The sequence below is a fragment of the Callorhinus ursinus genome, unplaced genomic scaffold (assembly GCF_003265705.2).
Source record: "Callorhinus ursinus isolate GAN/ISIS: 27379988/994484 unplaced genomic scaffold, GSC_fseal_2.0 scaffold40, whole genome shotgun sequence".
Lineage (NCBI taxonomy): Eukaryota > Metazoa > Chordata > Mammalia > Carnivora > Otariidae > Callorhinus > Callorhinus ursinus.
Genome location: NW_027397102.1, coordinates 4760433 through 4832521, shown reverse-complemented (window position 1 = coordinate 4832521; position 72089 = coordinate 4760433).

Below are 72089 nucleotides of genomic sequence, written 5' to 3'. Positions count from 1 at the left end.
TGTGCCACTGGTGGGGCTTATGGTGAGATTGTGTCTCAGCTTCTCCTATTAGCTTTATTGTGAATTTTTTTTTCCTCATTTACCCAGTATGCAGGAGTTGCTCAGTTAGTACGGGCGTATTTTTCAGAGGAAATAATTCCATAAGTGGATGTAGATTTGACATGTCCATGGGAAGAGGTATGTTCAAGATCTTCTTATGTCACAACCTTGAACTGGAAACATGAAAAATATTTTAACAATAATAATTATAAACATAAATCGTGGATTATCATAGGGGGCTAAATAACCCCAAGAATTATCAGGGAGATATGCAGAGAAAAAGTAAAAGTGAAGTTAATTGTACACATGACACTAACATAACACTGTGTGTCAACTATACTTTAGTAAAAAGTATAATAAATAACAAATAAAATAATGATCTTATTTAACCTTGAGACTACTCAGTAGACAGTGTATCTTTTGTGTTATTGCTAAATAGGAAAATACAAGTTTGCATATGTTCCATGTATTTGCAGGTATCATTTATTATTTTTTCCTTTTTTTGAGGTATAATTAATATACAGTGTTATATTAGCTCAATACAATATACAGTGTACAATGTAATGATTCAGCAATTCTATAATTACTCAGTGCTCATCAAGGCAAGTGTACTCTTGATCTTTTTAAATTTATTTCACCCCTCCCCCCACCCACCTCCCTTCTGGTAACCACCAGTTTATTCTCTGTATTTGAGTCTATAAGTTTTTACAGATTTTGAATATTAACTCTTTATCAGATACATCATTTGCAAATACCTTCTACCATTTAGTAGGTTGCCTTTTGTTTTGTTGATGTTTTCCTTTAATGTGTGAAAGCTTTTTATTTTGGCAAAGTCCCAAAAGTTTAACTCTGCTTTTTTTCCCTTGCCAGAAGAGACATATCTAGAAAAAATGTTTCTATGGCTGATATCAAATAAATTACTACATATGTTTTCCTCTAGGATTTTAATGGTTTTGAGTCTCATATTTAGATCTTTAATCCATTTTGAGTTTATTTTTGTGTAGGTGTAAAAAAATGGACCAGCTTCATTGTTTTGCACTTGTTTGTCCAGTTTTCCCAGCACCATTTGTTGAAGATGCTGTATTTTCCCCATTGTACATTTTTGCTTCCTTTTGTCATAGATTAGTTAACCATATATGCATGGGTTTATTTCTGGGCTCTCTATTTTGTTCTATTGATCTATGTGTCTATTTTTGTGCCAGTACCATACTGTTTTGATTACTACAGTTTTGTAGTATATTTAGAAATCTGGGATTGTGATGTTTCCATCTTTTCTTCTTGCTTACGATTTCTTTGGCTATTCAGGGGCTTCTATGGCTCCATATAAATTTTAGGATTATTGGCTCTAGTTCTGTAAAAAATGTTCTTGGTGTTTTGATAAGGATTAGAATAAATCTGTAGATCATGTTGGGTAGTATGGACATTTTAACAGTATTGGTTCTTCCAATCCGTGAGCATGGACTATCTTTCCACGTGTTCATATTGTCTTCAAATTCTTTCATCAATGTTTTTTTAGTTTTTGGAATACAGGTCATTCACCTCATTGGTCAAGTTTATTCCTAGGTATGGGTTAAGTTTATTCTTAGGTTTATTCTTTTTGGTGCAATTATAAATGAGATTGTTTTCTTAATTTCTGCTACTTCATTATTCATTTATAGAAATGCAACAAATTGGTGTACACTAATTTTGTATCTTGTGACTTTATTGAATTCATTTATCAGTTCTAGAATTTTTTTGGTGGGATCCTTAGGGTTTTGTATATATAGTATCATGTCATCTGCACATCGTGACAGTTTTACTTCTTCCTTGCCAATTTGGATGCCTTTTTTTTTTTTCTTTTTCATATCTGAGTGCTATGGCTAGGACTTCCAGAGAGTACTATGTTGAATAAAACTGGTGAGAGTGGACCTCCTTGTCCTGTTTCTGATCTCAGGAGAAAAACTCTCAGTTTTTAACCATTCAGTATGATGCTTGCTGTGGGTTTTTCATATATGGCTTTTACTATGTTGAAATGTTTCCTTTTAATCTACTTTGTTAAGAGTTTTTACCATGAATAAATATTGTACTGTGTCAAATGCTTTTTCTGAGTCTGTTGAGATGATCATGTGGTTTTTATCTTTTCTCTTGTTAATGTGATGTATCACATTGATTGAGTTGAAAATATTGAACCACTCTTGCAATGCTGGAATAAATCCCACTTAGTTGGGGTGGATTATTTTTAAAATGTATTATTGGATTTGGTTTACTAATAGTTTGTTTATTTTTCACATTTACATTCATCAGAGATTTTGGCCTGTAGGTTTTTTTGTTTTTGTTTTGTATTGTCTTTATTCTGTGTTGGTATCAGTGTAATGCAAGCCTTGTGGAATGAATTTGGGAACTTTCCTTCCTCTTCTATTTTTTGAGGTAATTTGGAAGAATAGGTATTAAATCATCCACAAATGTTTGGTAGAATTTACCTGTGAAGCCATCTGGTCCTTTAGTTAGTAGTTTTTGATTACTGATTCAACGCCATTGCTAGTAACACAGTCTGTTCAAATTGTCTACTTCTTCCTGATTCAGTTTTGGACGGTTTTAAGTTTTTCTAGGAATGTGCCCATTTCTTCTACTTTGTCCAATTTGTTGGAATATAATGTTTCATCGTATTCTCTCATAATCCTTTGTATTTTAGGGTGTCAGTTGTTATTTCTCCCCTTTTAATTCTGCTTTTAATTATTTTAGTCCTCTCTCTCTCTTTTTCTTGATGAGTCTGGCTAAACATTTATCCATTTTCTTGATCTTTTCAGGGAACAATTTCTTGGTTACATTGATCTGTTCTGTGGGATTTTTTTAGTCTCTACTTCATTTATATCTGGTCTAATCCTTATTATTTCTTTTCTTTTACTGGCTTTGGGATTTGTTTTGTTCTTTTTTCTAGCTCCTTTAGGTGTAAAGTTAGATTGTTTATTTTGGAATTTTTCTAGTTTCTTGAGGTAAGTCTGTATTGCTATAATCTTCTGTTTCAGAACAGGTTTTGCTGTATCCCAAAGACTCTGGACCATAGCATTTTCATTTTCATGTGTCTCCATGCATTTTGGATTTTATCTTTGATTTCTTGGTTGACCCGTTCATTGTTTAATAATGTATTATTTAGCCTCCATGTATTTGTGTTCTTTCCAGATTTTTTTTCTGATTGATTTCTAGTTCATATCTTTGTGGTCAGAAAAGATGCACGACATGATTTCAAATTTTTTGAATTGATTGAGACTTATTTTGTGGCCTACCATGTGATCTGTTCTGGAGAATGTCCCATGTGCATTTGAAAGAAATGTGTATCCTGCTGTTTAGAGATAGAATGTTCTGAATATATATGTTAGGTCCATCTAGTTCAATGTGCCATTCAAATCTACTGTTTCCATATTGATTTCTATCTGGATGATATATCCATTGATATAAGTGAGTTGTTAAAATCTCCTACTATTATTGTATTACTGTTAATTTCTCCTTTTATATCTGTAAATATTTCTTTATGTATTTTGGTGCTTCCATGTTGGTTGCATCAATATTTACAAATGTCACATTCTCTTGTTAGATTGATCCCATTATCATTATGTAGTGTTTTATTTTCTGTCTCTTGTTAGAGTGTTTGTTGTTACCATCTATATGTTTCTAAGTACTATTATCACAGATATTTTTTTCCTCATTTTCATGGTGTGTGTTTTTACATACGTTCACTTTTAGTCTGTACATGTCTAGGTCAGAAGTGAGTCTCTTGAAGGTCTTACATAGATGTGTTTTCTTTTATATTCTTTCTTTTTTTCTTCCTTCCTTCCTTCCTTAATTACCAGGGTAGAATTTAGTGATTCATCAGTTGCATGTAACACCCAGTGCTCATTACATCAAATGTCCTTTTTAATGCCCATCACCCAATTGCCCCTTCCCACCATGCACCTTCCTTCCAGCAACTCTCAGTTTGTTTCCTAGAATTCAGTGTCTCTTATGGTTTGCCTCCCTCTCTGGGTTTATCTTATTTTATTTTTCCTTCCTTTCCCCTATGTTCATCAGTATTGTTTCTTAGATTCCACATATGAGTGAAATAATATGGTATTTGTCTTTCTCTGACTGACTTATTTCACTTAGCATAATACAATCTAGTTCTATCCACATCATTGCAAATGGCAAGGTTTCATTCTTTTTGGTCGCTGAGTAATATTCCATTGTGTGTGGTTTTGTGTGTGTGTGTGTGTGTGTGTGCATGTGTGCATACCTATCCATTCATCTGTCGATGGACATCTGGGTTCTTTCCATATTTTAGCTATTGTGGACATTGCTGCTATAAACTTTGGGGTGAATGTGCCCCTTTGAATCACTATGTTTGTATCCCTTGGATAAATACCTAGTAGTACAATTGCTGAGTCATAGGGTAGCCCTATTTTTAACTTTTTGAGGAACTTCCATACTATTTTCCAGAGTGGCTTCAGCAGTTTGCATTCCTACCAAGAGTGTAAGAGGGTCCACTTTCTCCGCATCCTTACCAACATCTGTTGTTTCCTGAGTTTTTAATTTTAACCATTCTGAATGGTGTGAGGTGTTATCTCATTGTGGTTTTGATTTGGATTTACCAGATACTGAGTGATGTTGAGTATTTTTTCATATGTCTATTGGCCATTTGTATGTCTTCTTTGGAGAAATGTCTTTTCATGTATTCTGCCCATTTCTTGACTGGAATTTTGCTTTTGGGGTATTGATTTTGATAAGTTCTTTATAGATTTTGGATACTAGCCCATTATCTGATAAGACATTTGCAAATATCTTCTCCCATTCCATAGGTTGCCTTTTAGTTTTGTTGACTGTTTCCTTTGCTGTGTAAAAGCTTTTTATTTTGTTGAAGTTCCAAGAGTTCATTTTTGCTTCTGTTTCTCTTGCTTTCACCAAGATACTAGTGAATAGGATCCAATGGTACATTAAAAGGATTATTCACCATGACCAAGTGGGATTCATTCCTGGGATGCAAGGGTGGTTCAACATCCACATATCAATCAAGTGATACACCACATTAATAACAGAAAGGACAAGAACCAAGAACATGATCTTCTCAATAGATGCAGAAAAAACATTTGACAAAATACATCATCCCTTCCTGATAAAAACTCTCTGCTGTGTAGGGATAGAGGGAACATAACTCAATATCATAAAACCCATGTATGAAAAACCCACAGCAAATATCATTTTCAATGGGGAAAAATGTGAGACCGGAATCCATCAGAATCCTAGAGAACACAGGCAGTAACCTCTTTGACCTTGGCCAGAGCAACTTCTTGCTAAATGGGTTTTCTTTTTATTTTTAAGCATCCCATTACCCAATGCCTTTTGACTGAAGCATTTAGTCCATTTACATTTAAAGTAATTATTAATACACCTGTACTCATTGCCATTGGTTAATTGTTTTATGGTTGTTTTCATAGTTCTATGTTCCTTTCTTCTCTTGTTGTCTTCCTTTGTGGTTTTTTGGCTTTCTTTAGTGTTACACTTGTATTCCTTTCTGTTTATTTTGCGTGTGTGTATATGTATTAAAAATTTTTGATTTGTGTTTACTGTTAGGTTCATATATTACTTATGTATAGCAGTCTATATTAAGTCGGTTGCTTAGCTTTGAACACATCCTAAAAGCAGTAAATTTTCACTCCTACTTACATGTTTTACATAAATGATGTCATATCTTACATTTATTTTGCATATCCTTTGACTAATTTTTGTAAATACAAATGATTTTACTACTTTTGTGATTTAACCTCTGTGGTGGCTTTAAAAATGATTAGTATACTACCTTGACTATATGTTTACTTTTACTTGTGAATTTTTTTTCCTTTCATTATTTTCTTATGTCCAGTTATGACCCTTTCTTTCCACTCAAAGAATTCCCTTCAACATTTCATGTAAGGCTGGTTTAGTGGTGATGAACTCCTTTAACTTTTGGTTTGACGGGAAACTCTCTTCTTCCATTCTTTTTTTTAAGATTTATTTATTTGTTTGAGGAGGGAAGGAGCTGAGATGGCAGCAGAGTAAGATCTTGTTTCATCTGCTCCCTTCAATTTAGCTAGATAACTATCAAATCATTCTGAATACCCATGAATTCAACCTGAGATGTAAGAAAAGAATATCTGGAACTCTACAAGTAGAAAAGCGACCTTTTTTTTTTAAATTTTATTTATTTATTTATTTGAGAGAGAATGAGAGAGAGAGAGCATGAGAGGGGGGAGGGTCAGAGGGAGAAGCAGATGTGGGACCCCGAGTCCCCGATGTGGGACTCGATCCCGGGACTCCAGGATCATGACCTGAGCCGAAGGCAGTCGCTTAACCAACTGAGCCACCCAGGCGCCCTCGAAAAGCGATCATTTTTTTTTCAAAGTAGGACTTGTGCAGAAGTGATTCTGAGGGGATATATTGGAAAATAAACAGTGGGGGGAGGGATTCTCAGTAAGTCAGCTACTGGAAAGTGATATGGCCATGAAGGGCAAAATTGGAAACCTTAGGAATTGGCTCCAGTGAGAGACATTCCTGCCTAAAAAGTGCTCAGATGGTGAAACAGGGCAGAATTCTAGGTGGAACAATGTGGTCTCAGGATCCCCAGAGTCACAGAAAGAACAGGGGCCCTGAGCCAGTAGGATTCCCAAGCATTGGATCAGAGAAACTGGTTATGTTCAACAAGCCTGAGAGGGGGTTCTCAGCTTGATTCACCATAAACCATGAGCTATAGCCCTATGGGGTGACAACTGTCTTTGTGGGGACCCTGCAAAGGACAGGAACATGGGAACCCTCCACCTTCCCCTGGGAGGTGCAGAGTGGGTGAGCACACAACCAGGGGGTAGCCTTCAGTGCCAGAGCCCTCCAAAAGACAGGAAATCTGTTGCGGTTAATGTAGAGCATGAAATCAGGCATAATACCTGCCTTGCTAAAATGTAACATGGAGGCCGCTGTGGGCGATGGAAGGTTTCAGAGAAGGGCGTGGGCCTTTGGAATGCTGGAGCCCGCGGGACCACTCTGCTATTGGAATGTCACAGGGAGTTACCTTCCCCAAAGCTCTCTTAGCCCAAACAGCCAACTGTAATCTAAGAGATGGTACGAATTTTCCCTTAGACTATGTTTAGCAGAACATGCAGATTAGCATATCTTATCTTACCTGTAAATCCTCTCAGTTTCAGTAAGACCCCTTGTCACACATCACATGTTTGAGAAACAGTGATAAGGATATCCTGAAGGACCAATAAAAGTGGGAGCAAAGAAGAGTGAAGGATCTTTGTCTCTGAGCGTTGACCAAACAAAATGAAAACACAACTGTTCAAAATCTTTGGGATGCAGAAAGGCAGTCCTAAGAGGAAAGTATATAGCAATACAAGCCTTTCTCAAGAAACAAGAAAGGTCTTAAATACACAACTTAAACCTACACCTAAAGGAGCTGGAGAAAGAACAGCAAATAAAGCCTAAAGCCAGCAGGAGAAGAGAAATAATAAAGATCAGAGCAGATATCAATGAAGTAGAAACCAGTAGAACAGTAGAACAGATCAATGAAACTAGGAGCTGGTTTTTTGAAAGAATTGACAAGATTGATAAACTCCTGGCCAGACTTACCAAAAGAAAAGAGAAAAGACCCAAATGAATAAAATCATGAATGAAAGAGGAAAGAACATGACCAACAAGAAGGAAATACAAAGAATTGTAAGACCATATTTATGAGCAATAATATGCCAACAAAATGGGCAATCTGGAAGAAATGGCTCCATTCTTGAAATTTACTAACTACCCAATCTGAAACAGGAAGAAATAGAAAATCTCAACAGACCCATAAACAGCAAGGACATTGAAGCAGTGATCAAAAACCTCCTAAAAAACAAGAGTCCAGGGCCAGATGGCTTCCCAGGGAAATTCTACCAAACATTTAAAGAAAAAATAATACCTGTTCTACTGAAGCTGTTTCAAAAAATAGAAATGGAAGGAAAACTTCCAAACTCATTCTATAAGGCCAGTATTACCTTGATCCCAAAACCAGATGGAGAAACCATCAAAAAGGAGAATAATAGACCAATATCCCTGATGCACATGGATATCAAAATGCTCACCAAGGTACTAGCCAATAGGATCCAACAGGATATTAAAAGGATTATTCAACATGACAAAGTTGGATTTATTCCAACATTTGCAAATTAAACAACATGATAGATCTCATTAATAAAAGAAAAGACAAGACCCATATGATCCTCTCAATCGATGCAGAGATAGCATTTGACAAAATACATCTTTTCCAGATCAGGGATGCCCACTCTCACCATTGTTGCTCAACATAGTACTAGAAGACCTAGCTTCAGCATTCACACAAGAAAAAAAATAGAAGGGATTCAAATTGGCAAAGAAGAAGTGAAACTCTCTCTCTTCACAGATGACATGATACTTTATGTGGAAAAACTCAAAAGACTCCCCCCCCCAAATTGCTAGAACTCATACAGCAATTCAGCAACATGGCAGGATATAAAATCCATGCAAAGAAATCGGTTACATTCCTATACACTAACAATGTGACTGAAGAAAGAGAAAATAAGGAATTGATCCCATTTACAATAGCAACAAAACCTATAAGGTACCTAGGAATAAACCTAAGCCAGGAGTAAAGGATCTGTACTCTAAAAACTATAGAAAACTTATGAAAGAAATTGAGGAAGACACAAAAAAATGGAAAACCATCCCATGTTCATGGATTGGAAGAATAAACACTTTGGAAATGTTTATGCTACCCAGAGCAATCTACACATTCAGTGCAATCGCTATCAAATTACAATCAACATTTTGAAAAGAGCTACAACAAATAATTTGAAAATTTTCTTGGAACCAGAAAAGACCCCTGGATACCCTGAGCAATGTTGAGAAAGATAACCAAAGCTGAGGGCATCACAATGCCAGACTTCAAGATATATTACAAAGCTGTAATCATCAAGACAGTAAGGTACTGGCACAAAAACAGACACATAGATCAATGGAACAGAAAAGAGAGCCTAAAAATGGGCCCTCAACTCTATGGTCAAGTAATCTTTGAGAAATCAGGAAAGAATATCTAATGGAAAAAAGACAGTCTCTTCAACAAATGGTCCTGGGAAAATTGGACAGCCACATACATAAGAATGTAACTAGATCACTTTCTTAAACCGTACACAAAAATAAACTCAAAATGGTTGAAAGACCTAAATGTGAGGCATGAATCCATCAAAATCCTAGAGGAGAACACAGGCAACAACCTCTTTGACCTCAGCTGCAGCAACTTCTTGATACACATGTCTCCAAAGACAAGGGAAACAAAAGCAAAAATGAACCGTTGGGACTTCATCAAGATAAAAAGCTTCTGCACGGCAAACAGTCAACCAAACTAAAAGGCGACCCACAGAATGGGAGAAGATATTTGCAAATGACATATCAGATAAAGGGCTGGTATCCAAAATCTACAAAGAACTTATCAAACTCAACACCCAGAAAACAAAGAATCCCGGCAAGAATTGGGCAGAACACATGAATACATATTTCTCCAAAGAAGACATCCAGATGGCCAACAGACACATGAAAAAGTGCTCCATATCACTCGGCATCAGGGATATACAAATCAAAACCACAATGAGCTACCACCTTACACCAGCCAGAATGGCTACAATTAACAAGACAGGAAACAACAAATGTTGGCATGGATGTGGAGAAAGGGGAACACTCTTACACTGTTGGAGGAAATGCAAGCTGAAAGAGCCAGTCTGGAAAAACAGTATGGAGGCTCCTCAAGAAGTTCAAAATAGAGCTACCCTCTGACCCAGCGATTGCACTACTGGGTATTTACCCCAAAGATACAAATGTAGTGATCCGAAGGGTCACCTGAACCCCAATGTTCATAGCAGCAATGTCCACAATCGCCAACGTGTGGAAGGAGCTGAGATGTATACATACATATATTATAATATACATATATAATGGATATATACGTAATAATACATATATAATATGTATACTACACAATAATACATATATAATGGAATATTACTCAACCATCAAAAAAGAATGACTCTTACCATTTACATTGGCGTGGTTGGAACTGGAGGTATTATGCTGAGCGAAATAAGTCAAACAGAGAGTGACAATTATCATCTGGTTTCACTCATATGTGGAATATAAGAAACAGTGCAGGGGATCATAGAGTAAGGGAGGGAAAACTGAAGGGGAAGTCATCAGAGAGAGAAAAACCATGAGAGACTCTTCACTGTAGGAAACAAACTAAGGGTTGCTGGAGGGGAGGTAGGTGGGGATATGGGGTAATTAGGTGATGGGCATTAAGGAAGGCACGTGATGTGATGAGCACTGGGTGTTATGCACAACTGATAAATTACTGAACACTACATCTGAAACTAATGATGTACTATAGGTTGGCTAATTGAATTTACATAATTTTTTTTAAAAAAGACATTTATTTATTTGAGAGAGAGAGAGAGAGAGAGAGAGAGAGAGAGGAGGAGGGGAGGGGAAGGGAGAGAGAGTAGACTCCCCGCTGAGGGCAGAGCCTGATGCAGGGCTCAATCTCACAACCCTGAGATCATGACCTGTACCAAAATCAAGAGTCAGATGCTTAAGTGACTGAGCTACCCAGGTGCCCTTCTTTTCTATTCTTAATAATGGTCTTGCTGGGCACAACATTCTTGGGGTTGCGGGTTATTTTTCTTTCCTTTCAGCACTTTGAGTTTATCATACTACTCTCTGCTCACCTGCAAAGTTTCTGCTGAAAAATCAGCTGATAGACTTATCGGGTTTCCCTTGTATGGAACGGCTTTCTTTTCTCTTGCTGATTTTAAAATTCTCTTTTTATCACTACTTTTTGCCATTTTAATTATTATACATCTTCGTGTGGACTTTCTTAGGTTAATCTTATTGGTGGCTCTCTTCGTGCCTCCTGGATCTGGACATACGTTTCCTTCCCATATTCGGGAAGTTTTCAGCCATTATTTCTTCAAATAAATTTTATGCCCCTTTCTCTCTCTCTTCTCTTTCTGGGATCCCAATATGCCAGTATTATTGTGCTCAATGGTCTCACTGAGTTCCCTTAACCCATTCTCATTTTTTAGTATTTAAAAATTTTTGTCATTATTATCGTTATCATTACAGTTCAGCTTGGGTGTTTTCTGTTACCTTGTCTTCCAGGTCACTGATCCATTCTTCTGCCTCCTATAAACTGCTATTGATTTCCCCTGCTGTTTGTTTGTTTGTTTGTTTGTTTTTGTTTGTTTCTGTTATTGAGTTCATCTCTGACTATAAAGTTCTATCACTTTGTGGAAGGTCTCATTGAGATTCTCCACTCTTTTCTCAAGTCCAGTGAGTATCTTTATGACCATTACTTTGAATTCTTTATCAGGCATATTGTTTCTTCCCATTTTACTTCTCTCTTTTGTTATGGTTTTGTCCTGTTCTTTCATTTGGGACATATTTCTCTGTCTCCTCATTTTCTCTAACTCTCTGTGATTGTTTCTATGTTTTAGGAAATCAGCTACCTCTTCTGATCTTGAAAGTAGTGGTTTTACGAAGTAGAGATCTTGTGGTGCTCTGTAGTGCAACGGCCCCTATTCACCAGAACCAGGTGCTTCAGGCGTGTCTTCTATGTGGGTTGTGTGCACCCTACTGTTGTAGCTGGGCTGTGTTTCAATTCATTCTAGCTGACTGCACTGGTCCACTTTCCCTGTGGTGGGTGCACCAGGCAGGGTTTTGTCCCTGTGTTGTAAAGAGGCCAGTCTGGGACCATCGTGGCCTTGTCTTTGTGCAGTGTCAGCAGTTAGACCAGATGCGTGCTCTCCGCCCATCTGCCAGGGCTGCAGTCTTGTTGGCCTGCAGTGTGCTCTCCCTGCCTTAGTCTCCTGAGAGAGAGACTTTTGTTGTTGGGTGGGGCTGGCAATCAGAACAGATGCCTGGCCCCAATCTGTCTGCTTGGGTTGTCTTATTACTGACTAGCAGGGAACTCTCTCTGTGCTGCTAGGTATAGGGTTCAACTGTTGGTGTGATGGACACATATAACTTTTTTTTTTTACTCAGTGTGTTTCAGCTTATTTTTCTTTTTACCTTCTCTAATAACCATACTCTTTCCTTCCTCAGGGAATTAGCCACCACTTTCTTCTAAATGAAATGTTCTCTTTTCATTTACTTCATGTATAGTACTCATTTTTCAGTCTTGGTTCAAATTTTACATTCTCGTTAAAATTTTGTTAATAGTCCAGGTTCTTTCCTCTTTATTTTTTTATAAAGATTTTTATTTATTTGACAGAGAGAGAGAGACAGCGAGGGAGGGAACACAAGCAGGGGGAGAGGGAGAGGAGAAGGAGGCCTCCCACTGAGCAGGCATCCTGATGCGGGGCTCAATCCCAGGACCCTGGGATCGTGACCTGAGCCGAAGGCGTACACTTAACGACTGGGCCACCCAGGAGCCCCTTCCTTCCTCTTTATAAACTCTCGTAAGCATTCTATATTTTTTTCTTTATAACAAAGTAGTGCAATTATTTGAAAAAAGGTTTTTTTTCTCTTCCAGTAGACACGATCTCAATAGAGTTGTTGTCACTGTTTGTCTTGGGCTTGGATGGCTATGTACTTCCCTCTAAGGACCACCTTTGCAGTATCCCATAGGTTCTGAGCCAGTGTGCTTTCATTTTCATTGGTTTGCATGGAACAAACTATCCTAAAATTTGTATGGAACCAGAAAAGACCCCACATTTTCCAGGGGAATGTTGAAAAAGCAAAACAAAGTTGGAGTCTGATTTCAAGCTATATTACAAAGCTGTGATCATCAAGACAGCACAGTGTTGGTACAAAAACAGATGCATAGATTAGTGGAACAGAATAGAGAGTCAGAAATGGACCCTGAACTCTACGGTCAACTAATCTTTGACAAATCAGGAAAGAATATCCAATGGACAAAAGATAGTCTCTTCAATAAATGGTGTTGGGAAATTAGACAGCCACATACATAAGAATGAAATTTGACCATTCTCTTACAACATACACAAAGCTAAATTCAAAATGGATGAAAGAGGTACATGTGAGACAGAAATCCATCAAAATCCTAGAGGAGAACATAGGCAGTAACCTCTTTGACACTGGCCACAGCGATTTATTTCAAGACACATCCTAAGGCAAGGGAAACAAAAGCAAAAATGAACTTTTGGGACTTTGTCAAGATAAAAAGTTTCTGTACAGCAAAGGAAATAATCAACAAAACTTAAAGGCCACCCATGGAATGGGAGAAGATATTTGCAAATGACATTATGGATAAAGGGCTGGTATCCAAGATCTAAAAGAAATTATTAAACTCAATACCCAATAAACAAATAACCCAGTCAATAAATGGGCAGAAGACATGAACAGACACTTCTCCAAAGAAAACATACAAATGGCTAACAAACACATGAAAACATGTTCAACATCACTAGCCATCAGGGAAATACAAATCAAAACCACAATGATCTACCATCTTATACCAGTCAGAATGGCTAAAATTAACAAAACAAGGAACAACAAATGTTGGCGAGGATGTGGAGAAAGGAGAACCCTCTTACAATCTCGGTGGGAATGTAAATTGGTACAGCAACTCTGGAAAACAGTGTAGAAGTTCCTCAGGATGTTTAAAATAGAGCTACCCTATGACCCAGCAATTGCACTCCTAGGTATTTACCCCAAAGATAAAGATGTAGTGAAAATTAGCTGCACTGCAATGTTCATAGCATCAGTGTCCACAATAACCAAATTGTGGAAAGAGCTGAGATGTCCTTCAACAGAAGAATGGATAAAGAAGTTGTGGTTCATATTTACAATGGAGTATTACTCAGCTATCAGAAAGGATGAATACCCACCATTTACATTGACATGGATGGACTGGAGGGGATTATGCTAAGTGAAATAAGTCAAGCAGAGAAAGACAATTATCATATGGTTTTACTCATATGTGGAACACAAGTATAGCACAGAGGACCACAGGGGATGGGAGGGAAAACTGAATGGAAACAAATCAGAGAGGGAGACAAACTATGAGAGAATCTGGACTCCAGGAACCAAACTGAGGATTATAGAGGGGAGGGGGATGAGGGATGGAGTAACCGGGTGATGGGTATTAAGGAGAGCACATGTGGTGATGAACACTGGGTGTTTTACACAACTAATGAATCTTTGAACTCTATGTCAAAAACTAATGATGTACTATATTTGGCTAATTGAACATAGTAAAAAAAAGAAAAAAAAGAAAAGCCCATAACAAAACATACAACGATTCGACAAATCAAATCACAATAAAAACATCAGAGAAGAAATCAAAAGTCATTTTTTTTAAATTGATAAAATATTTAAACCTCTCTTCAGGCTAATAAAAAAGAAAAAGCAGAAGACACAAATTATTCATTTCAGCATGATAGAGGTGACATGATTACAGATTCCATAGATATTAAACAGATTTATTGGGATAATTTGAACAACTTGATACCTACAACTTTCATAACCTAGGTAAAATGGACTAATTCCTTGAAAGACAACAATGAGCAGAAACTCACAGGAAAAAAAAACACAATGATAATAGGCCTATATCTATTGAAATAATTGAAAATGTTCCAAAACAGAAAACACCAGGACCATATGGGTTCACTGATAAATTCTACCAAACATTCAAGGAAAAAAATTGTACCCTTTGGTTTAAAATTTCTTTCAGGAGATAGAAGCAGAGGGTATACCTCCTAAATCATTCTACGTAGTCCTTATTACTGTAATATCAAAAACAACAGTGTTACACACACACCTCTCATAAACATAAATGCAGAAATCCTCAACAAAATATTGGCAAATCAAATCTAACAATTTATAAAAATAATTATACATTCCAACTAAGTGAGATCATTCCAGGAATGCAAGTGTAGCTCAACATTTGAAAATCAGTTAATGCAATCATCACATTAATAGGTAAAGAAGAAAAATCACACAATCATATCAACAGAGGTAGAAAAATCATTTGATAAAATCCAACACACATACATGATTAAAAAAACCTCTTAGTAAACTAATAAAAAATATCTCAACTTGATAAAGAATGTTTATAAAAACTCTACAGCTAATATCATACTTAAAGGGGAGATGCTCAGAAATTTTGCACTAAAGCCAGGAACAAAGAAAGAATGTCTCCTTAACACTGTTTTCAACATCATGCCAGAAGTTCTGTGTAATGCAATAAGAAAAAATAAAAAAGGAAATAAAATGTGTACTGATTGGGAAGGAAGAAATAACATCCTTTGTTTGCAGATGACACGATTACCTATCTAGAAAATCTGAAAGAATTGACAACAAAACTCCTGAGCTAATAAGCAATTATAACAATGATATAGGACGGGAGGTTAATATAAAAAGCCAATCACCTCATATATACCAGAAACGAACAAGGGGAATTTGAAATAAAAAAAAATAGCATTTATATTAGCATCCCCAAAATGAAATACTTCAGTATAAATCTTAAGAATATGCCTATAACATATATGAGGAAAGCTACAATTCTTTGATCAAAAATATAAAAGAAGAATTCACTATAGGAAGATTCAATATTGTTAAGATGTCCTCAATATTGTTAAGATGTCAATTCTTCCATCTTGATATATACATAAAATGCAATCTTAAATCAAATTCCCGGTAAGTCCTTTTGTGGATATCAAGACGTTTATTCTAAACTTTATAGGGAGAGACAAAAGATCCAGAATAGCCAACACAATATTGAAGGAGAAGGGCAAAGTTGGAGGATTGACATTACCTGACTTCATGACTTAAATATAAAGGTACAGCAATCAAGACAATGTATTATTTGTGAATGAATAAACAAATCAATGAAATAAAATAGCTCAGAAATAGACCTACACAAATACAGCCAACTGATCTGTGACAAAGGAACAAAGGTAACACAATGGAGTAAAGATACTCTTTTTAAACATACTGATGGTTGCGCACCTGGGTGGCTCAGTTGGTTAAGCCACTGCCTTTTGCTCAGGTCATGATCCTGGAGTTCCAGGACCGAGTCCCGCATTGGGCTCCCTGCTCAGCAGGGAGTCTGCTTCTCCCTCTGACCCTCCCCCCTCTCATGTGCTCTCTCTCTCTCTCTCATTCTCTCTCTCAAATAAATAAATAAAATCTTAAAAAAAAATAAATAAACATACTGATGTTTACCAGAGGGGAGATGGGTTGGGTAATGGGTGAAATAGGTGATAGAGATTAAGACTTGTCATGATGAGCACTGGATGATGTATGAAATTTTTGAATCACTATATTGCACACCTGAAACTAATATAACACTTTATATTAACTATACTGGAATTAAAATAAAAACTTAATAAAAAAATAAAATAAAAAACTTAAAATTATAAATAAAAAAGATACTCTTCAAATATGGTGCTGGAACAACTGGATATCTACATGTAAAAAATAAATTTAGACACAGACATTACGCCTTTACCAAAAATTAACTCAAAATGGATTAACAGACCTAAATGTAAAATGCAAAACTATAAAACTCCTAGAGAGGATACACCATATGTAGATGACCTTAGGTATGGTGATGAATATTTAGATACAACATTAAAGTCCATGAAAGCATAAATTAACAAGCTAGACTTCATTAAAATTAAGAACTGCTTTGTGAAAGATAATATCAATAGAATGAGAAGACAAACCTCAGACTAGAGGAAAATATTTGCATCTAATAGAGATCTGTTATTCAACATATAAAAGAAATTCTTAAATCTCAACAATAAGAAAAAAGGAGCAGTTTGAAATGACAACATAGGAAGACCCTGAATGAATCATCTCCCACAGTCAAACCAAATCTATAGCTACATATAGAAAAATCTTCCCTGAAAAAGACCTGAAAACTAGCTGAATTGCTCTTCCACAAAAAAACAAAAGGATAAAAAGACAACATCAAGATGGATATGATAGGTAGATGTAATCTCATCAAAAACTGCACCCCTATTGCAGTGACCCACAACTGGGAGGGATCTCAAAAATACAGAGCAATCTGAGGATTTAGCGGTTCTAATCCCACATCAGGCACTACAACACTTGGGACCTTCACTGGAGAGATGAACTCACAAAATGTCTGGTTTTGAAAAGCAATGGGGTTTACATTGAGAAGACCCAAATACTGTAGAAATCTGAGACTCTGCTTTTAAAAGTCTAGTGCACAGCATCATTCACCCCTGGACCCAAAGCCAAAGCAGCAGGTTAAAAAACACCTAAACCACATGTAAAGATTTATTGATTTATTTTAAGATTTTTAAATATCTGTTTAAAGATCAGGGGACTATTGGAACTCTATCTAGAGATAGAGGTGCTGCTCATGCCATTTTCATGCTCTCTTTCTACCTTGTTAACACCACTTGCCATATTCATTACCTTTGGTGGGGCCCACTCTACTTAACTCAGTGGGTGAGTTTGTCCCACAGATACACACACCTGTTGCTCCTGCAAAAGCTGACAGATGGGCATGTGATGGCCTGGTACTTTTTCATGACTCTGCCCACCAAACCCAGCTGGTGGGTGTCCCTCAGCATAGCACTCCCCAAAATCCCTGCCAAAGCTGGTGGGTGTGTATAGTCCACATGCTTTAAACACCAGGATCTGGTGGCCAGAGGGTCTTGCATTTCTGGGCCACATAAGATGGAAACTATCAGAGAGATAGTTCATGGCAGACTACTTCCCCCAGCACACTGCACAGACAGCAAACTTGAACACATCAATAGTCTTCCTGTGACAATCCTTCAAGACTGGAAGAAATAGCTCTTTTATCTAACACACCGAAACAAACACAGAGAGTTAAGCAAAATGACAACATAGAGGAATATGTTCCAAATGAAAGAGTAAGATACACCCCCCAAATAACCTTAATGAAATGGGATAAATAATTTAACTGATAAAGAATTCAAAGTAATTTTCATAAATTCACCAATCTTGAGGGAAGAGTGGATGAACACAGGGAGAACTTCAACAGAGATTAAAAAAATATATAAGAAAGTAACAAAAGAGTCACAGAGCTAAAAATTACAATATCTGAACTTAAAAATACACTAGAGAGGACCAACAGAACACCAAATGAAGAAGAAAGGATAAGTGACCTGGAAGATGGTAAGTCCAAAAATAAAAAAAGAATTTAAAAGTGCAAAGATAAGTTAAGGGACCTATTGAAAAACATCAAGTAAAACAACATTCATAAAATAGGTGTCCCAGGAGGAGAAGAGAGAAAGTTTATGTGAAGAAATAATGACTAAAAACTTCCCTAAACTAGGAAAGGAAACAAAAATCCAGATCCCAGAAGCCCAGAGAATTTCAAATAATATTAATTCAAAGAAATCAAAACCAGGACGCATTAAAATGTCAAATGTTAAAGCTATGGAGAGCATCTTAAAAGCAGCAAGAGAAAACCAAATTTTTAAATACAAACCCATTATCAGACCACCAGCAAATATTTCACCAGAAATTTTGCAGGTTAGAAGAGAATGGCATAACATATTCAGAGTGCTGAAAGGAAACAACAACAAAAAAACTTCTAGCAAGGAATTCTCTAATTGGTAAGAGTATCATTCAGAACTGAAGGAGACATAAAATGTTTTCTACACAATCAAAATACTAAGGTGTTCACCACCACTAAATTGTCTTTCAAGAAATGTTAAAGGGACTTCGTTTAGGTGAAAAGAACCAATTAGCAAGAACAAAATAAGAAAGTAAAAATCTTACTGGTAAAATAAATATATAGTAAGAGGTAAAAGATATGTACTCTGAAAACAATAAAACACTGATGAAGGAAATTAAAGATGACACAGAAAAATGGAAAAATATCCTTGCTCTTGGATTTCAAGAACAAGTATTGTTAAAATGTCAATACTACCCAAAACAATGTACATATTTAATATAATCCCTATTAAAATACCAACACCATTTTTTTCCCACAGAGCTAGAGCAAACAATTCTAAAATTTGTATGGAACTACAGAAGATCCTGAATAGCCAAAGCAAACTTGAAAAAGAAAGACAAGTGGGAGGCATCACAATTCCAGACTTCAAGTTATATTATAAACCTGTAGTGATCAAGACTGTATGGTACTGGCAGAAAAATAGACATATAGCTAAACAGAACAGAAACCCAGAAATGAAACCACAACTGTATGGTTAATTAATCTTTGAAAAAAGCAGGAAAGGTTATCCAATGGGAAAAATACAGTCTTTTCAACAAATGCTGTTGGGAAAACTGGACAGCAACATGCAAAGAATGAAACTGGACTAGTTTCTTACACCATACACAAAAATAAATTAAAAATGGATGAAAGACCTAAATGTGAGACAGGAAAGATTGAAATCCTAGACGAGAACATGGGCAATAACCTCTTTGACGTTTCCCACACCAACTTCTCTTTATATATGTCTCCTGAAGGGAAACAAAAGCAAAAACAAACTATAGGGACTTCATCAAGATAAAAAGCTTCTGCACAGCAAAGGAAATAATTGACAACATTAACAGGTAACCTACTGAATGGGAGAAAATATTTGCAAATGATGTACCTGATAAAGGTATAATATCCAAAGTATATAAGGAACTTATATGGGGGCACCTGGGTGGCTCAGTTGGTTAAGCAACTGCCTTCGGCTCAGGTCATGATCCTGGAGTCCTGGGATCGAGTCCACATCGGGCTCCCTGCTCAGCAGGGAGTCTGCTTCTCCCTCTGACCCTCTCCCCTCTCATGCTCTCTCTCTATCTCATTCTCTCTCTCAAATAAATAAATAAAAATCTTAAAAAAAAGAACTTATATGGGCACCTGGGTGGTTCAGTCATTAAGCGTCTGCCTTTGGTTCAGGTCATGACCCCAGGCTTCTGGGATCGAGCCCCACATCGGGCTCCCTGCTCAGTGGGAAGCCTGCTTCTCCCTCTCCTATTCTCCCTGCTTGTGTTCCCTCTCTCACTGTGTCTCTCTTTGTCAGGTAAATAAATAAAATCTTTAAAAAAAAAAGAACTTATAAAACTGAAGAGGCCCCCAAAATAATCCACTTAAAAATGGGCAGAAGACATGACTAGACATTTTTCCAAAGAAGACATTCAGATGGCCAAGGGAAACATGAAAAATGCTCAACATCACTGATTATCAAGGAAATAAAAATCACAACTATAATGAGATATCACTTCACACCAGTCAGAAGGGCTAAAGTCACAAAAAACAATAGGTGTTGGTGGGGATACGGAGAAAGGCAGTCTTGCACCGTTGGTGGGAATGCAAACTGGTGCAACCACTGTGGAAAACAGTATGGAGGTTCCTCAAAAAGTGAAAAACAGAACTATCCTATGACCCAGCAATTGCACTATTAGGTATTTACCCAAAGAATACAAAAATACTAATTCAAAAGGATACATGCGCCTGTATGTTTATCTACAATAGACAAACTATGGAAACAGCCCAAATATCAATTGACTTCTAAGTGGATAAAAAAGAAGTGGTATACATTAACAATGGCATATTAATTAGCCACAGTAAAGAATGAAATCTTGCTATTTGGAATGACATGGATGGAGCTAGAGAATATTATGCTAAACAATGTAAGTCAGTTACAGAAAGACAAATACAATATGATTTCCTTCATATGTGGAATTTAAGAAACAAAACAAATAAGTAAAGTGAAAAAAAAAACACAGAAATAAAAACCAAGAAACAGACTCTTAATTATAGAGAACAAACTGTTGATCACCAGAGGGGAGGCAAGTAGGGCAATGGGTTAAATATCTGATGGAGATTAAAGAGTGCACTTGTAGTGAGGAGCACTGGGTGTTTTATGGGAGTATGGAATGACTGTGTTGTACACCTGAAAATAATATCACACCATATGTTACTAAACTGGAAGTTAAATAAAAAACTTGAAAAATGAAAAAAGAAAATACAATGATCCAAAATTTTTCAGAGGCATCAAAGGAGTTCTAAGAGGGAAATTTATAGCAGTATAGGCCCACCTCAAGAAGGAAGAAAAATCTCCAATAAACAACCTAACACCTAAAGGAGTTGGAAAAATAACAACAAACAAAACTCAAAGTGCAGCTGAAGGAAGGAAATAATAAAGATTAGAGCAGAGATAAATGATATAGAAACTAAAAACACTAGAACACAATGAAAAAAGGAGCTCTCTCTTTGAAAATATAAACAAAATTGATAAACCTACCTAGCCTGTTTCATCAAAAGAGAGAAAGAAAGAGAGAGAACTCAAAAAGACAAATCACTAATGAAAGAGGAGAAATAACAACAACAAAAAAAAAAACAGAGAAATACAAACAATTGTAAGAGAATATTATGAAACATTATATGCCAATATATTGGGCAACCTAGAAGAAATGGATAAATCCCAAGAAACTTATAACCTACTAAAGCTAAAGCAGAAAGAAATGGAAAATTTGAACAGAACAATTACCAACAATGAAACAGAATCACTAATAAAAAATCTCCTAACAACAAAAGTCCAAGAAGAGATGGCTTCACAGGTGAATGCTACCAAACATTTAAAGTGTTAATATTGGGAGGAAGCGAGATGGTGGAAAAGTAGGGAACGCTGTAACATCTGGTCCCTTGAATTTAGCTGGATAACTATCAAACCATTCTAGACACCCATGAAGTCACCCTGAGATGTAAGAAAACATATCTGAAACTCTATAAATAGCAAAGCAACTGCTTTTTGAAAGGTAGGAGGTGTGAAGACGTGAATATGTGGGGAGATACTGGAAAAGAAATGGAAGAGGGAGGGAGCCTCCATAAGCTGGCTACTGGAAAGTGATAGAACCCCAGAGGGAAAAATCAGAACCCTTAGAAATCTGCTCCAGTGAGAGACATCCCTGTCTGAAAGGGACTCAGGGGATGTAAAGGGTAGAATTCTAGGTGGGTCAGTATGTCTCAGGATCCCAGGAGTCACAGTACAGATGGGGGGGTGCCTGAACTGGTAGAACAGTGAAGCGGGGAAACTGATTATGGTCAGTGAGCCCAGGAGGGGGCTCTCAGCTCAGGTCACCATAAACCAGACCCGGGCACTGACCATTTGCCATCCACGGGGGAGTGGGGGGTGGGCAAAATGGGTGCACCCACAACCAGGCAATAGCTCTCAGGGCGGTGGCCCAGGAAAGGACAGTGGGGTAACACTCAGCTGCCCCTGGGAGTGGTGGAGTGGGTATGCCTGGGAACCTGCTACCACTCTCAGCCCCAAGACACACAAAGGGAAGTGACGCAGGTCGCTTGGAATACTCCTGGGAAGACTGCAGTGGGCACACACAGCAGAAGTCTGTGGAGTTTGGCACACACAAAAGTGAAAACTGTCCCAGAGGGTTTATTGAAGAGGGGGGAACACGATCTTTCTGCTCTGGGGCCGGAGATCAGGGAACTAAATGAGAAGAATATGCAGCCAAGAATACATTATCCAGCAAGACTGTCACTCAGAATGAAAGGAGAGATAAAGAGCTTCCAGAACAGACAGAAACTGAAAGAATATGTGATCACCAAGCCAGCCCTGCAAGAAATATTTAGGGAGATCCTGTAAGCAAAGAGAGAGCCCAAGAATCACATAGACCAGAAAGAAACAGAGACAATCTACAGAAACAGGGACATTACAGGCAATAAAATGGCATGAAATTCATATCTTTCAATAGTTACTCTGAATGAAAATGGGCTACATGCTCCAATCAAAAGACACAGGGTATCAGATTGGATAAAGAAGCAAGACCCATCCATATGCTGTCTACAGGAGACTCATTTTAGATCTAAAAACACCTCCGGAATGAAAGTGAGGGGGTGGAGGACAATTTATCATGCTAATGGATCTCAAAAGAAAGGTGGGGTAGCAATCCTCATATCAGATAAATTAAATTTTAAACCAAAGACTGTCATAAGAGATTAAGAGGTACTCTATATCATACTTAAAGGGTCTACCCAACAATAAGATCTAACAATTGTAAATATTTATGCCCCCAATATGGGAACAACCAATTGTATATACCAATTAATAACCAAAGTAAAGAAACATATTGATAATAATACAATAATGGGAGGGGACTTCAACACCTCCCTCACAGCAATGGACAGATCATCTAAGTAGAAGAACAAGGGCTTTGAATGACACACTAGACCAGATTGACATAACAGATATATACAGAACATTCCATCCTAAAGCAAGAGAATACTCATACTTCTCGAGTGTACATGGAACTGTCTCCAGAATAGATTACATACTGGGTCACATATCAGGTCTGAAGCAACAACAAAATATTGAGATTATTCCCTGCATATTTTCAGACAACAATGCTTGAAAACTTGAACTCAATCACAAGAGGAAATTTGGAAGGAACTCAAACACTTGGAGGTTAAGAGCATCCTGCTAAAGAATGAATGGGTCAACTAGGAAATTAAATAAGAATTTAAAAAACTCATGGAAACTAATGAGAATGAAAACACAACTTTTCAAAACCTTTGGGATACAGTAAAGGTGGTCCTAAAAGGAAAGTACATTGCAATACAAGCCTCTCTCAAAAAATTTTTAAAAATCTCAAATATACAAAGTAACCTTACACCTAAAAGACCTGGAGAAAGAACAGCAAATAGATCTTAAACCAAGCAGGAGAAGAGAAATAATAATGATTAGAGCAGAAATCAATGAAATAGAAACCAGAAGAACAGTAGAACAGATCAACAAAACTAGAAGTTAGTTCTAAGAAAGAATTAATAAGATGGATAAACCTCTGGACAGACTTATCCAAAAGAAAAGAGAAAGGACCCAAATTGATAAAATCATGAATGAAAGGAGAGAGATCACATCACCAAGGAAATACAGAGAATTTTAAGAACATATTATGAGAAACTATATGCCAACAAATTAGGCAATCTGGAAGAAATAGATACATTCCTGGAAACTTACAAACTACCAAAACTGAAACAGGAAGAATTAGAAAATTTGAAGAGACTCATAACCAGCAAGGAAATTGAAGCACTATTCAAAAACCTCCCCCCAGCAAAAAATGTCCCGAGCCTGGTAGCTTCCCAGGCAAATTCTACCAAACATTTAAAGACATAATGCCTATTCTACTGAAGCTGTTTCAAAGAATATGAATGAAAGGAAAACTTCCAAACCCATTCTATGAGGCCAGCATTACCTCAATCCCAAAACCAGGCAAGACCCATCAAAAAAGAGAATTACAGAACTATATCTCTGATGAATATGGGGATCAAAATACCAAGATACTAGCCAATAGCATCCAACAGTATATTAAAGGGATTATTCACCACAACTAATTGGGATTTATTCCTGGGCTGCAAAGATGTTTCAACATTTGCAAATCAATCAATGTGATAGATCCCATTATTAATAATCTCATTAATAAAAGAAAAGACAAGACCCATATGATCCTCTCAATTGATGCAGAAAAAGCATTTGACAAAATACAGCATCCTTTCCTGATTAAAAGTCTCCACAGTGTAAGGACAGAAGAGAGGAAACACACCTCAGTATCATAAAAACCATCCATGAAAAGTCTACAATGAATATCATTCTCAATGAGGGAAAAACTGAGAGCTTTTCCCCTAAGGTCAAGAACATGATGGGAATGCCCACTCTCACCACTCTTGTTCAACGTAGTACTAGAATTCCTAGCCTCAGCAATCAGACAAGAAGAAATAGAAAGGATTCAAATTGGCAAAGAAGAAGTGAAACTCTCACTCTTCACAGATGTCATGATACTTTATGTGGAAAACTCAAAAGACCCCCCCAAAATTGCTAGAACTCATACAGCAATTCAGCAATGTGGCAGGATATAAAATCGATGTACAGAAATCAGTTGCATTTCTAAACACTAACAATATGATTGAAGAAAGAGAAATTAAGGAATCAATCCCATTTACAGTTGCATCAAAATCCATAAGGTACCTAGGAATAAACCTAACCAAGGGGGTAAAGGATCTGTACTCTAAAAACTACAGAACACAGACTAACAAAGTTGAGGAAGACACAAAGAGATGGAAAAATATTCCATGCCCATGGATTGAAAGAATAAACATTGCGGAAATGTCTATGCTACCCAGAGAAAACTACACATTCAATAAAACCCCAATCAAATTACCATCAACATTTTTCATAAAACCAGAACAAAGAATCCTAAAATTTGCATGGAACCAGAAAAGACCCTGAATTGCCAGGGTAATGTTGAAAAAGAAAACCAAAGCTGGAGGGATCACAATGCTTGACTTCAAGCTATATTACAAAGCTGCAATCATCAAGACAGCATGGTACTGGCACAGAAACAACACATGGATCAATGGAACAGAATAGAGAGCCCAGAAATTGACGCTCAAATCTATGGTCAAGTAATCTTTAACAAAGCAGGAAAGGCTGGAAATATTGGACAGCCACATGCATATGAATGAAACTGGACCATTTTCTTATACCACACACAAAGATAAACTCAAAATGGATGACAGATCTAAATGTGAGAAAGCAACCCATCAAAATCCTAGAGGAGAACACAAGCAGCAACCTCTTTGACCTCGGCTGCAGCAACCTCTTGCAAGACACGTCACTTAAAGCAAGGGAAACAAAGGCAAAAAATGAACTATTGGGCTTTCATGAAGATAAAAAGTTCTGCACAGTAAAGAAACAGTCAACTAAAAGGCAACCTAGGGAATGGGAGAAGGTATTTGCAAATGACATATCTAATAAAGGGTTAGTATCCAAAATCTATAAAGAACTTATAAAACTCAACACTCAAAAAACAAATAATCCAGTTAAAAAGGAGGCAGAAGACATGAATGAGACATTTTTCCAAAGAAGACATATAGATGGCTAACAGACACACGAAAAGTTTCCACATCACTGATCATCAGGGAAATACAAAGCAAAACCACAATGAGATATCACCTCACATCTGTCAGAATGGCTAAAATTAACAACACAGTAAACAACAGATGTTGGCAAGGATGCAAAGAAAGGGGAACCCTGTTACACTGTTTGTGGGAATACAAACTGGTGCAGCCAATTTGGAAAACAGTTGGATTTTCCTCAAAAGTGAAAAAATAGAACTACCCTCTGATTCTGCAATCGCACTTCTAGGTATTCACACAAAAGATACAAACATAGTGATTCGAAGGGATACATGAACCCAGATGTTTATAGAGGCATTATCAACAATAGTCAAATTATGGAAAGAGCCCAAATGTCTATTGACTGATGAATGGATAAAGAAGTTGTAGTATATATATACAATGAAAAGTTACTCAGCTATCAAAAAGAATGAAATTTTGCCATTTGCAACTACATGGATGGAGCTAGAGAGTACAATGGTAAGCAAAATCAGTCAGAGAAAGAAAAATACCACATGATTTCACTCATATGTGGAATTTAAGAAACAAAACAAATGAACATAGGGAGAAAAAAGAGAGAGGCAAACGGTAAAACAGCCTCTAAACTATAGGGAACAAACTGAGGGTTGCTGGAGGGGAGGTGGGGGGGTGGGTTAAATGGATGATGAGAGTTAAGAAGGGCACTTATTGTGATGAGCACTGGGTGTTGTATGTAAGTGATGAATCACTAAATTCTGTACCTGAAACTAATATTACACTGTTTGTTAACTAACTGGAATTGAAATAAAAAGTCAAAGATACAAAAAAATTTTTATTCACAATATTAATAAAGTTAAAAAAATAGATCTCTCCATAGGGATTTATCAACTCGCATGTCTTTTTTTATTAGTATATGCTAATTATAGAAGCGTTGTTATTTTTTCTTGCATAAATTATCCAAGAATCTCATTAAGTTAAAATTTACTGAGTGCCTATTGTATGCTCTGTGTGTAGGGTTATAAAATTAAATCAAACATAATTAGTGATCACTAGGAGTTCATAATTTTCTTGTTTAATTGAGATATTATGTAAAATTATATTCTTAAAAAATAAAAAATATACTCTTGAGAGTAAAATGTGTTTAACTATGAGTTTTGTGTATTATTATCAAAACCAATTATACATAACCATTTTATACCATTATGTTGTTCAATCTAATGTGTCTATCAGTGCCAGCCTCTACATAGTTATAAAATACAGTATGTCATTCTTCATTTATTAAATTACTGAAAAACTAGGAGAAAACTATATGGTAAAAATGCACAACATCTCTTATTTAAGTTTTACTCTATGTAATTTGCTTCACTGAAAGAAATATTTAAGAGCAACAGTTTAATAACCTGACCAACATGAGTTCAGTTGTTGAACTTCCTGCCACAAAATCTTTCCTTGGTCAAAATATTGCTATATATGTGGTTCAGTTCCCCTATTAAGTTTGAGGAAGGAACAAAAGTACATACAAATTCCAGGTAAATCAAAGCATTAAACGTTTAAATGTGAAACTCTTGTGTAGTAAAAGAAATAATAGATTGATATTTGCCTGACCTTGGCATTGAGAAGTATTTTCTAGCATAAAAGCACTGAACAAGGGAGGGAGGCAGGTACTGACACAAAGCTAAAAATTGGTCGGTTTGATATCTTATTTTAAAATTACCATATGGGGCACCTGGGTGGCTCGGTTGTTAAGCATCTGCCTTCGGCTCAGGTCATAATCTCAGGGTCCTGGGATCGAGCCCTGCATTGGTCTCCTTGCTCCACGGGAAGCCTGCTTCTCCCTCTCCCACTCCCCTTGCTTGTGTTCCCTCTCTCGCTGTCTCTCTCTCTGTGTCAAAAAATAAATTTAAAAAAATAAAAATAAAATTACCATGTCAGTGCAACCACTGTGGAAAACAGTATGGAGGTTCCTTAAAAAGTTAAAAATAGAATTACCCTATGATCCAGTAATCACACTACGGGATATTTAGAAAAATACAAAACACACATTTAAAGGGATATATGCACCCTGATGTTTACAGCAGCATTATCTACAATAGCCAAATTGTGGAAGCAGCCCAAGTGTCATCAATAAATGTATGGATATAGAAAATGTGTACACACACACACACACACACACACACAGAGGAATATTATTCAGCCATAAAAATGAAATCTTCTCATTTGCAATAACATGGATGGAGCTATAATGCTAATAAAGTGAAATAAGTCAGAGAAAGACAAAGACCATATGATCTCACTCATATGTTAAAATTAGGAAACAAAACAAATGAGCAAAGGAAAAATAGAGAGAGACAGAGGCAAACCAAGAAACAGACTCTTAATTATAGAGAACAAACTGATGGTTACCAGAGTGGAGGTGGGTGGTAGGATGGGTTAAATAGGTGATGGGGATTAAAGAGTACACTTACCGTGATGAGCACTGAGTAATGTATGGAATTCTTGAATCACTATATTGTACACCTGAAACTAACATAATACTGTATAACTATACTGGAATTAAAATTAAAAAAAAAATAAAAAAAAGAAGGGGCACCTGGGTGGCTCAATCAGTTAAGCATCTGTCTTTGGCTTAGGTCATGATCTCGGTCCAGGGATCCAGCCTTGGGAATCCTTGCTCAGCAGGGGGTCTGCTTCTCCCTCTGACCCTCCCCCATCTTGTGCTCTCCCTCAGTCTCTCTCTCTCAAATAAATAAAATCTTTTAAAAAAAGAATAAAATTACATATGTCAAAATACAGTATAAAAAATGAAAACCATCTGCTGGTAAATTATGTGCAATATATTCTACACACAAATGGTTAGGTAATTAGCTCTTTCAAATGCTTATGAAAAAAGTCATATGAAGGACAGCACTGGAGGCAGATTTACATCTAGAAAACTATTGCAATTATTCGGGTGAGAAATGGTAAGTTCCTGAACCAAGACATTAGCATTAGAAATAGAAAGTCAGCAGGGGTTGGCATTTGATTGAGGTGCAGACTGGAAGGGGAAGGAGAGATGAAAGTATAGGTAGTCATTATTTACCTTTAAACCCACCACAATCTTTAGGGTCAGTATATGTTTCCAAATGGACTATCAGTGACTTTTAAAATAGTGTATGCAATAACTTAAACAGAGAGAATTCTGTGAAGTACATCTACATCACTGTTGAACAATGGTTAACTTCTTCACAAGTGGCTTCGATACTACGCAAATCCAACTAGTTTAGGACTCCTAGTCAGCCATAGTGGTTTCCCATTAGTTCTATCTCTAGTTTTTTAGATTTTTTGTTTTGTTTTGTCTTGTTTGTTTTTTTCTGCACTGTTTGGCATCAGGGCAATTCATACTCTTTGCATGTCCACGCATTATTATCCTGTCTTCCACTGCTCTGCAAATTTGGAAACCAGAAAGGGTTTTCCCCAGCACAAATGATATTTATGTTCTATTTAATTCTCTGTCCCCCCATCACACACATAGTGTTAATGAATTCTGTATGCACATATGATCCTCTTGCCGCTCTTTTTATTATATTGGCTGGGATTTTATAAAGATTTTTGTCCATTTAATCAAGCCTATTTTCATCAATGGATATCACATTTTTTGTACTGAAGTAGGGTTAGATTTACACATGACTTAACATGATTTAATTTCCATTAAGTCTGGTAGTTGCTATTTGGATTGTTAACATTAACTGAGTCAGTATCTTTACTGATTTGGAAATATATTAATAAGTTGCTGAGTGGGGAAACAAGATTATAAAATTATGAAGTATATGATCTAATTTCTGTTTTACATATGCAATTATTCACCAAGTCTATACAATAAAATAGCAAAATAGTAAAAGTAGTTTTTTCCTGTAGAAGGTATTATGGATAATTTTTATTTTCTTATCTTTTATTTTTGCCTATCTACATTATCTAATTTTCTACCAGAAAATCAGGTGTAAAAAATAAAATTTAAAGTATCAAATTAAAATAATAAACTCAAAATAGAAATAAAAATAAAAATATTGTAGTAAAAATAAAAATAACATGTAATTCCTTAGAAAGCTAAGTTTGCTAACATGGGAAAAAACTGATCTTATTATATATTTTTCTAATCACTTCTCTCAATCCTCCTTACTGACAAATATTTCTAGAGAACCCACTGAAAATCTCAACTTACCTAGACTCTACATATTTACAAGTTGCTTAAAAGTAGTAATTTTATTTTTCCTTTTGATCTATTCTTATTTTTTTAAAGATTTTATTTATTTGAGAGACAGCACGAAGAGGGGGAGGTGCTGAGGGAGAGGGAGAAGCAGACTGCCCACTGAGCAGGGAGCCAGATGCGGGCTTGATCCAAGGAGCTGGATCCCAGGACCCTGAGATCAGGACCTGAGCTGAAGGCAGATGCTTAAAGGACTGAGCCATCCAGGCATCCCCTCCTCTTGATGTATTCTAAATGTGTGTTTGTGTGCACTCTGTGCTTTGTCTGTTTTAACAGTACCAACATATAAACACATTTGCAGTTATTCTTTATACAGTGCATGGTTTCCTCTCTCTTCTTCTCAGGTGTCCCACAACACATCTGAAATTTACAAATGTGACATTGAATAAAAATGTCTGAGTAGTTCTGGAATGTCAAATGTGTTTTATCAACATGTCCATAGATATTGGACTGGTTCAAAGGTTTACTGAAACCAATATTTATTGAGCATACATCTGTATTTTTTACTTCTAGATCTCTTATGTAATCATAAAAAAATGAAATCAGTGTGACTTGACTATAATTTGTTAAGTCTTTGAATGAATATCTGTTGCCTTTTAATTACCTAATGACTTTCCAAGGAATAAACTGAAGCTAATAAATGTGTCATTTCCAAGATCTTACTTTTTCTGGTGGGTTTTTATTTAGTTTTCATCTGAAAATACATATTTTACTCTTTCCTAGTTTTGGGATTCATCACCCACACTCCCTTGTCATTTAAAGATGAATTTTTGATTAGTTGTAATGGGAAAAAGTGAATGCTTTGAAAATAATAACTCTGAGATAATTAAAAAATACATTAAATAATTTATTGAAATTCTTAAAAGTAAAAAAATGTTCAATATGAAATGCACATTAGGCTGTGTCCATGGAACAAAAAAGCATCTTGATAGAAAACAAACATTTTTATTTTTGCTTAGATGATATATCATTTATATGTTTTGCTTAGATAATATCTGGATGTTTGGAAATATTTTTTATTTTTTGGCTTATTTTTTATTCATGAATTGAAACTTTAATGTCATGTGGACAGCCACGTTTTATTTCTTCTCCTTGCTTGCCATCAGCTAAAAGTGAATTATATTGAATACTGACCAAATAATTAGCAGAAGGATAATTAACATATATAGGCCCAAATAATTCCCAGGTAGTTTCCTTAATTCCTAGTGTCAAAGATTGTTTGTGTTTAATAATGAAAGTAAAAAATATGTGTTTAATAATGAACGTAAGCATGACCAAATGGTTTATAGGTGTTAATCTACTAAACATATTAAATATCCCGTAGGCTTTTTTAAGTCTAAGGAAATGTCACCCCCACCAATTAATAAGGTGATACTTTTATTTTTGCTTTTTTTTTAGTTTGTTGCATTCTTTACCAGTCTTTATTTTTTTTCCTGTTATACCTGAGATACCCTGGAAAAGAAGGTAGAGGATGAACTGTGAGTGAGGCTTGAGCACTGAACTTTGTAAAAACCATTTGCCTGAAGGAATGAAGAGAGGTGCTAAAGAGAAAATAAAGGAAATGATGCAGATCATCTAAGAAAAAGAAACAGGGCACCAACATAGATGAGTAGAAGGCAAGATTTCTCAAAAAGCATGTCACAGAGCAAGAAAGAGGTAAGTACAAGGAACTGAGGCAGTTCTGTCTCAGTGGTAGACTAAATAAAAGAACCATTCAAGGAAGAGCAAAGGTTACTTTCAAAATAGATCCCCCAAGCATCATGCTGTAACATATAGATGCCAAATATACAAACTTCTTTTATAGGCATCAGTGATCAATTCAAAATAGAGTTTGCTCATATTTATCCTTTCTCAAATGGCAAAATATTTCATCTGCTGTCATAGTCTCTAATTTGCATAGAAGTGCAGTGTCTCTGAACACTTCTTGTACAATTTTAACAGCAAGGGGAAAAATCATGGCCAGAATACCAAAGGTAAATTTGCCACAAATACTGCAGATGCATATCTAAGAACTTAACCAGTTTCATCCTGCATTAGATATCACTATAAATTAATATTTTAGCATGTTTTTAATTTTCTGCTTTGCACTTTCTATTTGAAGCTATCCTGCCAATCCCAGTTAATCTTGCCAAACAAATTGGTGAAAGATTCTGTTGGCTTTAGTGCAAAATCAACCAGGAGGTGGCTCTTTCTGCAAATACAAACAGCTTTCAAGAAATGGAACACTTTTCTTCTATAGAGATTTTAATGCTTGCTTTTATGGAGAGTTTCAATATAAAGCAAACATGTAACCAAAAGTAATGGTTGTTTTTTGTAAATTTTAAAACCAGCCAGTAAAAGACTGCTGGGGCATGTAAATGGTACTCATTTAATACAGATGGTCAGGAAACTAGTTACTTTGACTAGTTGAGTGAGTTCTGTTTAACTCATAAATTTCAGTTCCTAATCTGATCTAGATTTTATCACTAGAAGACCCAACAGCAAGGGAACTTGGGACTTTCAGGATAATACTAGATAAGCTCAGTCCTGCAAGGACCTTTCTAACAGATTAGTATGCTTCTGTATTTCTAAAGTTTAAATTACACATTGGAGGACAAATCAGAATTCAAGCATGCTAACAGTCAGAGAACAGAGAATATAAAGTGACTATTATAATGAAACATTTTAATTTTTGTCAGACCGTAGTTTGTGGAATCAGTCTCATATTTTAGTATAATGGAATTCTTAATAATAGATTCTAGATATAGGAATTGAGAGGAGAAAAAGGGTCATGTGAAGTAGCATATTCAAGAAAGATTTCCTTGAGCAGTTAAGATTTATGATGGGCTTAAAAATAATGGAGATGACAGTTGCTTGGATGAATTCCAAAGATAAAGAAGGATATTTTGTCAGAAAGCCTCCTTGAGGGTGCCTGGGTGGCTCAGTTGGTTAAGCGACTGCCTTAGGCTCGGGTCATGATCCCGGAGTCCTGGGATTGAGTCCCACATCGGGCTCCCAGCTCAGCGGGAAGCCTGCTTCTCCCTCTGACCCTCTCCCCTCTTACGCTGTTTCTCTCTCTCTTGCTCTCTAATAAATGGATAAAATCTTTAAAAAAAAAAAAAGAAAGAAAGAAAGCCACCTTGAGCAACAGGTGTGAAGGATAGGGGAGGAAACTAACATGAGTAGAAAGTAAAGCAGAGTAAGATAAAACATTACAAGTTTTGAAAGAGAACATCTATCTCTGAATAGAGAAACAGAGAGTGATTTTAAAGTACAGAGTATAAGTTGTGCAGAGCAGCCCATCTTCCTTCTCTGCTTTAAGGCACATAGTTTATGGCATGAAGTTTGAATTTTAATACAAAATAATTATTTTTGTAACTAATTCAGATGTTTTAGCGGAATAGTCTCATTTCTTCTTTTCATAAGATTTTCTTATATAGGCTTGTTGTTTGAGTGGGACTTCTATCACATTTCAAATTTCAGGTGTTACTTTTTCTCCTGTAGAATAATTCTCAAATTTCAAAATGGAAACCTATAAGAATATATAAAGTAGTCACCATTGAGCTATAGCTAGATTTCTTTCATGGGACCTATGTCTTTCACCAGTTCTGTGTGATTTTTTGCATGATATTTCAAGACTAAAATGTAACAGGTGAGGTAAGGAGAAAGCCTAAAGACCAAGGGCCATTTAGAAAAAAAGCTATGACTTACTATGTTGGGTGAGATGTCAGAAGAGGGCACCACAGGCTTTAGGAGCACTTCTGTCAAGCCACTGCTAGCTCTTTAAGAAGAAGGTAGTTAGAATGATGAAACCATGTTATTATTGTTTTCAAATAATTATAGGGTTTCTGTGTAGGCAGTTACAGGAAATGTTTCCTCAGAAGATAGAAATAATTATACTTGAAACTTATTTCACTAATTTTTAAGTGTCTACCCCAAATTCAAATTCTCCATGCCTACCTCCTAGAGGAATAATAAAGCATAGGTTTCCAAACTTAATCATTTTTGCCATTTATTTCCATAATCTTAGAGATTAATAAGGTCTTAGAGATCATATCTAACTCTCTTCTTAGACAGAAAGAGAAGCTGAAATCCTAAAGGAGTCACACAATTGGATGTTGACAGAGTTGGAATGAGATTTCAGGATTCTCAGTTTTCTGTGGGGCTTTCTCTAATATAGCAAGCTAGCAAGTCCACTAAAAAAGTTATGTTTATAGTAGTAATGTAAAAACAAATTATCCTCATTGGTTAGAGATACTTACTAAAACATTGAAAGATAAAATGACATTATATCTGGGGATTGCTTTAAAATTCTTTAGTAAAAATTGTGAGGGAAGGCAGATAAATGCAACAAGATGGCAACATATTCTTAATTATTAAAGTTGGGTTATGGGTACATTAGGATTCTTCAAGCCATTCTATTTCTGTTTTAATATGTCTATAATAAATATTTTTAAAAGTAATGAGTTGGGGAAAGTCTATGTAATATAAATTATGTATAATCTATAGATTTTAATCCATTATAATAACCATGATCAAAAATTTCTTATAAAACATGCTTTCATACCAACAAGTTTTATAAATAGGTGCCTGCTAAAGAGTGTGCCTGTTTATAATACTGTACACTATCATGTGCTAAAATGGGGGACTTTGTTTTTAAAAGGAATATAATTTAGATCACAAATGTGGAGACTAGGGGTGCCTGGGTGGCTCAGTCGATTAAGCGGTTGCCTTCGGCTCAGATCATGGTCCCAGGGTCCTGGGACTGAGCCCAGCATCGGCTCCCTGCTCAGTGGAGAGCCTGCTTCTCCCTCTCCCTCTGCCTGCCACTCTACCTACTTGTACTCTCTATCTCCCTGTTAAATAAAGAAATAAAAATCTTTAAAATATTAAAAAAAACAAATGTGGAGACTATAACTTTATTATTTGCCCCATATTACATCTGTTGGGTCCTTTAATTTTATCCAACAAAACAAACAAATTTGTGGTAAGGTGTGTATATTCGTGCATATGTGGAGAAGGGAGCAGGATACTTCTCAATACAATATGATTCGGCAACAACTGATTTGAATGAGTATTTCCAGAATAATTAGCTATCATACATTAAAACTTTAATTTTCAAGGAGAACAAACCAATTAAAAAAGCAATTCTTCTGCCATTACCCACCCAGTACATAGCTACACAGACATAGAATGCTGATGGATCATCAGCAGGGGAGCATCAGTGAAATAGATCAAGGGGAAAGTAGCTGAGACTCTGGCTACATATAAATATTTTGGATTTTTCTGAAAGAGAAAAACACCTTTTAAACATCTGCAAACAGGGACCATATGTGCCTTCTGGTTGCATAGCATATATGAGAACTAAGAGCTTATGTAGCAAAAAAACTAACTTATTATATAGGAGCCCCTCCAAAAAACATAAATAAACTATAAATAAACAAAACCCCTTAGATATTTAGTAAATTAAATAAATAGCTAGCAAAAAAAAAAAACATTAAAGGCGGAAACTTAGTGGTAGAAGGGGATCATCCATCCAAATCATTTTTGAAACAATTTTTCTGTGATTCTTCCACTCCAGAACATAATTGGATAGGAGAGTGACCAAGAACGACTTCCACTTCATGAAATGTAATGTACGTCTCTATGAAGGAAAATAGGTAATTTGGCCTAAATCTACTAATGATCAGACACACCCCCACTATTTTTTTCTCCAAAGGGAGATGGGTTTCTGTTACTTTGTCCTGATTTTTTTTCAGCTTTCATATTTTGTAAATTTTATTTGTGTTTCTTGGACATATGGGACAATTTGCCACTAGCTCAGTAGTATACTAAGCACTTGCAAACAATAGTTCTTCCTATAAAGGTTTGCTCTCTGTCTCTGAAGGAAGTTTCTAGGCAAATGATTGACATTTTGAAAACATTTTAAGAAAAAAGTGTAGGTATGGGGAAGTAAAGGTCATGAAGTGCAGGGGGCTTTAGAAAACCTAGCTTGTGCAGGCAGTGTAAACATACTGAAAAGTACCAGGATAAATGAAACCAGGTGCATGAAAGAGAGACAGATGTCAAATCTGAGTTAGAGTAAAATTACCCACTTAGCCTGGTTTAGATTCATGTTGGTATGATGGAATAGGGCCAAAATATGAAGTCTTGGCTGGGCAAAAGCTAAATGAGTTTGATGTACTTAGGAATTGAGTTTATTTTGAATAAAAATTCACCTTAACTTCTAAAATGGAGCACTAGAATTTTAGTTTTAAAAGAGAAGATATTCAGTCAAAAAATATCTTGTACTTGTAAGAGCAGAAGTATTCTAAAGCAAGGGTGGGAATGGGAAGTGAGAGCGTGAGGAAAGCTGAAGTCCAAACAGAAGACAGTATTTAAAAATAAGATCATACTGGAAGTCAGGACACCTGGATTCTAACTGCAGTTCTTTTTTTTAATTTAATTTAATTTTATTATGTTATGTCACCAAACAATACATCATTAATTTTTGATGTAGTGATCCATGATTCATCGTTTTCATATAACACCCAGTGCTCCATGCAGTATGTGCCCTCTTTAATACCCATCACTGGGCTAACACATCCCCCCACCCACCTCCCTTCTAAAATCCTCAGTTTGTTTCTCAGAGTCCATAGTCTCTCATGGTTTGTCTCCCCATCCAATTTTCCTCCCTTCATTTTCCCTTCCTTCTCCTAATGTCCTCCATGCTATTTCTTATGTTCCACAAATAAGTGAAACCATATGATAATTGACTATCTCTGTCTTCTTTGGAGAAGTGTCTGTTCATGTCTTCTGCCCACTTTTTTTTTTACTTGATTATTTGTTTTTTGGGTGTTGAGTTTGAGAAGTTCTTTATAGATCTTGGATACCAGCCCTTTATCTGTAGTGTCATTTGTAAATATCTTCTCCCATTCTGTGGGTGCCTCTTACTTTTGTTGACTGTTTCCCTTGCTGTGCTTGATGAAGTCCCAAAAGTTCATTTTTGTTTTTGTTTCACTGGCCTTTGGAGATATATCTACAAGGAGGTTGCTGTGGGCGATGTCAAAGAGGTTACTGCCTATGTTCTTCTCTAGGATTTTGATGGATTCCTGTCTCACATTGAGGTTTCATCCATTTTGAGTTTATCTTTGTGTATGGTGTTAGAGAATGGTTGAGTTTCATTCTTCTATATACAACTGTCCAATTTTCCCAGCACCATTTATTGAAGAGATTATCTTTTATCCATTGCATATTTTTTCCTGCTTTGGCAAAGATTATTTGACCATAGAGTTGAGGGTCCATATCTGGGCTCTTTATTCTGTTCCATTGGCCTATATGTCTGTTTCTGTGCCAGTACCATGCTGTCTTGGTGATCACTGCAGTTCTGATGTTAACTTGCTATGTTACCTTTAGGGAAGTCCTATCTATCATTGGCCTTTGTTTCCTCATCCAATTATTTGAGATGGTTATACTGAGTAGCTTCCTGGCGTTTTAAATTCTGCATTTCTAGTTAAAGTCATTTGGAATCATTTACTGCAAATTTGCTAGATTTTGACTAATGTTCATTTACAGCTAATAGCTAATAAAGCTAATTAAGATAATAAATTAATATTGATTTTAGTTGGGGAATTTTACTACCATTCTGATCATGTTGATGCTAAATATTTGGGTTTGAAACATGCTGAGCACCTATCTTCACTGTTTATGTCTGGAGATAAAAATGGAGAAAAGTAGAGAGAATTGGGCTCTTTCCTAAACCCAGGAAAACACACCCTGGAAGTGGCTGATTTGGCAAAATCTTTGACAGTATTTTATTTTTGTATTTATACCTCAAACTCCTCTCCAGTCACTACGATTTATAGTTAAACCTGGTGTTCCTGTCCTAGTTGGCTGCTTTGCTGTCTCTTTTCATGGGCCCCCAAGATTTATGTAGCTGTTAAGAGATGTGATAAGTGTCTAACTTTCCCTTCTGTTTGTAGAGATTGAGGCTTTGCACATATGAATCCATCTATAACAATATTTTTTTCCTGGTCCAAATCTGATGATGTCCTTTTCCAAATTTCACTTTCTTTCTTTAACTCTTTGACTGTTACATTAGCCACCTCTTATAATTGTGGCTGTAGGTCTAAATATGCCAGTAAATTTAGGAAGGAAAATTTAAGTGACAACCTATTAAGCCTCAAGTAATAGCTCTTCTTTCAAAGGGCCACTTAATGTGGGACTTGTCTCCATGGAGTATACAAAAAAGAAATGACCTTTCTAAGATAGTGAAATATTCCTGTACCCAGGTCAGTTTCATTTTCGCCATGGCCTTGCTGTGTGATCTCAGACAGGAGTCAGTCTTTAAGGATAAGAGAAGTTATTTTCTAACATACTCTGTGGATACAAAGCAGATATAGAACTGCATCCATTTGCCACAAGTGGCATACAAAATAATTTTGGGAGCGACACTTAGGTGGCTCAGTTGGTTAAGCATCTCCCTTTGGCTCAGGTCATGATCTCAGCATCCTGGGATCAAGCCCCACTTTGGGTTCCCTGCTTGGAAGGGAGCCTGCTTCTCCCTCTCCTCTCTGTTTGTGCTCTCTCTTGCTATCTCTGTCTCTCTCTCAAATAAATAAATAAAACCTTTAAAAAAAACAAAAAAATAATTTTGGGAAATTTATAATTTTTTATTTTAATAACTAATGAATAAATTATTATTTATAATAGAATTATTTTTTGCAATTATCATCCTTTTATGTCAGATGTAACTTGCCTTCCAAACATATAGTAATAAAATATTTCTTTTTAAAGAAAGTTAAAATAACACTGAATAGAATTAAATTTAAATAGATTAAAGAAAGAAATGCATCCTATTATGAATATTAACTGGTGATAAGCAGGTATTGAAAAATCATGAAGAATGTATAAGAATAATTGAAATTTCTGAAACACAGTACCAGGCAATCTCAAGGTTTCTGTCGGCCCTTAGATTCTGTAATTTCATCAATGGTCACTAAAAGGAGAATTATGAAATTATTTTCTCTCCACCTTCTTATTCTCCCTCCACTCAGTGCCATGTTTAGTACTGTCTGTGGAGTGTTCATTTATTTTAAAAGTATCAGCATTGCCTAGGTCATATCTTCAGCAAGAGCAATTCACCCACTAGATGAAAGGCTGTCTTACCACAAGTTGACATTGCTCTTCTTGGAAATTACTATAACAATTCTATAAACAGATACGCTTTTTCAAAAGGTGTCAGAAGGGTGAGAGAACTAAACCATGAATTCTCATTTCACCATAAACATTCATGAAAAATGTCATGGTCATAATAAGCTTCATATAATCGTTTAAACTTTTGGGCTGCATGGCTGTTTCACAAGTTGAGGTATAGGTTCTCTACTAGTGTGGGGCATGTGTTTCATGAATGGCACGGTGCTATTTGAACATTTGCAACTCAGAATAAAAGCAAAAGAACAAGCTAAATTCCCAAACAAAAGATCTGTTATGGTCGCTGTGAGAAAGCAATTTCAAATGACCTTTAGAGAAAGCACCATGCCAGGATTAGGTGTGTGTTTGTGTGTGTGTGTGTGTGTGTGTGTGTGTGTACACTTTGGGTCTTATTCAAGCTCAGCTACCTTTTGCTTCATTAGGGGGAATGGAACCCTCTAACACTTTGCCCAGGAAGCTGTGATTTTTGGCCCATATCAACATTTATCAAGGTTTGTGTTTTTGCTAGTTCTTTGGACACTAGAGATTAATGAAGTTATCTTTTATGTGAATAGCACCTATATTTCCATTAACATCTTGAGTCTCAGACAACCTAGGAAAGGAAGCAGAGCAGACATTGCTGTCTGCACTTTAGAAGAAAGAAAACTGAGAACTAGCTGGAGAGGGACATCTGATCCACATTGTACATTAATGGCAGAGTAGGCAGCATAAATATAGAACCAAGGCATTTTGACCTCTTAGGAAATTCTAGGTTCTGTCTAGACCAGATTGTCACTGGAAGTAGCAGTGATAAAGGATTCTAGATAAAGAGGAAAAGGTAGAGGTGAATGTACTAAGCCCTTCCTTCAATGTCCAGATATCTTTTGTAAGGCATGCACAGTCCCATACTTCCAAGCTATCCTGAGAGTTGAGCATCCCTGAAAGAAGCTGTTCGGCTGCCCTGGTGTAAACTGGTAAAAGGAAGCCATCTGAGGTCTATTTCATTACACATTTTTTTCTTTTTTCTTTTTCTTTTTTTTTTTTTTTGCTTTCAGGTGAGTAAACCTTTTCACTTTCAAATAACATTTAATGTGGCAATAAATTACCTTTAAACATTCATAAGGGCAACAGAGCTAAGAATTTTTAGCTATATTTTTGTCTTTGATTAAGACAGATTTCATACTAGTAAGAACCAAAGGGGAGCAATTGTAATTTCCTTAATTTCTCTTTCTTCTGTGTCATTGTTAGTGTATAGAAATGCAACTGATTTCTGTGCATTGATTTTATATCCTTCCACATTGCTGAATTCCTGTATGAGTTCTAGCAATTTTGGGGTGGAGTCTTTTAGGTTTTCCACATAAAGTATCATGTCATCTGTTAAGAGTGAGAGTTTGACTCCTTTTTTTGCTAATTTGGATGCCTTTTATTTCTTTTTGTTGTCTGATTGCTGAGGCTAGGACTTCTAGTACTATGTTGAATATCACTTGGCATCATGAAAATACAAATCAAAACCACAACGAGATACCACCTCACACCAGTCAGAATGGCTAAAATTAACGAGTCAGGAAAAACAAATGTTGACAAGGATGTGGAGAGAGGGGAAGCCTCTTACACTGTTGGTGGGAATGCAAGCTGGTGCAGCCACTCTGGAAAACAGTATGGAGGATCCTCAAGAAGTTAAAAATAGAGTTACCCTACAACCCAGCAATTGCACTACTAGGTATCTACCCCAAAGATACAAATGTAGTGATCTGAAGGGTCACCTGCATATATATATATATATATATATATATATATATATATATATATATATATGTGTGTGTGTGTGTGTGTGTGTGTATGTGTATATATATATATGTAATATTACTCAACCATCACAATCAAAAAGGGTGGAATCTTACCATTTACATCGATGTGGATGGAACTGGAGGGTATTATGCTGAACAAAATAAGTTAAACAGAGAAAGACAATTATCATATGATTTCACTTATCTGTGGAATATAAGGAATAGCACAGAGGATCATAGGGGAAGGGAGGGAAAGCTGAATGGGAAGAAATTAGACAGGGAGACAAACCATGAAAAACTCTTAACTATGGGAAACAAACAGGGTTGCTAGAGAGAAGGTGGGTGGGGGGATGGGGTAATTGGGTGATGGGCATTGAGGGCACGTGATGCGATGAGCTTTGGGTGTTATATGCAACTGATGAATTACTAAACTTTACATCTGAAACTAATGATCTACTATTATTGGCTAACTGAATTTAAATAAAAAATAAAAGGGGAGAGAAAACAAAGCCATAAATAGAGATTTATGAATCATCAGTATAGAGGTAATAATCGAAATCATAAAAGTAGGTGTGTTTGCCCAGTATGAGTGGGCAGCACTAGAAGAGCAATAGACCTTGGATGTAACCTGGGAAAAGACAATATTCAAGGGTTGGACGGGGGGGAGAGTTGTACCAAAAGGTAACAGACATAAAAATAGAAAGAAAATCAGGATAGCTATTGGATTAGGAAAACTTAAGGGAACAAATTTTCAAAAGTGGTGGTGAACAGTGTCAAACATTTTAAAAAGGCCAAAGGCAATGAAATGAGGACTTGAGAAAATACCACTTCATGTATTTATTGGGAAGTCACTAGTAACTTTTAATGGAACATTTTTATTAGAAGATGAGATTACCAGGTTTTAAGAGAGATTGAAAGATAAAGATATGGATGCAGTGGGTAAAAGTCATTTGTAGAAAAAACTTGAGTGTGAAAGTTGGTAAAAACAGAATGGTAACTTTGGTGAAAAAGAATTACGCTATGTTTAATGATACATAAAAATTTCTTATCTTAAAAATCAAACAGAATGGTAGGTGAGGCAATGGGGTTAATGTAGCTTATATCTGTCTATCTTTAAGTTATAAACAAAAACACCTATGTGTGTGTTTTTTGCATTTGGTTTTAACATAGCGGAAAAGAAAAATGAGCTCATTGTTACTTAAGTATGTCATTGCACTATGTATCCCAGTATTTGTCTCCTCGTTTTCCACTGAGATTAAGTAGTGCTACCCATACTGTTCCCTGACTCTGGGAAAAGTATTTTCATAGTTCTGATGGTACCAGTTTTTTTAACCTAGTGATGTTTTAGTTATTTCTGTCACCTTTTAAAGAGCTTCTATTAACCTCTATTTACAAGTTTCAGTGAAAACAGGTGGCCCAGGGAAAGAAATAGATAAGTGCTGATGTAACTAATGAATAGTCCAGGGACACAAATAGTCATTTCCAAAAGGTCCACAATATTTTAAATTTCTTTATAAATCAATGATTTTGAAAGTATACATATATATATAATATATGTCTTTTATTTATTTTTACAGTATTTTCATAGCAGCTTTTCTCTGCAGTGCTCAGTAGTAGGGATCGTAAAATAGCAACCTGTTCATATGAGGACTCAGGGAAAGTCTGACTAACACTGTTGGCAAGGTCTCAGGTTCCCCTCCCATCTCACACCTTCCCCCTTTCTCCTTGTATTTCCTTGACTTCTTTTCCAGGTTTAATCCCCAAGTTGAATCATTGTCTTTCAATGTCTGCTAGTTCCCATTCTTTCCCAAGTGTGACCGAAATATGAACACATGGAATCCCCCAATTTGTGGTGAAAAATCTCCATGGCCTGAGCACTTGATCAGGTCATATTTCATCAGCAGCAGTGGGTAATGTCTGAGAATATGAGGCATAAATAAGAGGCTAACTTCAGCTTAGCTTGAGTTTTATAAGTAGAGTCTTCAGGGATTTCATGGCTTTTCTTCTTTAGTTAGAAAAATATATACATTTCACATCACTAGTAATCCTCAAATGTAACTTACTGCCACCTGTTTGTTGAAACTCTTTTGCTACTCAAGCATCTCAGTGATTTCACTTAATTTCCAAACCTCCAACCATCTATAAGCCATCAGTTTTGAATTTTAATATTTGCAATAATTCTGCTTCATGTCTAGATAGTTGGTGATATGTTTTAAATGGTGAAATTAGACTTAAAATAACTTTCACATTGTTGCTTAGATAGCCCCAACCTTAGTACATTAGTATTCAAGGGTCTCCTGTGGCCATTGTCTTTTGCAGGAAATATTCTAAACACTTTGTCTGGGAAGTTTAAATTATTTCATTAAGTACTCTTGTATCCACTTTCATATACTATATATCCTAAAGGCAAATTTCCTTAACTAACGGTCAGGCTCTTAAATCTGCTCATTTAGGTTCATAGTTCACCTACTTGCCTCAGCACCAAAACTCAAGCCCAGGACTGCACCCAGAAAAAGAAATGATGAAAGGAATTTGCCTTAGTGCCAGAGATGCTTCTTTGTTCCTCATACCAAAACCATGGCTCAACTCTGATTTAGATGGGTTACTATTGAGCTTTAATGTTTAACTGTTATATGATACTACCTTTAAAATTCTCCCTCCTTCTTCTTTTAGGCCCCAATTAAAATCCCATGAATACATAAAAACAAACAATACCTCAATAGTTTCTCAGTTATCTCTATTTCTTGCAATAAAATAAAACAATATAAACAATAATTAAATAATAATAATAATAATAATATATTTGGCCTTTAGACAAAGCCAATTTATTCTAACTACTTTGTGCATACTGTCTGTAATTAATATGAGTAAGAAGACTACCAGAATGGCCTATCTTTAGTGTTGTAGTTTCTTTGTCTAATCCATAATTCTACTGTATTTCTCTGAGTATCCAAGGGAAAACGTTGGTGGGTTTAGTTCACACATTTCCAATGGCCCAAAGTCTACTCAGTGAGATTAAATCTATCTGGAAGGGGAGTCTGAAGAAAGGTAACAAACTTTTGCTTGTTAAAAGTCTTACAAGTGGAAACATATCTCCATTTGTAAAGATTCAAGTAGCTTGGAAAAGCTTCCTTGATCACAGAACATGAAACACACTGGCTACATAAAGAGTGGTTTAATCTGTCTACATAAAATGGTAATGCACCAACTAGCTCATCCACAGATATAAATATTACAGTAAAAACTCCGTTCCAGCAAATTACAACAGAAGGTGCTGTATGACCAAGTTCTCTTTATGAACTAGGAAATAATAGGGGAAAAACTTTGAATTTTTGGTTGGAATATTGTTGTCCAAAAACCACCCTGAACATGTATTTTCTCTTTTTGAGGAAATGTAATCTAAGGCAAGATTGAGATCATGCACTGTTTTAACAGTAACAGGTGAAGGAAGAGGAAGACTCTCTGCTGAGTTCATTACAAAGAGTTCATTTTCTCATCAAATAGTGATTACTTTTCAAACCACACATCCCTCCCCACCGAAAATATCTCTACCACTAAATTCCCACCCACCTACCCACTGACGTAGAACAGAAAGTCACAAAAAGCTCTAGATGCTTTGAAGAAAGAAAAGTGAGGGTGGATCAACACCCACTTTTTCCATCTGGGCTTAGAGCACTTCTTTCCACATGTTAACTACAATGCTATTAACTTTGAGCACAGACTTTGGTATCAAACTGCTGAAGGTCAAATCTTGGCTCAACGTCTTATTAGCAATGTGACTTTTGGCAAGTCATCTAGTACTTTTGTCTTCAATTTCCTCATTTGTATAATGTAATAACAGAATCTATATCATAGGGTAGTTGTGATGATTATATGAGTTGAAATAGTGTTTGCTATCACTATTTTAGGACATAGAATTTTTCATCGTGCCATCTTTGTACCAGGTTTCATCTAAGCTCAGAATATTTGTCTGGTTGGTTACATTGAACTTCAAAGTATTCCTTGATGTGAGGCATGTTTGTATATATGTTGTGTTCAAGTGGCATGTGCATAAACCAGCAAGCTTTATGTACTGGTTGCTCCTAGGCCAATTGACAACTTTAATATTTATCTTTTACACAAGAGTAAATTTTTAAGCTGATTCTTATCCTTTTTTCTCTCTATGGAAACTTCTGCTACAATATTCTTTTCCCAGATTCTCAGCAGGCAAGTGCTTTTAAACATAATTCAATTATTTTCTTTGATTGTTAGTACAAGTTCAAATTTAAACACAGCCTAGTGGCCTGTGAATATTATTAGCTTATTTTTTTTTTTTAGGTTTCCTTCAGTGCCTACACAGACTTCCACATTCCACCACCCTAAGGGACTGACAGTTCTGTTTCAGATAGAGAAGAAAGGTGTGCTTTCATTTTGCACTTGTGAAATAGACTAGCACTAGACATTGTTTCTTCACCCTGCCCCCAAAGGCCAAGGGCAAAAAACAAACAAACAAAAACATCAGTTGGCTCCTCCTTTCTTTTCTGATTTTGCCTTATTTCATATAGATCAAATATGTTTCTTTAGCCTTGAAACTCCTAAGGGTCTTTCAGGTAATTTTATTTCTGTTTTTGAACTCCCTTATTCTGTTGCACACAGAGAGGAAAGTAGATAAGCCATGCCTGTTAGACACATGGTGAAACAGTTCACAGCTGCTGTAACCAAGGCCTACATTCTTGTTTGAATGTGGTTAAGCTGGGAAACTGAAGTGTGGGTGTCTATGGAAACAGCCACTCAAGTGTTTATGAGATGAGACATAGAGAAACCAACTTGTAAAAGAGTATGCTAACTCCAGCCTCCTCCAGAAGAGGCAAATGATAACTCTTTGCATTTGTCAAATTGTAATTGGGGCTAGGAGAGCCACCTTAAAATTTTCCTTCAAACAGACTCAGGTTCCAGGCCACAAACATTCCCTTGGCTTAAAAGGGTGGGTCTGAGTACTCAGGGATATAATCAAATTTTGCTATCTTAGGGCTCCAGCTACCTACCTATTTCCATAAAGACACAATCCCTTTCCTCATCATATTTTGTAAGTGTGGCTGCCCAACTTGTTTCATGGTGCAAGAAGCCTTCTGTAGTGGGTTATGAGAAAGAATGAAGAGAACATTAACATTGCAGTTAGGAACTTGTTCTCGAGTCCTGGTTCACCCAATTATTAGCAGTAAATAAGGAGGCTTTACAGCTTGTGGGAGTCAGACTGCCTGGGATCTTAATTCCAGCTCTGCAAGTTAGCAGTTGTGTAACCTGGGTAAAACTACTTAACATTTTTTACTTCAGTTTTCTCATTTATGAAATAGAGTAACAGGTCCTATATCTCACAGGTTTATATGAGAATTTAATGAAATGATACATAACACTGGTTTAAGGAAAGATAATACAATTTTAATAAATGTTATATACTACCATCACCACCACAACCACCATTATCATCATCAAATCTTTATTACTCTCCAGCCAAAATGAAATAACTTTTCTTCTCCCTAGTAGACTTGTCTATAAAATGACCATCATGACTTAGGGGTATTGAGAAAAATCCCCAAATTTACTAATTCTAAGCAAAAATGGTAGTCTCTGAAGTGTCATATAACTTGAAGATTGGTAATAATTGTTTATTGATAAGTGTCAAATACAGAAGATAGCAAGTGACTACATGCCCCATTCGAGGGCTTTTTTCTATGGTGAAATCAACTATAAAAGTGAGAAGACAAGTACTTACTTTCCAGCTGTTTCTGAGTAAATTAATCCTAGTTTTCTCCTTCATTGGCATTTCTTCAACAATTTACATATTCTTACTCACTAGATGCCTTCAGAGTTTCAGCCTGGTTGTCATAGAGCATACAAGACTTGAATAACAGGACTTTTTGTTTTTGACATGATATATTATCAGAGAGAAATCTGGGATGGATTGTTCTTCATATATTTTGATTAGCTAAGGCCTGCATTTTCTGTGGGATATCAAAGGAATTGGAAAATTTGTGGTGCTCTTCTTGGTTGCCTTTTTAAAACAATTTTTGATTTTCTCTGTAGCATTTTTTCCCCAGCATGGTTATGTGGCAGTTTCAAAGACCCTGACATTAAACTCTAATATTGTAGTTTTCTATAGTCTGTACGGTAAGGTTTGAAGATTATCAGCTTTGTATTTTCCTTGTGTGCTTCTTTTTGCTTGTTTCAAGTTTTTATTTAAATTCTAGTTCATTACCATATAGGGCAATATTGGTTTCAGGAGTAGAATTTAATAATTCATCACTTACATGTAACACCCAGTGCTCATCACAAATGCCTTCCTTAATACCCATCACCCGTTTAGCCTATTTCCTGCCCACCTCCCTCCATCAACCCTAAGTTTGTTCTCAATACTTGAGTGTTTTAAGGTTTGCTTCCCTCCCTTTTTTCCCCTTCCCCTTTGTTCATCTGTTTTGTTTCTTAAATTCCACACTACCCTATGACCCAGCAGTTGCACTACTAGGTATTTACCCAAAGGATACAAAAATACTGATTCAAAGGGATACATGCACCCAGATATTTATAGCAGCATTATCAACAATAGCTAAATTATGGAAAGAGCCCAAATGTCTATTGACTGATGAATGGATAAAGATGTGGTATACACACACACACACACACACACAATGGAGTACTACTCAGCCATCAAAAATAACAAAATCTTACCATTTACAACTATGTGGCTAGAGCTAGAGTGTATTATGCTAAGCAAAATAAGTCAGTCAGAGAAAGACAAATAACATGATTTCACTCATATATGGAATTTCTGTGTGTTTCTAATATACTTTTGTCTAAGTCCTAATTAGTTGGATGTTTCTGGAGTTATGGTTCAGTGTTTAAGTTAAGTGGATCTTTAGTTGTTTAAAGTCCTGAAAAATGTGAACTATCATCCTCATAATTACTCACAGAGCCAACACTCTGTGGCAAGGCATAGCTTGCTACTGTTTTTTAAATTAAACTTTTTATTTAAATTCAATTTAATTAACATATACTGTAATATTAGTTTCAGAGGTAGAATTTAGTGGTTTATCAGTTGCATACAACACCCAGTGCTCATTACTTCAAGTGCCTTTCTTAATGGTCATGATCCAGGTACCCCTTCCCCCCACCCACCTCCCCTCCAGCGACTCTGTTTCCTATAGTTGAGTCTCTTATGGTTTGCTTCCTTCTCTGTTTTCATCTTATTTTATTTTTCCTTCCCCTCCCCTGTGTTCATCTGTTTTGTTTCTTAAATTCCACATATGAGTGAAATCATATGGTGTTTGTCTTTCTCTGACTGACTTATTTCACTTAGCATAATGCCCTCTAGTTCCATCCACATCATTGCAAATGACAAGATTTCATTACTTTTGATGGCTGAGTAATTTTCCATTATATATATACACACATCACCTGTTCTCTATCCATTCATCTATTGATGAACATCTAGGCTCTTTCCATATTTTGGCTATTGTGGACATTGCTGCTATAAAGTTTGGGGTGCATGTGACCCTTCAAATCACTGTTTGTATCCTTTGGATAAATACCTAGTAGTGCAATTGCTGGGTCTTAGGGTTTTATTTTTAACGTTTTTAGGACTCTCCATACTGTTTTCCAGAGTGGCTGCAGCAGTTTGCATTCCCACCAACACTGTAAGAAGGTTCCCCTTTCTCTGCATCCTTGCCAACATCTGTTGTTTCCTGAGTTGTTCATTTTAGCCATTCTGACCAATGTGAGGTAGAATCTCATTGTGGTTTTGATTTGTATTTCCCTGATGCCGAGTGATGCTGAGCATTTTTTCATGTGTCTGTTGGTCATTTGTGTGTCTTCTTTGGAGAAATGTCTGTTCTTCTGCCCATTTCTTGACTGGAGTACAAAATCAGAACTTTTAGAAGTCGGCTACGATGGGGGACGTCCTTGGCTTAAAGGTGCTCAAGTGGTGAAGTGGGGCAGAATTCTGGGTGGGACAGTGTGGTCTCAGGATCCCCGGGGTCACAAGAAGAACAGGGGTGCCTGAGTGCAACATAGTTCCCAGGCATCAGAGTGGGGAAGCCAACTGAAAACAGCGAGTCCTGGCACTGGCTTCCTGCTTCATGTTGCCATAAACTGCAAACAGCTGTGGGGTCGCACCACTGTTCTATATCCAAGCCTTTGCAGCTCACCAGCAGAGGGGGCCAGTAGCTCTATTCCATGGTTCATCAGAAAACCAAGGGTCCATGGAGGGTTTTTTGTTTGTTTGTTTGTTTTTGTTTAACAAATCTGTCATTGTGTCCTGTGAGGAGTGCTTCCCAGAGGTCATTGCAATTATTTCATTCACAAAAGTTACCTGATAGAAAACCTATCCACATGTTCCTGAATAGCTACAAAGACATGTTAGCAATGCTTCTGAAGATGGGATTCTTCTCCCACCCCCAACATAACATTTCATTTGCCTCTGAAGAATATTTCTGACTCCAAGGAAAATAAAATGCATTTAATTACCAATGGAGAAATCTTCTGGAATGGTAGGAATAGAAATGACTGAGTTAAGTCCACTCTCTCACTCTTACTACACACATACACAACTTGGGGAGAGCTTCTTATGAAAACAATTTGTTAAAACTGCCAAAATTTTACTCATGTCTGAGAGTAAACTAATAATGCCTTGCTTTGGGATGTTGATTTTTACGTCTTTCTTGCACACCTAAATGTGCGTGCATACTGCTTCAACAAAAAGGAAGGCAAGTGTTATTTAAATTATGTTACACAGAAGGGAACTAAAATCCAAACAAGTTTGGAAAATCGCCTAAGATCATATAATTAATACTTAGAGAAATAGAACTAGATCAGTTAGGGTAGGAACAACCTCTATGTCAAGTCTCAGTGTTTTCTTTACCCTTAGAGGTTACAAGTGAAAACCTTTAGTGACTTAAGTTATAGACTTGCGTGGGGTGGGCAGGGGGAGCAAGTAAATAGGAAAAGAAAAAAGAAACACACTAAGAAAGAGGCATATGCATTGGAGGGTTAAAAAACCAATGACCATGGCCTCAGAGCTCTCTCTGTCTGGCATTTAGATGCATATTTCACCTTGTTTGCAGGCTAACCTATTAATGAAGAATCTTCATAGACCTAACATTCCTGATAAATGTAGTTTTTTTATAGCAGGAAACTTTCTTCAGCATGTTTTCTATTTCATGTTTTCTATTTCATGAAATTATATTTCATTTCAATCCCCTTCAATTTGAGGGAACTTCTACTTTCATATGCAGGCTGCCCCATTATTAAGGAGCTGCTTGTAAATTCTCTGTTATAACTGGATATCCATCTCCACCTAATTTCCACTTATTGGTCCTATTTCTTTATTTTCTTACATTAAAGGATTAGCTTCCTTCACTCTTATACATGACAGCCACTTTTTTCTTTCTGAAGACAGGAAGCATGCTTTTCCCTCCCCCTTCTCGGCATCAGTTTTCACTTCCCCAGAATATCTGTCATTGTTTCATCACATACCCTTCATTAACCATGCTTTTCAGCCTCTCACTGCATTGGTCATCTTTCTCTGGGTACTTTAATTTATTTAAATCTGTCCTAAAATGTGATTTCTAAAACTCATCTGACCAATATGGATTAGAAGAATGACACCTTACTAGTTGTGGAAAATGTATCTTTCTTTAATATATTAAAGTTTTGCTAGCTTATGGATAGACACATTGAATTGTGGAGTTAGTTTACTCAAAGCTGTGTCTTAAACATGAATTCTTATCATGTCAGGTCTCTTTATATCTGACTTGTATAATTATCTTATTGAACTTAAATGCAAATTTATATATATATATATAGTTTTACCCAGTGTTTCACAATATTTAAATGATTCTAAACTGTTTGGCTCCTATTTTATAAATACTTCTGATGAGCATTGTTATTACAGAATATTGGAAGCATTACATTAGAATAGGGAAAGGAGAGTAAATACTAGTACAAGATAAAGAAATTACAGCTGACAAAAAAGCAAATAAGACAGAAACACTCTAAAAAAAAAGGAACACAAGAACTAAAAAAGTAATGTTAATCCAGAAGCATTCATTGTAGGGGTAAACAGACTTAAACACCTCATGAGAATTTTACTAAATCTACTACACTACACAGTAAAAGAACTGAGCCATTAGAACACTCCTCTGTACCAATGAAATACATGGCAAGTCTTCTTCAGACATTAAACTAGCTGTCTCTGAGAAGTAGTTGGCCAGTGACTGCTCATGAAAAAGATTTTATCAATCCAAAGCAAAATAAGAAAACCAGGACAATGTGACAAATGTTTTATAAGGTTAAAAGAATTTAACCTAAAAGACATGTCTTATATTCTCTATGCTCTTCCTAATTCGGGGTATTAGTTGAGAATAGTTTATTGTTTTTTAACCTCTTAACTTGACAAATAAAATATGGCCAAGAGTAAAAAAAAATGACTTTTTTGAATGTACAAGTTTATGAAAAAAGGAGTTACTGGTATAGAGAAAAGAATGATGATTTCAGTATAAAAAAATCTGGATTCTTGTGCCAGCTCTGTTACTTGCCAGTAAAGTGAAATTTTGTTGAGTTCCTTACATTCTTAGAGCCTTAGTTGTATCATATATGAATGGGATAATCAGCAATATGCTGTCTACATAGTTTTTTTTTGAGGCTAATATGAGAAAACATCTGAAAAGGCATTTTGTGGATCATAAAGTGCTAAACACAAGGGGATTCATTTTATATAACAAAATTAATGAAGGAAATTATTTGATGTAGCCAAGTGATTATATAAAGTTACAGGAAGGGATTTCTGTTTTCTGAATGCTTGGTGAGCTGGTATTCTGAAAAGACCACCCAAATACCCATTCTTCTTGTAGGTGTCTTAGGGCATCTGTTGCTCATGATATCAACCAAAAATGAGCCTAGCAGATAAGGCCTTGTGTCAATAAGCAGTATCCACTGCAAAGCATTATAAGGATTTGTGTGGATGCTCAAACCCAACTAGAGTCAGTGTTCTCAATGTCTAGCACATTTTCAGACACTTAAAAGATGTTCACAAAATGGTTGTGCAGGGAATAAATGATGGAGGGACCGAGATCGGTGATTCTGGTAAGAAATCAATAACTTTATAAGTAGCACTACAATGTACTTTTTAGTGGTTTTTAGTATATTGCCAAAATTGTGTAACAATCGCCACCAATTTCAGAAAATTTTCATCCCCCAAAAAGAAACTTCATATCCATTAGCAGTCATTCCCCATTCCCTCACACAGAGTCTCTAGAAACCACTAATCTACTTTTTGTCTCAGCATATTTGCTTATTCTGGACATTTTGTATAAATGGATTCATAAAATACATGGCATTTTCACACTAGTTTATCTCACTAGACATTTTATTTTCAAAGTTCATCCATCTTGCAGTATATAGCAGTATTTCACTCCTTTTTATAGTCAAATAGCATTCCATTGTATGGAAATGTGACATTTTGTTTATCTCCATTCATCAAATAATGGACATTTGGGTTGTGTCTGTTTTTTGGCTTGACAGTAATGTTGAAATAAACATTCATGTGCAAATTTTTGTGTTAGCATGTTTTCAGTTATCTTTGGTAAATAACCTTGGAGTAACTTTATGTGTAACTTTTTGAGGAACTGTCATTTTTTTTTCCAAAGTAGCTGCATCATTTTACATTCCCACCAGTAATGTATGAGGGTTCTGATATTTCCACATCCTTGCAAACACTTGCTATTCTCTTTTTTATTATAACCATCTGTGGGTATTAAGTTGTATCTTGTGATTTCAGTTTATATTTCTGAATGACTAAATGATACTGAGTGTATTTTCCATATGCTTTTGGGTCATTTGTATATCTTTGTTGGAGAAACATCTATTCAAATAATTGGGCCATTTTTAGTGGGTTATTAAATATTTTATTGTTGAATTGTAAAAATTATTTAAATATTTGGGATACTAATTCTTTCTCAGATGTATGTTTGTAAATATTTTCTTACACTCTTTGGACTGTCTTTTCACTTTCCTGGTACTGTTCTCCCAGGTACAAATGTTTGAATTTTGATGAAGTACGATCTATACATTTTTTTTTTTGATTTTGGTGTCATATTGAAGAAACTATTGTCTAAATAAGATAAAAAAGATGTATTCCTATGCTTTCTTCTAATAGTTTTACAATTGTAGCTCTAAACATTTAAGTGTTTCATCCATTTTTAGTTACTTTTGTATTTGTTATAAGGTATAAGTACAGCTTCATTCTTTTGCATGTTGCATTCAGTTGTCGCAGCACCATTGTTTTTTGAAAAGACTATTATTCCTCTATTGAATAGTCTTGGCAAACTTTTTGAAAATCAATAAGCCATAAATGTGTAGTGTTATTTCTATCCTCAATCATATTCCACTGATCTATATATCTATCTTTATGCCAGCACCACACAGTCTTTATTTCTATAACTATGTATTAAGTTTGAAAATTGGGAGACTTTCAATCTTGTTCCACATTCTCAAGATGGTTTTAAATATTCTCGGTCCCTGATTTTTCCTTATTTATTTTAGGATAAGCTTAATATTCCATTATTTTTTTCTGAAAATAAAATCCTGGGATTTTAATAAATGTTGTGTTAAATCTGTAGATTAATTTTGGGAGTATTGCCATCTTGACAAGATTAGTTTTGCAATTCAAGATCATTTATTTAGGTCTTTAATTTCATTCAATAATATTTTTTAGTTTGTGGTGTACAAATCTTAAAATTCCTTTGGTAAATTTATCTCTAAGTGTTTTGTTTTTCTTGAAGCTCTTTACATTGTTTTCTAAATTCTATTTTTAGGTTTTTCATTGTTAGTGTATAGGAAGAAAATTAAGTTTTGCAGATAGATTTTCTATTACACAACTGGACTGAATATTTTTTTAGCACTAATACTTTTTTTTTTACTCGTTGGGATTTGCTACATATATGATCCTGTGCTGCACACACACGGATAGTTTTACTAACTGTTTTCCAATCTGGATAACTTTCATTTATTTTGCTTAGAATCTCTAGCAAAATGTTTGTTGATGATGGCTTTCTGTCAGCTTTGCAGAGGCATCACTGACAAATGAAATTATAAGATATTTATGTGTACAATGTGAGGATTTGATATATGTATACATTGTGAAAGAATTCCCCCAACGGGTTAATTAAGATATCCATCATGACACATGTTTAGTTCTTTTAGTGATAACATTTAAGTTCTATTTTCTCACCAAATTTCAATTATGCAATACAGTGTTATCAACCATAGTCATCATGATTTATACATTAGATCCTCAGACTTTGTCTTATAAATGGTTCGTAAACTTTCACAGACTCTTAATTTCCTTCTGCCCCGTAACCCCAACAACCACTTTTCTACTTTCTTTCTATGAATTTGACTTTTTTATTTTGATTCCACATAAAAGTGATACCATGCCGTGTTTACCTTTCTCTTTCTGACTTATTTCACTTAGCACAATGCCTTCCAGGTTCCTCTATTTTGAGACAACTGGCAGGATTCCCTTCTTTTTTAAAACTGAATAATATTCCATTGTGTGCATGTACCACATTTTCTTTACCCATTCATCTGTTGACAGACATGTAGGTATTTCTTTTTTTCCACATGCATGGTCTCAATTTATATTATTTTTTAAGTTTTTAATTCCAGTAAGTGAACATACAGTGTTATAATAGTTTCAGGTATATAATGTAGTAATTCATTAATCCCATACATCACCCAGTCCTCATCACAAGTACACTGCTTAATTCCCATCACCTATTTCACCCATTACCCCAACCACCCTCCCCTCTGGTAATCATCAGTTTATTCTCTATAATGAAGAGTCTCTTAATCTCTCTCTCTCTCTTTCTCACTTTGCTCACTTGTTTTGTTTCTTAAATTCCACATATGAGTGAAGTTTTATGGCATTTGTCTTTCTCTGACTGACTTATTTCACTTAGCATTATTCTCTCTAGCTCCATCCACATCATTGCAAATGACAAAATTTCATTCTTTTTTATGGGTGAATAATATTCTATTGTATATATACCATATATACATATACATATATACTTCTTTACCCATTCATTAATTGATGGACTTTTGGGCTGCTTCGATACCTTGGCTATTGTAAATAATACTGCTATAAATACAGGGGTGCAAGTATCCATTTGAATTAGTGTTTTTTTTATTTTAGGTGTAGATATACAGAATATACAGAATGTTCATCGCTGAATAATATCTGTAACTTTTGGAGGAACCTCCATACTGTTTTCTACAGTGGCTGCACCAGTTTGCATCCCCACCAAAAATGCACAAAATTTCCTTTTTCTCCACATCTTCTCCAACACTTGTTGTTTGTGTTTTTGATTTCAGTCATTCTGACAGATGTGAAGTGATGTCCATCGTAGTTTTGCTTTGCATTTCCCTGATGATGACTGATGTTGAGCATTTCATGTGTCCCTTCGCCATTTGTATGTCTTTTTTGGAGAAATGTCTGTTCTGTCTTCTGCCCATTTTAATAGGATTATTTGTACTTTGGATGTTGACTTGTATAAGTTCTCTATATTTCAGATACTAAATATTTATCAGACATGTCACTGGCAAATATCTTCTCCTATTTAGCATATTACCTTTTAGTTTTGTTGATTGTTTCCTTCACTGTGCAGAAGATTTTTATTTTCATGAAGTCCCAATAGTTTATTTTTGCTTTTGTTTCCCTTGCCTCAGGAGACATATCTAGGAAAAACATGCTATGATTAATGTCAAGGGGTTACTACCTGTGTTCTCTTCTAGAATTTGTATGGTTTCAGTTGTCACATTTAGGTTTAATCCATTTTGAATTTATTTTTATGTATGGTGTTAGAAAGTTGTCCAGTTTCATTCTTTTGCATGTTGCTGTCCAGTCTACCCAACACCATTTGTTGAAGAGACTGACTTTTTTCCCATTGGATATTCTTTACTGCTTTGTTGAAGATTAATTGATGATATAGTTATGGATTGACTTGTGGGTTTTCCATTCTATCCCATGGAACTGTGTGTCTATTTTTGTGCCAGTAGCATACTGTTTTGATCACTACAGCTATGTAATATAACTTGAAGTCTGGAATTGTGATGCCTCCAGCTATATTTTTCTTTTTCAAAATTACTTTGGCTATTCAGTCTTTTGTGGTTTCATACAAATTTTAGGATTGTTTGTTCTAGCTCTGTGAAAATTTCTCTTGATATTTTGATAAGGATTGCTTTAAATGTGTATATCGGTTTGAGTAGTATAGACATTTTACCCATATCTGTTCTTCCAATGCACAAGCATGGAATATTGTTCCATTTCTTTGTTTCATCTTCAATTTCTCTCATCAGTGTTTTCTAGTTTTCAGAGTACATGGCTTTCACCTCTTTGCTTAGGTTTATTCCTAGTAAACTTACTGTTTTTGGTGCAATTTTAAATGGGATTGCTTTCTTAAAAAAAAAAAGAAATGCAACAAATTACTATACATTGATTTTGTATCCTGTGATTTTTCTGAATTCGTTTATCAGTTCTAGCATTTTTTTTTTTTTGGTGGAGCCTTTTAGGTTTTCTGTATATAATATCATGTCATTTGCAAATAGTGAAAGTTTTGATTCTCCCTTACTAATTTGGATGCCTTTTATTTCTTTTTGTTTTCTACTTGCTGTGGATAGGACTTCCAGTACTTTGTTGAATAAAAGAGGTGAGAGTGGACTTCCTTGTCTTGTTCCTGACCTAAGGGGGAAAACAGAGTTTTTACAGATTAAGGATGATGTTAGCTGTGGGTTATCCATAGATATCCTTTATTATGTTGAGGTGTGCTCCCTCTAAACCTACTTTGTTAAGGGCTTTTATCATGGATGGATTTGGGGCATTGTCAAATGCTTTTTCTGCATCTATTCAGATGATCATATGGTTCTTGTCCTTCCGGTCACTGATGTGAGGTATCATGTTGATTTATTTGTGAATATCTAATCACCCTTGCAACTTAGGAATAAATCCCACTTGATCATGGTGAATGACATTCTTAATGAGTTGTTGGATTCAGTAAGCTAGTATTTTGTTGAGAATTTTTGCATCTATGTTCATTAGGGTTATTGGCCTGTAATTCTCTTTTTAGCAGTCTTTATCTGGTTTTGGTATCAGGTAATGCTGGCTTCATAGAATGAATTTGGAAGTTTTCCTTCCTTTTTTATTTTTTTGAAATAGTTTGAGAATAGGTATTAACTCTTTTTTAAATGTTTGATAGAATTCACCTGTGAAATCTTCTGGCCCTGGAGTTTTTTTATTGGGAGTTTATTCAATTTTTCTATTTTTTTCCTGTTTCAGTTTTGGTAGTTTATATGTTTCTAGGAATTTATCCATTTCTTCTAGGTTGTCCAATTTGTTGGCCTATTGTTTTTCATAATATTCTTGTATGATGTCTTGTATTTCTGTGGTGTTGGTTACTATTTGTCCTCTCTCATTTGTGATTTTATTTGAGTTTTCTCTCTCTCTCTCTCTCTCTCTCTCGGATAAGTCTGGCTAGAGGTTTATCAATTATATTGAGTTTTTCAAAGGACCAGCTCCTGTTTTCATTGATCTGTTCTATTGGGGTTCTTTTGTTTGTTTCTATATCATTTATTTCTTCTCTAATCTTTATCATTTCCTTCTTCTGCTGGACTTGAGCTTCATTTGTTGTTCTTTTTCTAGTTCCTTTGGGTGTAAGGTTAAGTAGTTTATTCAAGATCTTTCTTGCCTTGAGGTAGGCCTGTATTGCTATAAACTTCTGTCTTACAACTGTTTTTGCTGTGCCCCAAAGGTTTTGGAACATTGTGTTTTCATTTTCATTTGTTTCCACACAGTTTTTTTTTTATTTTTACTATTATTTCCTCATTGACCCATTCATTGTTTAGCAGCATATTATTCAACCTTCATGTATTTGTGAACTTTCCAGATTGATGACCTCATATGTGATCTATTCTGGAGAATATTCTGTGTGTACTTACAAAGATGTGTAGTCTGCTCTTTTAGGATGCAAAGTTCTGAATATATTTGTTAAGTCAATCTGGTCCAGTGTGTCATTCAAAGCCACTGTTTCTTTTTTGATTTTCTGTTTTGATGATCTGTCCATTGATGTTAATGGGGTGTTTAAGTCCCCTATTACTATATTATTTTCAATTAATTCCTTTATGTTTCTTATTAACTGTTTTATGTATTTGCATGCTGACATGTTGAATGCATAAATATTTACAGTTGTTAAAACTTCTTGTTTGATTGTCCCTTTTATGATTATACAGTGTCCTTCTTTGTCTCTTGTTACAGTCTTTGTTTTAAAACCTATTTTTTATAATATAATTATTGCTATTCTGGCTTTCTGTTGACATCCATTTGCATGATAGATATTTCTCCATTCCCTCACTTTCAATCTGCAGGTGTCTTTACTTCTAAAATGAATCTCGGGCGCCTGGGTGGCTCAGTTGGTTAAGCGACTGCCTTCGACTCAGGTCATGATCCTGGAGTCCAGGGATCGAGTCCCACATCGGGCTCCCTGCTCAGCAGGGAGTCTGCTTCTCCCTCTGACCTTCCCCCCTCTCATGTGCTCTCTCTCTTTTAAATAAAACCTTTAAAAAAATAAAAATAAAATGAATCTCTTATAGGTAGCACAGAGATGGGACTTCTTGTTTTTGTTTTTGTTTTTTTATCTATTCTGTCACCTTATGTCTTTTAATTGGATATTTAGTCCACTAAGTTCAATTTAATTATTGATAGATAAATATTTATTTCCATTTTAAAATTTGTTTTGTGGTTGTTTCTGAAGATTTCCCCTGATCCTTCTTGTCTTTCTCTCTTTCATGCTTTGCTGATTTTCTTTAGTGATATATTTGGATTTCTATTCTTTGCATATTCATTAGTGGTTTTTGATCTATGGTTACCATTAAGTTTATATATAATCTCTTCTGCATATAGCAGTCTATATTAAGTTTATGTTCATTTAAGTTTGAACTCATGCTTTGTTCCTCTCCTTCCCAAGTTTTAGGTGTATGTTGTCATATTTTACATCAGTTTTTGTGAGCTTTTTGAAGGATTTTTTACAGAAATTTTCAGTTTTACTGCTTTTATGTTTCCTACCTCTTTGCTATCATTTTTGGTCTCTCCTTTCCAGTCTTTGTCCTCTTTAATATTTCTTGCAGGGCTGGTTTAGTGGTCATGAACTTCTTTAGTTTTTGTTTGGCTGGGACACTCATTACCCAAGAGAGTAGATCTTAAAAATTCTGGTCACAAGGAAAACATTTTATAACAATGTATAGTGGCAGATAGTTAACTAGACTTAATTTTATAACATTTTTAATATATAAATATCAAAGTGTTATGCTGTACACTTGAAACTAATATAATGGTATATATCAATTGTACCTCAATTATAAAATACATAGAGTGGATAAATGGACAAAAATAATGAATCAGTTATACACTATCTACAAGAGACTCACTTTAGGTTTATGAACATGCATAGACTAAAAGTGAAGGAATAGAAAAATATATTCCAAGTAAATGATAACCAAAAGAGAGCATGAGTGGCTGTGCTTATATCAGACAAAATGGATTTCAAGTAGAAAACTACAGAAACAAAAAAGTCATATAATTATAAAAGGGCCAATTAAATAGGCACAATTAAATACTATCAATTAAATTGTTATAAAAGTATAAAATTATAAATATATATGCATTTAATATCAAAACACCTAAATATACAAAGCAAAGACTGGCAGATCTTAAGAGAAATAGATATTAATACAATAAAAATTAGGATATTTCAAAACCCCACTACCAATAATGGATACATAGAGATAAAATAAGGAAAGAGTAGAACTCAACAATAGTATAGACTAAATGGACCTAACATATATATAAAGAATAACTTAGCCAACAGCCATGGAATACTTATTCTTCCAAACTGGAGATGGAATATTTTCTAGGATAGATCACATGGTAGGACACCAAACAAGGCTTAAAAATTTAAGAAGTTTGAAATTATTCTAGGTCTCTTTTGCAATCACAATAAAATGCAAGTAGAAATCAAAAAAAATAAAATAAAATGGTGAATTTCTCAAGTGAAAATTAAACAACAAACTTATACAACAATTTGGTAAAAGGAAATTAGATGGTTAAAATCAACAATACAAGAAATAACAAGTGTTGACAATGATGTTGAGAAAAAGGAACACTTATACACTGTTGATGTGAATGTAATTGGTATAGCCACTGTGGAAAACAGTATGGGGATTCCTCAAAAAATTAAAAATAGAAATACAATATGATCTAATAATTTCACTACTAGGTATTTACCCAAAGAAAATGAAAATACTAATTCGAAAATATATATGTACTTGTATGTTTCTTGCAGCATTATTTACAATAGCTAAGATATGGATATAACCTAAGTGACCACTGATAGACAAATGGATAAGGAAGACGGAATTAGAATATTATGAGATTATATATATATAATTATGAGCATATATATAATGAGATTATATATATAATTATGAGTGTGTGTATCTATCTATCTATCTATGTATATAATGGAATATTATGCAGCCATAAAAAAGGATGAGATATGCCATTTGCAACAATGTGGATAGACCTAGAGGGTATAATGTTAAGTGAAATGAATCAGACTGAAAAAGATAAATGCCATATGATTTCACTCATATGTGAAATATTTTTTTCTCCAAATTTTTATTTAAATTCCAGTTAGTTAACATACAGTGTACTATTAATTTCTGGTGTAGAATTTAGTGATTCATCACTTATATAAAACACCCAGTGCTCATCACTACAAGTGCCCTCCTTGATACCTGTCAGTTTGTTCTCTATAGTTAAGAATCTGTTTCCTTCCTTGACTCTCTTCCCTCCCACTATGTTTATTTGTTTTGTTTCTTAAATTCCACATATGAGTGAAATCTTTAAAAAAATGAATAAGCAAACAAACATAAAACAGAATCAAACCTATGAATACAGAGAACAAACTGATGGTTGCCACAGGGAAGGTGGGTGGGGAATGGGTAAAATGGGTGAAAGGGAGTGAGAGATACAGGCTTCCAGTTATAGAATGAATAAGTCATGGAAACAAAAGGCACAGCATATATTGATATTATAATAGCATTTTATGGTGACAGATATTAGCTACCCTCATGGTGAGCATAGCATAACGTATAGACTTGTCAAATTACTATGCCATACACCTAAAACTAATGTAATATTGTGTGTCTATACTCAAATAAAAACGGGAAATTAGATAATATCTCAAAGGATGTGAAAATGAAAACATAACATACTAAAATTCATGGGATGAAGGAAAAACTGCACTAAGAGGAATGTTTATAGTGTTAAATTCCTACATTAAAAAAGACATTTCCAGTAAGCAATCTAACTTATATTGCAAGAAATTGTAAAAAGAATAAATTAGACCAAAATTAAAGGAAGAAGATAATAAATATGAGCAGAAATAAGTGAAATGGAAAATATAAAAAATTGAAAATTTGACAAAACAAAGGCTTCGTTTTTTTAAAGATAAAATTTTAAGAATGTCTTAGCTAGACCAAGAAAAAAAAGTTTCAAGTAAATAAATGCAGAAATGAAATAGGAGACATTGCATCTGATACCACAGAAATAAAAAAGAACATAAAAGACTGTTATGAATAATTATATATCAACAAATTGAGCAATCTACAAGAAATTGATAAATACCTGGTAACATATAACTTAGTAAGACTGAATCAAGAAGTAGAAAACCTGAACAGAAATATAATGAATAAAGATATTGAAGCAGTGAGGGCAGAGCAAGATGGCGGAGGAGTAGGAGACCTGGATTTCGTCTGGTCTCAGGAATTCAGCTGAATAGGGATCAGACCATTCTGAACACCTATGAACTCAACAGGAGACCGAAGAAGAGAGTAGCAACAACTCTCTGAACAGAGAAGCGACAACTTACTGGAAGGTAGGACGTGTGGAGAAGTGAATCTGAGGCGATATTCAGGAGGATAGGCGGCAGGGGAGGGGGCCTCCATCGGCCACTTCTGGCAATGATAAAGCCGCGGAGCAGAAAATCAGAATTTTTAGAAGGCGGCTCCACTGAGGGACGTCGCTCCAGTGGCTAAGCGGGGGGGGGGGGGGCCCCCCACGGGACGGGGGGGCCTCGGGACCCGCGGGGGCCCAGAAGGACGGGGGGTGCCTGAGTGCAGCAGAGCTCCCAGGTATTGGAGCGGGGAAGCCGGCTGCAGAGACGGAGCCGAGGCGCAGGCTCTCAGCTCGGGGTTGCCATAAACTGTGATCTGCGGCCCAGTCGGGCCACTGCTCCTCTAGCAGGGACCCAACAAGCGGCAGAGCCGGGGAGACTCCCCTCCCTCCCCCGGGAGGAGTAGCGTGGGAGTGCACTGCAGGGATCTGCTGGGTTTGGAGACTCCACACGGGGTCGAGTGCCAGAGATAGAAACGCTCGGTCACAGGCCGGGTGAGCACACAGTGCAGCCGGAGACCAGGGAGACAGGAGTGACTGCTTTTCTCTGGGGGCGCACTGAGGAGTGGGGCCCCAAGTTCTCAGCTCCTCTGAGTGGAGATTAGGAGGCCACCATTTTAACCCTGGTCCTCCAAAGCTGTACCAATCTTGCAGGGAACAAAAGCTCCTGAGAGCAAACCCGAGCAGCTTGCTTAGCCCGGACAGACAAGGGTGGGGCAATTCCGCCTCCAGCAAAGACATTTGGGAACCACGGCAACAGGGCCCTCCCCCAGAAGATCAACATGAACAGCCAGCAAGCCAAGACCAAGTTTACCGATCAAGAAGAACGGGAGAACTCCAGCACTAGGGGAATACCGCACATAGAATTCATGGCTTTTTTTACCATGATTCATTAGTTTTTCAAAGTTAATTTTTTAACTGTTTTTTTTTAATTTTTCTTTTTCCCTTTTTCAACCAACATCTTATCAATCCCTTTTAAAAAAAAAAACATTTTTTATTTTTCATTTTTAGAGTCATATTTTATCCCTTCATAGTAGTTACCCTTATTTTTGGCATATACATATAAGTTGTTCTCTCTTTAAAATTTTGAGATACAGTTTCTTCTAACAGATCAAAATATACCCTAAATCACTAGTGTATGGTTTTGTTCTAGTCTCCTGCCTGATCACATTCTCTCTCTTTTTTTTTTTAAATCTTCTTCTTTCTTTTTTCAAACAACTTCTTATCGTATCAATTCCTTTTATAAAATCTTTTATAATTTTCATCTTTACAGTCATCTTCCATTCCTTCATTTTGTACATATATAGGTCTTTCTTCCTTTAAAATTTTAGGAGGTACTTTTTTCTAACCAAAATATGCCCAAAATCTAGTGTGTGGCACTAATCTATACACTAGCCTGATCATTTTTGATCATATTTGTTTTTTTTGTATTGTTCTGTTTTTGTTTTTATCTTTTTCTTTCTGTTTTTTTCTTTCTTCCTTTCTTTTCTCTTCCTTTTTTATTCCTTTCCCTTTCTTTTCCCCTGGTTTTAGGTTTTTCTGATTTGTATAGAGTATATTTGCTGGGAACGTTGTAAACCTGTTAGCATTTTGTTCTCTCATTCATCTATTCTCCTCTGGACAAAATGACAAGACGAAAAAAACCACCTCAGCAAAAAGAACAAGAGATAGTACCATCCCCCAGGCACCTACTCAATATGGACATTAGTACGATGTCGGACCTAGAGTTCAGAATCATGACTTTAAAGATACTAGCTGAGCTTGAAAAAAGCATGGAAGTTATTAGAGAAACCCTTTCTGGAGAAATAAAAGAACTAAAATCTAACCAAGTCAAAATCAAAAAGGCTATTAATAAGGTGCAATCAAAAATGGGGGCACTAATTGCTAGGATAAATGAGGCAAAAGAGAGAATCAGAGCTATAGAAGACCAAAGGATGGAAAATAAAGAGGCTGAGAAAAAGAGAGAGAAAGAACTACAGGATCACAAGGGCAGAATTCGAGAGATAAGCAACATGAGAAGACGAAACAACATTAGAATAATTGGGATCCCAGAAGAAGAAAGAGAGAGGGGGCAGAAGGTATATTGGAGCAAATAATAGCAGAGAACTTCCCTAATGTGAGGAAGGAAACAGGCATCAAAATCCAGGAGGCACACAGAAACCCTATCAAAATCAATAAAAATAGGTCAACACCCCGGCATCTAATAGTAAAACTTACAAGCCTCAGAGACAAATAGAAAATTCTGAAAGCACCTCGGGAGAAGAGATACGTAACCTACAATGGTAGAAATATTAGATTGGCAACACAGCTGTCCACAGAGACCTGGCAGGCCAGAAAGGACTGGCATGATATCTTCAGAGCACTAAACGAGAAAAATATGCACCAAGAATACTATATCCAGCTAGGCTTTCATTGAAAATTGAAGGAGAGATAAAAAGCTTCCAGGACAAACAAAAACTAAAGGAATTTGGAAACACGAAACCAGCCCTCCAAGAAATATTGAAAGGGGTCCTCTAAGCAAAGAGAGAGCCTAAAAGCAGCATAGATCAGAAAGGAACAGAGAGAATATACAGTAACAGTTACCTTAAAGGCAATACAATGGCACTAAATTCATACCTTTCAATAGTTACCCTGAATGTAAATGGGCTAAATGCCCCAATCAAAACACACAAGCTATCAGATTGGATTAAAAAACAAGACCCATCCATATGCTGTCTGCAAGAGACTCATTTTAGACCCAAAGACACCCCCACATTGAAAGTGAGGGGGTGGAAAACCATTTACCATGCTAATGGACACCAAAAGAAAGCTGGGGTGGCAATCCTTATATCAAATTAGATTTTAAAACAAAGACTGTAATAAGAGATGAGGAAGGACACTATATCCTACTTAAAGGGTCTATCCAACAAGAAGATCTAACAATTGTAAATATCTATGCCCCGAACATGGGAGCAGCCAATTATATAAGACAATTAATAACAAAAGCGAAGAAACACATTGACAACAAGACAATCATAGTGGGGCCTTTAACACCCCCCTGACTGAAATGGACAGATCATCTAAGCAAAAGATCAACAAGGAAATAAAGACTTTAAATGACACACTGGACCAAATGGACTTCACAGACATATTAAGAACATTCCATCCCAAAGCAACAGAATACACATTCTTCTCTAGTGCCCATGGAACATTCTCCAGAACTGATCGCACCCTAGGTCACAAATCAGGTCTCAACCGGTACCAAAAGATTGGCATTATTCCCTGCATATTTTCAGACCACAATGCTTTGAAACTAGAACTCAATCACAAGAGGAAAGTCGGAAAGAACTCCAATACATGGAGGCTAAAGAGCATCCTACTAAAGAATGAATGGGTCAACCAGGAAATTAAAGAAGAATTAAAAAAATTCATGGAAACCAATGAAAATGAAAACACAACTGTTCAAAATCTTTGGGATACAGCAAAGGCAGTCCTGAGAGGAAAGTATATAGCAATACAAGCCTTTCTCAAGAAACAAGAAAGGTCTCAAATACACAACCTAACCCTACACCTAAAGGAGCTGGAGAAAAAACAGCAAAGAAAGCCTAAACCCAGCAGGAGAAGAGAAATCATAAAGATCAGAGCAGAAATCAATGAAATAGAAACCAGAAGAACAGTGGAAGAGATCAACCAAACTAGGAGCTGGTTCTTTGAAAGAGTTCACAAGATTGATAAAGCCCTGGCCAGACTTATCAAAAAGAAAGGAGAAATGACCCAAATCAACAAAATCATGAATGAAAGAGGAGAGATCACAACCATCACCAAAGAAATACAAACAATTATAAGAACATATTATGAGCAGTTCTATGCCAGAAAATTAGATAACCTGGAAGAAATGGGTGCATTCCTACAGATGTATCAACTACCAACATTGAACCAGGAAGAAATAGAAAACCTGAACAGACCTATAACCACTAAGGAAATTGAAGCAGTCATCAAAAATCTCCCAACAAACAAAAGCCCAGGGTCAGATGGCTTCCCAGGGGAATTCTATCAGACATTTAAAGAAGAATTAATACTTATTCTCCTGAAACTCTTCTAAAAAATAGAAATGGAAGGAAAACTTCCACACTCGTTTTATGAGGCCAGCATTACCTTGATCCCTAAACTGAGAAAGACCCCATCAAAAGGGAGATTTACAGACCACTATCCTTGATGAACATGGATGCAAAAATTCTCACCAAAATACTAGCCAATAGGATCCAACAGTACATTAAAAAGATTATTCACCATGACCAAGTGGGATTTATCCCTGGGCTGCAAGGCTGGTTCAACATCCGCAAATCAATCAACGTGACACAATACATTAACAAAAGAAAGAACAAGAATCATATGATCCTCTCAATAGATGCAGAAAAAGCATTTGACAAAGTAGAGCATCCTTTCTTGATCAAAACTCTTCAGAGTATAGGGATAGAAGGTACATACCTCAATATCATAAAAGCCATCTATGAAAAACCTACAGCGAATATCATTCTCAATGGGGAAAAGCTGAGAGCTTTTCCCCTAAGGTCAGGAACGCGGCAGGGATGTCCACTATCACCACTGGTAGTCAACATAGTATTAGAAGTCCTAGCCACAGCAATCAGACAACAAAAAGAAATCAAAGGCATCCAAATCAGCAAGGAGGAAGTCAAACTCTCCCTCTTTGCAGATGATATGATACTGTATGTGGAAAACCCAAAAGACTCCACCCCAAAACTGCTAGAACTCATACCGGAATTCAGTAAAGTAGCAGGATATAAAATCAATGCACAGAAATCAGTGGCATTCCTATACACCATCAACAAGACAGAAGAGAGACAAATCAAGGAGTCGATCCCATTTACAATTGCACCCAAAACCATTAGATACCTAGGAATAAATCTAACCAAAGAGGCAAAGGATCTGTACTCAGAAAACTATAAAATACTCATGAAAGAAATTGAAGAAGACACAAAGAAATGGAAAAACGTTCCATGCTCATGGATTGGGAGAATCAACATTGTGAAGATGTCAATGCTGCCTAGAGCAATCTACACATTCAATGCAATCCCCATCAAAATAACATCCACTTTTTTCAAAGAAATGGAACAAATAATCCTAAAATTTGTATGGAACCAGAAGAGACCCCGAATAGCCAGAGGAATACTGAAAAAGAAAAGCAAAGTTGGCGGCATCACAATTCCGGACTTCCAGCTCTATTACAAAGCTGTCATCATCAAGACAGTATGGTGCTGGCACAAAAACAGACACATAGATCAATGGAACAGAATCGAGAGCCCAGAAATGGACTCTCAACTCTATGGTCATCTAATCTTTGACAAAGCAGGAAAGAATGTCCAATGGAAAAAAGACAGTCTCTTCAACAAATGGTGTTGGGAAAATTGGACAGCCACATGCAGAAGAATGAAACTGGACCATTTCCTTACACCTCACACAAAAATAGACTCCAAATGGTTGAAAGACCTAAACGTGAGACAGGAGTCCATCCAAATCCTAAAGGAGAACACAGGTAGCAACCTTTCGACCTTAGCCGCAGCAACTTCTTCCTAGAAACATCGCCAAAGGCACGGGAAGCCAGGGCAAAAATGAACTATTGGGATTTCATCAAGATAAAAACCTTTTGCACAGCAAAAGAAACAGTCCACAAAACCAAAAGACAACCGACAGAATGGGAGAAGATATTTGCAAACGACATATCAGATAAAGGGCTAGTATCCAAAATCTATAAAGAACTTATCAAACTCAACACCCAAAGAACAAATAATCCAATCAAGAAATGGGCAGAAGACATGAACAGACATTTCTCCAAAGAAGACATCCAAATGGCCAACAGGCACATGAAAAAGTGCTCCACATCACTCGGCATCAGGGAAATCCAAATCAAAACCTCAATGAGATACCACCTCACACCCGTCAGAATGGCTAAAATTAACAAGTCAGGGAACGACAGATGTTGGCGGGGATGTGGAGAAAGTGGAACCCTCCTACACTGTTGGTGGGAATGCAAGCTGGTGCAACCCCTCTGGAAAACAGTATGGAGGTTCCTCAAACAGTTGAAATTAGAGCTACCGTTCGATCCAGCAATTGCACTACTGGGTATTTACCACAAAGATACAAATGTAGGGACCCGAAGGAGTACGTGTACCCCAATGTTTATAGCAGCAATGTCCACAATAGCCAAACTGTGGAAAGAGCCAAGATGCCCATCGACAGATGAATTGATAAAGAAGATGTGGTATATATACACAATGGAATATTATGCAGCCATCAAAAGGAATGAGATCTTGCCATTTGCAACGACGTGGATGGAACTGGAGGGTGTTATGCTGAGGGAAATAAGTCAATCAGAGAAAGACATGTATCACATGACCTCACTGATATGAGGAATTCTTAATCTCAGGAAACAAACTGAGTGTTACTGGAGTGGTTGGGGGTGGGAGGGATGGGATGGCTGGGTGATAGACATTGGGGAGGGTATGTGCTACGGTGAGCGCTGTGAATTGTGCAAGACTGTTGAATCACAGATCTGTACTTCTGAAACAAATAACGCAACATATTTTAAGAAAAAAGGAAAAGAAGAAGATTACAGGAGAGGAAGAAAAGGGGAGTATGTCAGAGGGGGAGACGAACCATGAGAGATGATGGACTCTGAAAAACAAACTGAGGGTTCTAGAGGGTAGGGGGGTGGGGGGATGGGTTAGCCTGGTGATGGGTATTGAGGAGGGCACGTTCTGCATGGAGCACTGGGTGTTATGAACAAACAATGAATCATGGAACACTGCATCAAAAACTAATGATGTAATATATGGTGATTAACATAACAATAAAAAATAAAAAAAGAACTAATGATGTAATGTATAGTGATTAACATAACAATAAAAAATTTTTAAAAAAGATATTGAAGCAGTAATCAAAACCCTCCTACAAAGAAAAGCATAGGATTAAGATGGCTTCACTGGTAAATTTTACCAAACATATAAAGATAAAAAATAATGCCAATCTTTTTCAAACACTTCCAAAGAATTGAAGAAGATCAAAACTAATTCTGTAAGGCCAGGATCACCTTGACACCAAAGGCAGACAAAGACAACACACATGAAAAGTGAAATACAACCGAATTTTCGCAAGGAGCATAGTTGCAAAGACACCAACAAAATACCAGCAGATCAAATTCAATGGACATTAAAAGGACCAAACACCATGATCAAGTAGGATTTACCACCAGGATGTAAGAATGTTTCAACATATGAAAATCAATCAGTGTGATACACCAAATTAACTGAATGAAAGATAAAATTCCCATAATCATCTCAATAGATGTATAAAAAGCCTTTGATTAAATTCAACAAAATTCAGTATAAAAACTGAGCAAATTGGGTGTAAAAGGAACCTATCTCAATGCAACAAAGAGCATTTATGAAAAATCCAAGGCTAATATCATATTTAATGCTGTAAGCTAAAAGCTTTCCCTCTAACATCTGTAATAAAGCAAAGATGCCTATTCCTCCCATTTCTATTCAGCATAGCTTTGGAAGTTCTATTAAGATAAATTAGGTAAGAAAATTAATTAAAGTCATCCAAACTGGAAAGAAAGAAGTAAAATTATCTGGGTTTGCCGATCACATGATCCTATAGAAGAAAATCCTAAAAACTCCACCAAAAATAGTTAGAACAACAAATTCAGTAAAGTTGCAGGATACAAAATTAACATACAAAACTCAGTTGCATTTTAATACACTAACAATGACTTATCACAAAATGTAAAAAGCAGGGAGGGGTGCCTGGGTGGCTGAGATGGTTAAGCATCTGACTTCAGTTCAGGTCATGATCTCGGGGTCCTGGGAGCCAGCCCCACATTATACTCTGGGCTCAGTGGGGAGTCTGCTTCTCTCTCTCTCTCTCTCTCTCTGCCCCTCCCCCTGCTCGTGCTCTCTCTCACTCTCAAATAAATAAAATATTTAAAAAAAATTTCATTTACAATAGCATCAAAAATAATAAAACACTTAGGGACAAACAATCTAGCAGGTGAAATACTTATACATTGAAAACATTAATAAACTAAATTAAAAAGAAAGCACAAATAAATGGAAAGACATCTCTTGTTTATAGATTAGAAAAGTTAATATTGTTAAAATGTCTGTTTTACTCAAAGTAATCTATAAATTCAAAGCAAGCCTTTTTAAAATTTTAACAATATTTGAAAAAAATGTAAATCCTAAAATTTATTTGTAATCCTAAAGGAACCCAAATAACCAAAACAATCTTAAAAAAAAAGCTAGAGGTATCAATTCCCTGATTTCAAAATATAGTAGAAAGGCACAGTATTCAAAACAGTATGATACTAACTTAAAAACAGACATATAGACCAATGGAACAGAATAAAGGCCAGAAATAAAGCCATTAATATACAGTTAACTAATCCAAAAAGTAAAAAATGCACAATGGGGAAAATATAGTTTGATTAAATAGTGTAGGGAAAACTGGATATCAACATTCCAAATAATGAAATTGGGACCTTATACAGTATGGAAAATCAACTCAAAATAAGATAAATATTAATCATAAGACCTAAAACAATAAAATACATAAAAGAAAACATAGAAAATCAGCTTCTAGACATTGGACTTGGCCAAAATTTCTTAGATATGACACCAAAAGCACTGGAAATAATAGAAAAATCAGCAAGTGGGACTACATCAAACTGAATAGCTTCTGCACAGCAAAAGAAACAATAAAAAATGTAAAGGTGATCTATGCAATGGAATAAAATATTTACAAACCATATATCTGGTAAAGGGTTAATATCCAAAATATATAACAAATCCTATAATACAATACAAAATAAGAGTCTAATTTAAAAATGGACATAGGACCTAAATAGTCATTTCTCCAAAGAAGACATAGAGATGGGAAATACAAATGCAAATCAAAACCACAAGAAAATATCACCTTAAACCTGCTAAAATAGCTATTATCAAAAGAACAAAAAGGTAAGTGTTGGTGAGGATGTGGGGAAAACACATACACTGTTAGTGGGAATATAAATTAGTACAGCTCTGTGGAAAACAGTATGAAGTTCTTCAAAACTTAGAAATAGAAGTACCATAATATTCACACTTCTGGGTATATAACCAAAAGAATCAAAATAATCACCTTGAAGAAAATTCTGTACATTCATATTATAGTAGCATTATCACAACAGCCAAGGTATGGAAAACAACTCAATGTTGGGAAGCTTGGGAAGCTGGCAGAGTATGAGGACCCTGAGCTCAGCCCACATCATGTTTACAACTAGATATCATCAACATCCATGTCAATAAACTGGAAAGGGATCTAAAGATTGGAAGAATAAACTCCACAACTAAATATAAAGAAAATGCATCTGAAAGGTTAGGAAGGTCAAAAAGGTGGAGGGAGGCTGCCCACAAGAGGGAGGGAGCAGCACACATGGAGAAAGTGAGAAATGAGCCTCCTCACTAGGGAGCTCACACAGGGAAGACTAATCCTCATAATGTTTTGCTTTGAAAACCAGAAGGGCTGAATTCCATGAGTTTGTATAATTAATGGGACTTAGAGCCTGGAATTTTGAAAGTTAGTTGACTCAGAAGTGGGCAAGCCAGAAGAGCAAATGATGGCTGGGTCGCCCTCCTTAGGGAGATAGCAGCCTGCATGGAAAGACAGTATAAAAATGGCCGTTTACACAATGCAAGGGGCAAAGAGGAGACAGATCTGTTCATACTGACTTCAGATTGTGTTGGGGGAGTTTTCTGAACAAGAGAGCTGGCATGTGCCATTTTTTCTCCCCCAACCCTAGAATAAACACAGGGCCATCTGTGGGAGGTGGGGTTGCACAGATAATTTCTACTTAAACTCCTAGCATTACACCACATCTATGAGTTCTCTTGAGGACTTGCCCAC